Source organism: Scomber scombrus, chromosome 19 (genome assembly GCF_963691925.1).
Source record: "Scomber scombrus chromosome 19, fScoSco1.1, whole genome shotgun sequence".
In the NCBI taxonomy this organism is placed as follows: Eukaryota; Metazoa; Chordata; class Actinopteri; order Scombriformes; family Scombridae; genus Scomber; species Scomber scombrus.
Window position 1 is genome coordinate 14,309,391 of NC_084988.1, and position 72,089 is coordinate 14,381,479.

A 72,089-nucleotide genomic window follows, 5' to 3' on the forward strand; every position below is an offset into this window, starting at 1 on the left:
CTCTAAATTCTATAGGCCCGGCATGGGCTTACAATTATCAGAGACTGTAATGGCAGATCAAGTTCCTCTTGCGCCATGCAGAGTTCCTGTTGGCTCTGCCAACTATGCGTAAATGCTCCATTGACAGATGGCTCAGTTGGTGTTATCTTTCTCATTCTTAATGCCATTTTTCACAGCCAAATAAAGGTCACATCCAAAACAATTAAGCCATGGCCAATTGAGATTCCTGATTGCATTAACAATGCTGGCTCCACTCCGTGATTGTTGAACCGACTCTCGCAGCTCTTCAGCTAGCTCTGTGACTGTGTGGTCATCGGTAACATATGTAATTTCTACACATTTCTCTTGCAGTTCCCAACTGTCAGTGCCATAGTGTGCTCTGACACTCATATAGGGGACCATGTTGGGAGTTCACCACATGTCTGTAATCAGCACAACAACAAAGTCTGCTACCTCCAGCTCACTTCACTATCAGCCTTGGACTTATTGTAGAGTTCTGGAATGGCGGTTTTTGAAAAATATTTCCATCCAGGAAGTTCATACTGCTCATCAACATTTTTAAAAGACTCCTTTTCCACAGTGTGAAAAGACATTATATCCTTTCCAGGGTATCTAGACACAGTCAACATGCATTGTGCCCATCTTGGACTATCCTTCTTATATTTACTACTTTTGGCAAAAGCACCAAAGATTTAGAGCTGGTGAAGTGGGGCTTTTCCAGTGGCAGATTGCTGTCTCAGTCCTGCTCAACAGACAGACTGAGGAAGTCCTTTGTCTCCCAGGCTATGCAGCTATTCAACTCTTCCCAGCAATAGCAAAAGCTGAAATTGAGTAATTGACTATTAGGTGTGTTTCTGCCTCTCCATTGCTACCCACGCTCACCTGCATTCTGACATTAGGCAGCTGAACTGTTGGTTACAGACTACGTGAGCTTTATGCACAACCTGTATTTGTATTTGTTTATATATTTATCTTCATCTCCTTGGAATTACTTTACAGTTATTATTGTTCTTGCACTGTTTACCAACTGGCATTTGCACTACCTCCATTGGAACATTTTCTATCATAGTGACAGTGTGTATTAATGTTTGTATGTGTTTTATACACTACTGGGTGCCTAAACTTCCCTCAGGAAGTCTTCTAATACAACTATAACACACACAGATGAAAAATGCATTGCAAAAACACATCACTTTAATGTAATGAAAGCTCTTCACCATCACTCTAAGCTTTTAGTTAACTCATCAAAATCACATGTTCTGTTTCCATGTCAACTATCATGTGGCAAGTCACCTTGAGTTAAAATGCTTACTAGCTTATATTACACTGCCTTTTATCTTCATATCCTTATCTGCTTGTCAGAGACAGGGAGAAAACACGCAGGACATCTCTGAAAATCAGGGTGTTTTTGTTTAAAAAGGAACGTCTGAGAAGAACTGCATACCGGTACCGTACACCAGCTAACTGGAGCCAAGCTGTAACCAATTAAAACGTAAATTGAGTTATGAGACTTAATTCTTCTGGAAATACCAAAAGCCTGATTCACTGCACATGAATGGTTCTTGAGAAGTGTGTCTGGATGCAGACAGACGTTCAGGGTCCTCAGCAAAGATAAATATATTTTGAACATGTGCAGTTGCAGTGTAGTCCTTATCCAATGTCTGCTATTGTGTAGCCTATTCTAAAAGGGGAGACCGAGAGCTGAAGGCCTACATGGATATGAAGTAGTATTTCTTTTGTTCAAGCTCAAAATACCTCCCAGTCTGCTTATTGGCTCAATTTGATACCTGACTTAATGGACAGAGTGGGTCATTGTGAATGAATGGACTGGTGTAGTATTCATCTGTGAATCAGAGGACATTTCCATGCTGGTTATTCACTTCAAATAGTTAAATACATGCCCAATACGTATTAGACACACCTCATTTAGTTGCATGAAAGGGAAATTTGAGAAGTTTTATCCAAGTATTTTTTCTTTCTAGCTGGCGAATTTTCTTGATATATGTTGTTCAGTTGTCACATTGAGAAAATTATTTTCTTGTCTCCAAATGTTTTTTAAGTCTTCACTGTTTAAGAAAAGGGGGGGGTGGGCGGGGGGCTTAATATGTTTTGAAATGTCCAGTTAGAAGATGTATGCTATTCAAGCTTGAACTTGATTTTTCTAATGTGTTGTTTCAGGGAGCTGCTCCATTTATCACCAGTTTACTTTCATAACCTTCTTTGTATGTAGAAGCTGAAGTAGCTCTAGTGAAGAATGTGATAATTTCTTTGTCAAAAACTGTGAAGTGCTTGAGGTTATAAAATTGCCAGATAGCATCGCTTCAACACAGTGTAAGGTACAAAAAACTCACTATAGACATTATGTTTCAAATAAATGTATGCACTCTTCGCAACATACTTGTGTGGCCATGTGGGTTTTAAATGTAGGAGTTCTGTAAGAGCAGCCTTGTAGGTAATGATTAGAAAGAAGAATATAACTTAAAATGAGAAATCTTTGGTGCTTTCCAATGAAAAGTCTGTGTCATGGATTTTGTCATACACTACAATATTTATATTCTACTTACAAATTACTGACAGCACTTTTGTAATTTCTTTATTCTCTCAATTAGAAGACTTGTTTTTACTTATTTGTGAATTTACATTTTCTCTAATTGCCTGTTTGTATTTTTCATTTTCAGCAGAACATAATTCTAATTCTACTCTGTACTTCTGATATGGATACTTTTGGTACTAATGTGGGCTTTGTTAACTTCCTTCAATAAGATAGTGGGTATCATATGTGCTTTACACAGCACAGGTGTTAATAAAACGAACAATGGCTGAATTCCAATTAGCTGCTTCAGTTTCAGGGTCTTGCTATTGTGCCTACTGGCTCCCTGGCTTGACTTAGTTATTAGCAACACCTGTGAGTCAAAATGTCTGCTGTGAAAAAGGCCTATTAAGACACATGTCCTCTGTCCTGTTTCTGTGAATTTGGGAGTTTATATTACCAGAGGAGAAGTTACACCTCATAATTACTTACAAATTTACTGTAAGCTAAACCGCAGCCACCTGTTACTGTTGTCAAGCCAGTTAATGGTGAGTCTTAGATCTCACACAGTGGTAAACAAACACAGGCATCTCATTTCTGGCTGATGACAGTGGATTTTGAGGGCTGAAATGATGACTGCTGGTTACAGATTTCATTTAGCCCAAGCAATTGCTATAGCTAAAACTGAGAGCCCCTTGACTTTAGAAGTAATACTTGGTTACGATTGAAAGTTTTAACCTAGTTTGCCAGGCATGCTAACACTTGCAGATTAAGTTACAGTTGATAAGCACACTGGCTGACCACATTGCCTTCATATTTACTATTTAGAGCAATATCTTTAACTTCTGCCATTAATTTATAATCATAGACTGTATATAAAGATGGATGTAGCAAGGTGTGACGCCACCAGTTGGTTTGCATAGGAGCACGTTTGAAACACAGAGCGGAGCTTATGGTTGGCTCTTTTCGGAGCCAGGACCTTCTAAATAAGGAGTTTGGGGTGTTGACTCTCGTGCTCTGGAAACATACCCCGATGCCTTGAGTCAAAGGTGATACTAACTCACTGGCAACACACTTGGGCTCACATGGGTTACTTAAAGTTGGAGTGTGGGACATTTGTCTCCCCCTTCTGACAATGAGAGTAATAACAAAAACTAAAACACGTGTTTACATAATAGGCTGTAAAATGATGCATAAATTATTTTGAGTGTCACATAACCCCCACAAAATTACTTGTTTCACTATCAAAATGTGATGCATTAAGTCCGACAACATTTGGAAATTGTAGGAGAGCCACATGATTTAATTATTTTATCCCCATTCAAGTTAGAGGACAGCTAACTGGAAGTTAGGCAGCTCAGCTGGCAGAAGTCTTTAACGTGCATTCTCTGGCCATCGAACATGTGTAGTTTGCTCTAATCTGGCCAGCGCAGGAATGTCAAACCCAACACAAAACTCTGTATACTATGAAATTAGATTAGATTAGACAGCTTTATTAATGCCCAATGGGAAAACTAATTTGCCACCAAATCAACTCATACAGACAACAAACAATATAGACATTGCAATCCACAGTACACAAAAAATAAATAACACCATAAAAAGTCATTTAAGACAAGATTACCAAATGAAGCAATGTATACTTTGTATCACTGTACACAACAAATAAATAACCTCTTAAAGCCACTGAGACATTATTGAGCCACATCTAAACTTATCAAAATATTGTGACAGTAGTCACACCCAGTGCGAGTGTGAACAAACTTCTTAGAGGATCTGAATTTCATGACTTGTTGGAAAAAGGTTATGGACCTAATTTCAAATTGATACTTTTTGAATGGAAGTAAATTGGAGCCAGGCATTTTTTTGAACCAGCATTCAGGTACTTCCTTGGCTTCAGCCTCTAGGTAGTTGCTGCTTGATGTAAACATATCTTCTATATATAGTGCCCTCAACAATTCAACTCTGACTCTAAAAACAGTAGTATCTATGGCATGTACACTACTTTCTGCTAACACTCCCACAATGTAATGTACTGATCCATCCATTCCTTACATTTTTCTCTGGTACTTTTGGTTTTGGAAAGGTTCAGATGTGGAGAGCCTGCTGTACATATGGTTACTATGTTTGGGGTTAGAGCAAAAAGTATATTACGCTTGGTGTTTAGGTTTGTGACATTTTTTATTCAGTATTCTTAAATTTGGCTGTTCCAGGCCAAATTCATGCAGTAAATTAAAGCAATTTATTATTTCTCAACCAGTATTATACAATAAGGCTTTAAAACATGTAGGAAATTGAGAGAATAAAAATGAATGTGAAAAAGGGTAAATGGGTAAGAAATCTGACCCACCAATTATGGTAGCGCATAGTTTTGTTTACACAAACACAAATGCACAGTACTGAAGATGGTCTAAATGTTTAATGTTTGCTTCAGTCCAGTAGTAATGAAAGCTGTCAGAAATTGCTCCCAGGGTGCCTAAATGTTTGTTCTTTTATTTGCACTGTTTAAACCTCAGAACACTTTTGGCCCATTTGGGGGCCTTGAGAGAGTTTTAAGTTTGCCTGTACATGTCTAATGCCTCTATTTTCTAATAATCTTGCAGATGACTGACATGAAATTAGAGTAGAGAATAGACTTATGGTTCAGAATCGTGCTGGTATGTACAAATAGTTTCCAAATACATGTGTGTTCATCTGTAGCTGAGGTTTTTGAAAGATAGCAGTGTTTACTTCTTTTGGAAAGGCATCTGAGCCCAGACAATAGCACAGATGTGTTTTGCTATGTGTGACTGGCAGATGAGAGGTAACATTTAAAATGTAACAAGTAACATGTTTACACTTAATATTTATTTTTGCACTAAATTGCTGCACTTTGCAATTATAAAAATCAACATTCAACTATAGTCATCACTCTAATGGTTTTTATAGCTGAAGCTCTCTCATAAGAAGGGTTTTTTGAGTAATTATGTATCAAACACCAGTATAAACAAGCTGTTCCCTTTGTGGGAGAGAGACTTATATGCTCACTTTGAGCTGCACATTTGATGCGTAATGATACCAGAATCACCAAGACAATGTGCTGTTAGTTTCCCATGAAAAGGTTTTGGGGACTTTATTTTTTATCTGAATAAAGTTTTTAAGTTTCTTAACCTTTTCTGACCTGTAATCATATTTATATGTCATAAAATCATCATGACTCCAGCTATATCTATAATATATGCATGAGCATGAGTGGAAATAAATGTTGGTTGTATGGCAATAATGATATGTCTTTACTTTAGATATATTTAATTTTGCCATTTAAAAAAAATCAAGCATCAGTGTACCACCCATGGTTGAGGGTGTTGTATGTTATATGTGTTTTATATTTGTGATTATGCGCTATATAGAAGAAATTGACTTACTTGACTGAAGAGTTGTGGAATGCTTTTGAGTAATTCCTCCATATTCTACAAAAAGGTGAAGTATGCCTGTATGTCCAAGCTTATTTTTCTTAAAGTGTTTTCTTTGTGTTTTTGTAACATCTGGCATTGAATCCAGTACTGTAAGAACTAACTCACTTATGTCAAATAACTTGCAGTATGCATCTACAAGAATGTAATTAGGTCATTTTTAACTTTATTGATCTCAGAGAGGAAATTGGATTTAAGCTGTATTATTATTGCAACAATAAAGACTTATTGTATAGTTTTACTATATGAGTAGAAGATGACATAAATGCTTGTGGATCATTTGTTCCTGGAAACCAATTCATTCCCAGTAACTTTTTGATTGATGTAATTTGAAACAAAGCACACGTTGAATGAATATTGAATGACTGTTGCACACTTACATTTTCACCAGCCTTGGGCCCAGGCTCTAGATGCCACTAATTACTCTTCAGAGTCAGGCTAGCATTGTGACTAACAATCAGTCTCTCTGGTAGATTTGTGTCTTTCATTTTACATAAGGTGCACAAGTATAGTCTGTCTGATGAAACTGGGATGGAGAGGGAATGGTTTGGAGTGGCAGAGAAGGCACCCAAAGGAAAGATCAGGGCCAAGATGAGTCATCAAGTCAGTTTTATTTGTATAGCCCAATATCACAAATCACAAATTTGCCTCAGGGAGGCTTAACAATCTGTATAGTAATACAACATCCTCTATACTCAGACCCTCGATTTGGAAAAAGGAAAAACTCCCCCAAAAACCCCCTTTAATGGTAGAAAAATTGTTCTAAATCACTGACAAAATGTCATGTGCTTTCGAACAAAGAAGATCAAGATTAAAAGACCAAGTCTTGCCATGAGTATTTTGTTTAATGTATTTAAACCTGATTTTTTTGGGCACTTTCGGGCAACACAACATTGACATATCATCACCTTTGAAGGTTGATTTGTCAAACCTGGCACCACCTGGAAAATCTAAGTCCCATGTTCACTCTCTTGTTTTTTCTGTCTTCCAACTCCTGAGGAAAATATCTGACTGTTTGCTGTTAGGTGCTGAGCGGCTGTACATTTTTAGAGCTTTTCCCCTGAACACAACTACGTGCTGCAGCCGAAAACAAAACAATGAGAGGACTGAAATTAAATCTATAGAAATAGAAAAATTGTCAGCTTTGAAAAGCTGAGGGGAGCTACAGAGTCAGATGATAATTCATTGCTACATGTGATGCCTCTGGCATTACATATTGTCATTTGATACAATGTTTTTCTAAATATTATAGTTGCTGAAAATAAACTCAAGGTAGGAATGTTATGCTTCACCGTACTGTAAAAGGTATGACTACAGAATTGGGAGGCACTGTTGTTCTACCATTAAGCCGGTGGTGGATGTAGTCACATTCCCAGAACGACGTTTGTGCATAAGGTACAGCCGGCATGGTGGGACAGACAACGCTAGACACCGACACTGTTGTGTTACACGTCATGCTTTTTACCCTGGAAAGCTGGTATGCTATCTAAAATCATGCACAGGGGCGATATTATGTTGATTTTGTTTGGATCAGTGTAAAAAAGCAAAACGCTACTGTGTGATCTCTGTATAAAAGCTTTCCTTGATGGATATGGAAGAAAAAAATACTCGTAGAGAACAAGTCATGCTCCCTCTTGCCTCTGTTCCATTACTCAGTAGGTTTTAAAATTTTCAGTTAAATCATATCCAGAAAAAAATTGAACACAACATCAACATTTCATCCAATATAAAACAAATATTTTGTTCAAGCTCACTTGAAGTCTTGGTATACTGCACTACAACTCTTAAATATATGTCTAACTATGATGTGCTTACATCAAATGGTCATTCAAACAGCATATATTTTGGACTGAACCCAGCCTTAAACATTGTTTCAGAACCTAGAAACAACCTTACATTCCAGCCGAAGAACATGAAAACACATTTTAATTGCTTTACCAGTAAATAAGTGTGTCTCCAATTTGTGTCTCCCAGTGGGGGTTTCTCTTTGGCAGAGACCCCTAGAAAAGCATAACCTTAAATTTGAATCAAGATCCATCTGCACTGCTTTATTATCCTACAGAAAGTGCGGGCATGTCACAATACAAAGTTAAAAGAGTTGTCTTTAATCATGTCTGTATGGTAAACAGTATGACGTTTGAGCCAGCAGTTGGTTAGCATAGCTTAGCATAAACACTGGAAACGAAGCAGCAGCTACTGGCTCTGTCCTACGGTAAAACTGCCTACCAGCATCTCTAAAGGTTAATAATTAGGGAAATATCTGCTCTCAACCAATAATTAGTCCAACACATAACCCCCTGCAAAACTGCAGCTTGTCATTTTTACACTTCGGCTTCTGTATGGATTAAACAAACAAGATATAACATGCTAAGCTATATGGTGCAGGCTGCTGCACTCTAAGCTTATATTTTTTGCTGCCTGTTTAGCTACTTTAATGTGTGACCTCTGACAGGATCACTGAACCTCTGTGTTATTGTTTATGTGTCTGGCAGGCTGGTACTCTCTCTAGCTCTGTCTCTCTTTACAATGTGCGCCACTGAGAACAATTTATGAATGATTCACTGCATATAAAAGACTACATCTACCCATGTACGCACTCCTCTTACCTCAGTGACTCTGGTAAATTGCAGCGACAGATTGGAAGCCTATAATTTTGCTGTCAGTTTTACGTCACCTCTTTGTCACTGTTGCACCATTCATCTCCCTGAACGCTTTGGAAACTTGTTCTTAGGATTTGGTTTAGTGACAGACACAATGTTAATACCCTCTGAAGTGGTGCTATGATCACGCCGTAAAGTCAGTCAAACAACCAGTCAAAAGTTGTCTCCTCTCAGAGGAGATCATCAAGTAATTTTTGTGTGTGAGACTTTTGTTTTATTTCAGCTTGTTTTGCTTCTTCTGTTTTTCTTCCTCAGACTCACATAAATTAACTGGAGGGTTCTGAGACAGACTTAAATGCGCTCATAATTGCAAACTTGCAAGCAATTACAACGGCTCAAACACACATAGCTATGTTAACAAGGACACGGGTAAACTACTTACATTATAAGCCAGTGAGTACTTTTATTATGTGTTGAATACTTTGAAGTTTCTGTGAAGAGTGCATTGTGTGGTTGTGTGTGTGCATACATGTCTGTGTAGGTGCAAGTTGTGTAAAATTTGTCTCCTGTGTGTTTCATTGCCATATGTTTCTTTTCCTTGTCAATGAATCCACATCTAAGCTTCCATCTGTCTTCATACATGATGCAGTGAAGTTGTCAGTGAATGTTTTAGATCATTGATGCCTCTATAGTCAGTTCAGCTGTGATGTGTCTCCCCAGTGACAATCAGGGATATACCCGGGAGGGAATGATGGATTTGAGGGGATCAGGACTCTGTTAAGCAGGTGGAGCGAGAGATGGAGTTTCTCCCTCAGCAGATGAGGATTCAGTGATAAGTACACAGGGATGGATTCTGGACCTCTTAGGCCTCTTTTATGAATATGTTTAACATCACCATTTAACATTACCACTGTGAGCATGTTAGCATGTAGTTCAAATTACAGCTGTGTCTGCTGCCTGTTTTCATTCAAATACAATTTACAGGATGCCACTCTCATGGGTGCAGGAAGAGCAGATGTGATTATCATTAAGTCCTGGAACAGATGCAAAAATAGCATGCTTCTGTTTTTTTCCCCCTTTTTTGTTTGTTTTTTTGTTTTGTTTTGTTTTTTACACATGGCCTAACTTATAGTGTTATTTTAAAATGACAACCAGCCAGTACTCACACAAAAGTTTTGCCAAAAGCTACGCAAACAGACCCAGATGTTCTCTGTTCTCACACATTTCACTGTTGTGTGAACTAAATTCTATAAAGTGAAAATTAAAGATGAGTTGGAAAATAAATGAAAGATGGAGAGAGAAGAAAATACATATTGCTGATGGCCAGGTCAATCAGTGACAAAGTGGCCCTGGCAGTGCCTTGGCTGCACTGTTCCAACTTTTACTATAGAGCCTTGAACTAAACTGAACTACATCCAGGAGCCACTTTCAGTCCAAACACTGTTTTGAGCTTGTTACAGTGTTACTGACCTTAACACAAACTTTATCCTAAAAAACTACCCGTAAGTCAGGTTTTGCTTTCTATAGAACTGACAGCATATAAAAAGTCACCCTTTGTTCAAAGCCAGTGGTACAGTAGCACAGCCAGAGCCCTGGATCACCATCAAAGCTGCTCTGCTGGCTCATTTTGTCTGTCTCATGAAAGAGAATATCATCTTGTTTTCTTTTTCATTCTTTATCTAAACTGTACAAAGCAAAAAGGGAACAAGTGGGAGGCAGTGAAAGGAAGTTGATTTGAATTCAAGGGAGATTCCCAATGATCTGTTTGCTATTTTATGTTAATAACAGTCTATTAAAAATGTTTTTTTTCTTTTGTCTGAATTCCCCCCTCTTTTTGGACTACAATTTTTCCCGGTTTCCATATTCAGGAATCTATCCATAGCTCCTTTTATTCCATAATTACCAATGAATAGCTAAGCTGCCATTCAACTACACAACCCCCCTCCCCCCAACTGCTTTTAATAAACTGTCTTCATAATAATTTGATTTGTCCTGCTTGACCTGTGTGACCTTTCCTTACAGGCATTCAAGCACAGTAATGTCACTGTTTAGAGGCCATCACAGGGGTTAAGTTGCAATGACCCACTCAGATATGATCATGTCCGTCACTGGTCATGCTAGTTAGTGTGTTGAATGTCATGTCACGTGTAAAGTCTGCTCCCTCCTAGTCATCCCTCTTCAGCGTGTTAGTCCGCAGCCATGTCCAGTGACTTTTCTGTCTAAAACAAGACCATGTTTGTTGGCTGGAGAGTGTTTGGTCAGTTTGCATTAACCCTATTTCTGGAGCAACTCAGAAGTTCATACACCCATCGCATATCAATAACACTTTCTGTTCACTTTCTGTTCAGTCAGTATACCAATCTGTCACAGCTTTAATGGAGATAGGCCAAACAAGGCTTTAGGTTAAGATTTAGTCATGGAGACTTGATGGGCTCTTCAAAACATTGAGCAAAACATGCATTTATAACATTTATATCAATCTAGCAAATAACACATTTTGATTAAATTGTTGGTCATGATTCCCATAATAATGATAGTTAGAAATGCGATTTAAATTGCAGTATTAGTAATGCACATATGCACATGTTTTTATTGACTTAATACTTAAAGGTACACTATATAAGATATTCATTAAAACAAACCTAATTCCTCTCAGTTATCATTTATGATCCCACTAGATATGTGTTGCTGTGTATCTATCTGCAGAGACTGCATGTATTTTAAATAGATAGATAGATAGATAGATAGATAGATAGATAGATAGATAGATAGATAGATAGATAGATAGATAGATAGATAGATAGATAGATAGATAGATAGATAGATAGATAGATAGATAGATAGATAGATAGATAGATAGATAGATACTGTATTTATCCCCTTGGGGAAATTCAGGTATCCAGTAGCTCATTGTCTTATTATTTTGCTGTGTTCAGGACACCTCTGGGCGTCAGCCTTTGGGTAGTGGGTGTGTAGTTCCCAGTCAATATAATTTCACAGGGTGTGAGGTCAGGACTTGTAGCGTACATTGTTGTCTCTGTCTCTCTCTTCTGCTCTTTCTCTCTGTGACATGGTTGTATAAAGAGCTGCAGATCTGTGTGTCTGCTTGACTGGGGGCAGTTCTGAGCTACACACACACAGAGCAGAGAGGCTACAGTTGACAGGATGAAGCTCTGCATTCACACAAATCCGACAATGTGTCTTTCCGCAGGGTTTTTGGGGTTTTTTTGCCTTTATTTAGAGAGTAACTGCTAGAGAGGCCGACAAGAAACAGGGAGAGAGAGAGAAGGGAATGACCTGCAGCATAGGTCCCTGGCCGAATTCGAACCAGGGACGCTGCGATTATATGACATGCGCTCTAACCACTCGACTACCAGGTCGCTCCGTATTGTTGTGTTTTTTGACAGAACAATAAAAAAAAAGTTTTATTTCTCTGATTTGCGGTTTTCTTGTCATTCACGCCACTTGCTTTCTTCATTCACTCTCTCTCGCCCTCTCTCTCCCTCAAGCAATCTCTCTCACTCTGCCCATAGCTCAGGCCAGGGAGGAGGGTCAACCTTTAAATGTTGTGTTTATGAACACTAACTTACCTTTAATGACAGATAATTTACATTTTTAAAGTACACTCTCCTTTACTGCAGTTTACAGTTGTTTTGCCATGCTAGCAGCTGACTAAAGGGATGGCAATGGCAGTCTGTAGGTTGACTTACCACTTTAGTCCAGGACAAACTGTCATGAAGTTTTGTACTGATGTTCCCCAGAGGATGAATCCTTCTGATTTGGGTGATCTCCTTCCAGTCACACCATAATGAGGTTTTGTGTGAAATGTCTCAAAAACTATTAGAAGGATCACCATGAAATTCATGACATGACATTCAATGATCCACTGACTTTTTTATTCAACAGGATTACAGTACTTTGGTTTTTGACCAAATACTAACAAAATGTGTTACATTCCCATCATCCTCAGCTGTCCTGTACACCAAACTAAGATGGTGATCATTGTGAACATTATACCTGCTAAAAACAGCATGTATTTAGTTAGTAGTTAGTATTTAGGCAATACTGTTCATACATGCAACCTCACAGAGTCCAGAGTCACTATAGACTTCTTTTGCTTTTGTTTTGTTAAGGCTGAGAAGTCTACAGATCTTCATGTCAGGCTGCATTCGGCCCAGTCCAATTCAAGGGTTAGCCTGCACCCTTAGAAGCAAAATTGTATAAATGCATTAAAAAAATATCCACAAAGTACTGGTGTTGCTCATACAACTTTCCTTGAGTGCATGATAATAACTGAAAGAGGTTTAATCAGGGTTTTTTTTTTTTTATCGACTTAGTGCTTCTCTCATCTGCATTATGACGGCTGGACAGTATGACAACACTGTTTAGACAGATTTAAGTGAGTAAATCAAACTGAACCAGTAAAAGTGAATGTAAAAATATCTTATCACTGAGCCATCATACTGCCCAGCTATTAATCCATATGCTATTATTTTTGATTGTAAGGTTGATTATCATATATAACAGTGAATTTCTAAATGCAAATCTTCATCTGTGAGAGTTACAATAATCAGAAACTCCATCAAATATATTATGAGGACATTTGTGCATAATAAGCTGCAGAGTGAGCACTTAGTAGGAAGGGCATCAAATGATGCACAATACAGAGCTGGTAAATTGCCTCCATATTGCCTCATCTAATGCACTGGGAGGTTAGTCATAAAGTGCCACATTGAAGGAATTTCAATCATGTTGAGTATCTTGCTTGTTACTGATGGTTTAAAGGATTCTGTTTGTTGACAATTAAGCCTAATAAATCTATTTTCATGTATTCAAGACAAGGTATACGTGACCGTGTTGGTGTTTTAAAAAAAGCTTTTAAAACTAATTTCTTCCCTTTTCCATGTATAGATGATAGTAGGTTAAGTTGTGCCAGACCCTGCTTGGTCCTTTTACAGGTTTAGTCACAACAAAACTGAGTGAGATAGAGAGTAAGTAATTCAATTTGAATTTTTAGGGATGCACCGAGCCAACATTTTCAGTCCCGCTACCAATACTTTGGCTTTGGGTATCGGCCTGTTTAATTATTAAGCTGTATGCCTCACTGTGCTGAAGAGACTAAGATCATTCTTTTATGAGTAAGACAAAAATAGGCTTGACTTAAATATTGCTTTCCTAACTTTGCAAAATTATTTACTTTTTACTTAAATAATGGTATCTGATTTGCATTGTCACTGATACCTGATCTTGCTGTTTGAGTCAGTATTGGACTGATATCAGTATTGGTATTGGTGCATCTCTATTAATTGTATTGTTCATCTCACTTTAAAACTATTTCAAACTGTTAAACCGTATTACAAAGTACTCATGAAACTTTTATTTCAACATTTCTCTATTCCAGCCATTATCTGTACTCGCTTTATCCATTTGCAGGACATGCTTAATATGAGGTTATACCAGCTCACATTAGGTAGGAGGCAGAGTACACCCTGTACAGGCTGCCAGTCTATCACATGGCTGACACATTTAGACTGACAGTCACGCTCACAATCATGCCAGTTGGCAAGTTAGAGTTGGTCGTAACTTCTTTGGACATGTCTTTTCATTCTCTCAATTTGCATATTCTCCATGAACTGTAGTTTGCATCATTGTTACCTGCTGAGTCAGGCCAGTGTGGGCATGTGTACAATGATTGTGGTCAGTGCAATGTGGAGTTGCATTTACAACTTAAACACGATGACCATGAAATACATTGTGCAACTGCTTGAAACGCCATAGATTTGACCTGCCTTCAAGAGCAAAAAGAGAAACCTCTCTTCCTCTGTCTCTCTGTGTTTGTCTCTCCTCAGTCAGCAGTACCTGCAACGCTCTTTTGGACAGATTTCTGGAGGAGAACTTCTCAGACCAGCTGTTTCCTCATCACTTGGACTCAGATCATGACAGCCAAAGTAAGAGTTACTGATGCTCTGCACACACACAAACACATAATAAGCATTACCTTGATCATTGTCATCATTTCACTTGTAATGATTACCTGCATCAACATACACAGTCTGATCTGATTGGCTTGGTTGGAAAACACAACTAAAACAGAGAAACTGAGATAGTGTATAGTGCACATATACAGCATATAAAAGCTTGAAATCTGTTTAAAGGTCAATAATGACAATGTAGCTAATCATCATAAGAAAATTGACCTTTCAGAAATGAAAAATACTCCATGTGCATTTCAGGTACAAGTTTAAGTTGAGGTTTAACAACACAGGTTGTTAGATTGTGAAATTGAAATAACAAAGTAGCACACAAGCAGCATGCTGACACCAGTGAAACTCTTTGGCAGTGAAAAAGAAAGGCTGCCACATTTTTGGGTCATTTCTGATCAAAGGAAGCTTATTTTTAGTTGATTTATGAGAGAAAGAAATGAAAGTGGGTTTCAAAAGAAATAATGATTTAATAATGCGCCTCATATTTCTGTCCTTTTATCCCCAGAGGGATTCTTATGGCTGTTTGCCATATTAGCTGTAAAGGCAGTTTCCTCTCCAGCCATCACATGATGTCTTGCACGCCTCCTCCTTTCTCATCCTGTTAATCATTCCATCTAAAGCAGACAGACACACAATCACTCAAAATGAACAAAGGGTCTGCCTGTTTGGCTGTTACATTTCAATTAAATTTAGATGAAAATTAGGCCATGGACCAAGGACTTGGAAGTCCCTGGTGAGTCCAGGACTTTTAAAAGCATTATTTAGCCAACAGATTATTTAAGCATTATTAGTGTGGACTACTACACTCACATGAAAAAAATGCATCTGGCATCCATGATCGTCTATCCCTCTGTGTGTTTTGAAGCATGGACATTTCTGAACATTTTTACGGGTTATTAAATGCTACATGTAGCAAGTTTTGCTGGACTGGTGGACAGCCTCGTGTATTTACTGTTTGCTGGATGTTTTGTGATCTCAGAAAAACAGCTTGTGATTGTTGTTGAAATCATAAGATATATTTCTCGTGACCCAAAAAAAACAAGCCAAAAACATCATCTTCAAAATCAGTTTTGGCTTGTTTTTGGGGAATCACGGATGCTGTTTGTTCGCTCCAAAGTTTTGTTGACTAGTTGGCTTTGAAAATTCAATATTTATTCTGTTGTTTTTTTTAAATTAGTTAACAGCAGGCAAATACAATTTGACAATATATGAAAGTCAAGAGGATATAAACATTGTTTTGGCTGCTGTAAGTCGGGTAGGTTTCATAGTTACATTTTTTCTTTTTTTCCTGCCTCAAGAATTCATGCATTGTGTAAATAACACTTTCATAAATCTCTGTGATTTCTTTATGTGTTTTATTTTATTTATTTATTTTTTTTTTTAAATGTCCACATCTTTGAATATTTACTAGTCTTTTCTTTATGTCTTGCAGTTAACTCCTGTGATTTTGAGTCTGTGTGCCTCTGGACGTTATCAAATCACAGCCACCACAATGACTGGTCTGTGGTGTCTCCAAAGCAACCAGAAAACGCACAGGCTGGGATGATGCCTGTCACCGACCACTCAGTGGGAAGCTCTGACGGTAACAGTGCAGAGACTCACTGAACTTCAACTTAATGAGTGCTTCAGGATACTGCTCATGCTTTTTTCATTTGTAAAACACTTTTCAGACTTCTGTTTGGGCAGTTTACATGAAGCTCTTCTGAATTTGTGGTTGATATATTCTAATGGAAAGTCTGAGATTTATCCCAATGTTGGACCATTAACCAAATGAATAAGGGGGGTGACATTATAATGAGGCTGCTATAAACCTGTCCAGCATGAAATTTCTACTCTGTTTCATCCCCTAGGGCACATACTTCTCTTAAGTTCCTCCCCTGCTGCTGAGGCTTCTGGGAGATGCGAGTACCACTTAACCAGCCCAGTGCTGACAGGAAGTGACCAGCACTGCATTTTGCATTTGGCTCTGTATGAAACCAGTCCAGCTGTGGGGAACCTCATGGTCCTGATCAAACCAGTTCTTTCAGGTTCAGCTGTTAAGTCTGTGGGCCTCAACCACAGGGGACGAGATGAACGCAGGTCAGCAAACACACTCACTGCTGTTTGTGCACAATAATTATATATTTAATAGTGTACGTACTGTATTCTTTATGCAGCACAACATGCCAATTTAATTACTGTCAAAAAGCAAAACCCTGCATCTTCACTGATTGAAGTGCTTGTCAAGTTGAGGTACAGCCTGTAAAATGAATGAAAGGGAGCTTAGATTCTGCTGCATTGAAAGGCGACACAGGCTTTCAGGCAGAGCAAGGGCACAGAAACTAATACCTTTTACTTCTCTTGTACTGAAGTTATATGAAGAAAATTTGTCTTACCTGCCATGTGGGACAAAACTGGAGAATTGTGACCATGTGGGGACAGCAGCCCCCTGAATATTGTTTGGGAAATGTGCACTTGCATTTCCTATTGATCTAATGCTGAAGCACAGCCATCTTTAGAGCAGCTAAAAGCATTCTTGTCTCTAGATGCAGACTCTGGAAATGAATTTTTATATAATTGGTCAGGACAGAAGAGGGATGGATGGGCATAAGCAATACGTTTGTACATTGGCTTTGTTAATGTCTCTGCAGTAATGGACTGGGCAATTCCATTATGCGTCGCACACAGATAGTGGTTTCATTTATTCAGCCCACTGTTTATCCCTTACTAACCTGTAGATTTAACTTGTGGATGTACTCCATTTAAAGCACAGTTCCCATCTGATGTGAAGCAGCTCTTACTGGAGTGATGTGTGTGTTGCACTGTGACGTTTCACCTGGACTGACTGTTCTCAGAAGCCAGCATCTATCCTAATCTAATGATTTTCCAGCAAAACAAAGGCTTAATGGCCAAAGAAATGGCCCATAGATTATGTGCATTATCTTCCTTTTACAATATGCACCTTATAGCGAGACATTACTCACCCACTCTACTAAATGTACAGTATGTTTGAAGCGGCGAGTTACAAGAATAACATGTGTGTATTTTTTCGAAATGGGTTCTGAGAAGTTCAATTGTAATGTGAAGTTAAGCTTAATGAAAGCGCCATCAGCATGTCACCAGGGTGACAAAAAAGGCTCATCTTTACTCAGTGATGGTGGCTGTAATCACACTTTTGCAAGAGCAGATATACTGCATGTGCTCTGCTTTGCACAAGTTGTGGCATGAAAATGGTGTCATGTGTGAGCCAAAAATAATATGATGAGGTGACAGATGGAATATGTATTAAATGCACTCTGTGGAGTTTTTTTTTCTTCTTCTTTTTGTTTCAAGCAACACTCTAGAGAAATATAAAAGAGGTAAAAGATGAAGGTTATAAATTCATATCAACAATGTAGGTTTCAAAAAAAGCCAAGCATTTGTAAATGTTTCATGAGGTAATAAATTTACTCAACATGTTGTTAGGCCTACAGGAGGCATTTTGAAAAGTGTTGCATGTTTAAACAAAGTGTTTGTTAATAATAAAAAAATCCTCAAGGCAACCATTATACCTAGTTTCATTGAGCCTGACATTGACAATGCTGATTATAAACGGTCTTAGTTAACTCTGGGTTTTTCTGATGAGCTATGAGTGCATTCACATGAAGGAGACAGTGCTCTTAATTACATGTGACATCATCAGAATTAGGGGCTGAGTAATTAATATGATATGAGATGAAACATTGATGCCCGCTGGGACATTTGGTTATTGCACCAGCAGAAAATGATATTTAGTAAAGGGAAATGCATTCAGTGTAATCACACAACCAAGAATAATATTCAAACCTTAAAAGTTAAAGCTGTAAATAGATGTCAGATCCATCACATATGTCGGACATATTTATATGTTCAGTAGTAAGCTATAGAGTGAGGGTTTGGTTGTTTTTTTTTGGTTTTTTGTCTCATTTTATCTCACACTTAAAAAGTAATTTCTCTCTCTGCTGCAAAAGCAGAAAGGAGCAAAGAGAAGAAAAGTTAGTTAATGTCTTATGAGTCAGTCTTGGTGTGGATTTATTTTACGCTAATAAAACACAACAGTTGGTTTACTATTTTATTTCCAATTATCATCACAAAATTGTCTCATTGACACTGCTAGCCTGTCATGACCACATAAAACCCTAAAATGTAGCTTTTTATTATTTTTTTAGTTTAGATATTTTCTTTGCTATATCACTATTGTAAACTCAGTCATTTTGTCCATGTCAGGATCCTGTAGGAATTCCGACTGCAATATTTCCACTTCAAATGTCACAAACTTTGGCTTCGAGAGGCACTTTTGTGTAATTAGTTTAAACAGATTATAAGGAAACTTGCAAATAAAGTGAAATCTGCCCTAAATCACTTTGGGCTTATCCAGTCTGTCTAAACAGATAAGAGCTGGGGCACACTTTTTTCCTTTTAGATCTGTTATGAGCATGGAAAATGTAGAAAATATGGGTTTTTTCTGTTTCACCAATAATTTCATGATAAAACATAAGTATCATGATAACTCCCATCAAGTTTGGAGAGCTGCAACTGACATCCACAGTAACCTTTTTGTTTTTCAGTTTGCTAATGACATCAGCTAATATTATTAACCATGTTAGCTCAGTGATTGACAGCAGGTGACTGTGGTTGCCTAGTGACAGCAAAAAGGATGCTGCCGGTACATCTGCCTGTGCAGGTTTTTATGAAATTCTCTAACTAACTGCTGGAACATAGATGTTTACTCACCCTTTTTAATACAGTGCCTTTAAATGTGTCCATACGAGCCAAACGCACCATTAAAGATAAACGTTTAAAAATGAAGAAAGGTATGAATTCCTACACATACTTTTTTGTAATTGGTTGATGCAGGTCTGAATGGGAAATTCTGGAGACTGTGATTGGCCAGGTGGATGAGCCCTTTCAGGTTACTCTACTCTACACTTCCTGTTTGGGTGAAGACAAAGCCACTGTGGCTCTGGACTCTCTGGAGCTCATAGACTGTGAACCAGGTGAGTTCATTTTGTCCTCTGGAGCTATAATTTACAGATTGCTTTCAAAACTAAACACTGTAGTGTTTTTTTTTTTTTTTTCTTTCAGTTAAGCACCTTTTACCAAAAAGGAGGAACCAGCTATGCAGTTGAAACCTGCTGGTTCACAGTGGTACATTTGGGACCATCTGGTTTAGATACCAGATAAGTCAATCATTAAGATTTCCAAAAAAGGTGAACATGCTGGGAGTAGGGGCTTTGTGGCTATGTTCAATATTTGTACAGCCTTACAAGGCTGCCTTCATTAAAGCTCTGGTTGATTCTGAAGAAAGCCTTTAGCCAACAACTGTCTTAAAGTCTGGCATTGACAGACAGTAAGGGAATACAATATGTAAGCCTCTATTGTCCAGGGGTGGGCCATGAATACTGCACAGTGCCATTATTTTGTGCTTGCAGTTCAGAAACTTGCAAGCATGAAGGATTTTATCTTGTCTACCTCTCCAGTGTAAACTTACGCTAAATGGAAAACTGCTCACAGCCTCATACACATAAGCAAGCTGACATGCAAGTTGCCCTGGACTTTCATTTAGAATCATGTGTTGAAATGATTTGATGTTCATTTGGAAAGCTGTAGGAGTGTGACGAAGCTTGCATTAATTGATGTTGTTGTGTGTATGTTAGCATGACCCATACACCGGATTAAAGAATTATCCTTTCATACTACAAGTATTGCTAGAATTGTGACATGAGAGTGCTACTGATCTGCTCATGTAACTTTCTGCCAAGATGCAAATAAGCATATTTCCCAAAATGTCTAACTATTCCTTTTAAAGAGACATCTCTTCAGGGTTGAATTACTTCTAAATATGGAAGAATGTATTTTGATGGGTTAGAGTTGGTTCTCTATAATATAAAGGATGTTTGTTGTACGATGACTGAATGCAGAACACCAGGACATCGAGCTGGATGTGGATTGTGGGAAATCTTTCCACTGTGAAAACTCAGGAGGCTGCATCGACCAGAGCCAAGTGTGTAATTTCCACACTGACTGTCCTTTAGGAGAGGACGAAGGCTTCATCTGTGGTGAGGTTTTTCTTATCCTTCTAAAGCATTTACTAAAATGCAGCAAAAGATACTGCTTTGAGTAAAATCAAGGTTGTGAATTTTCCAAAATAATCACTTAAAGATGCACTTTCACAGTTGGCTTTAGGTTCTGAGATTGGGGGTGGAAGAATTATGTGAAAAAACGATAAACTGTGAATGAGTTAGTGCTTTAGTTTGTGTGTTTGTGGGTGGAGAGTTAAGTGACACCAGCATACAGTGCAGCAGCCCTACAGCAGAATGAATGGGTACTGATAGGGCTGTTATCCATTTGCATTAGCATTAATTTGACGTTTAAATCCATGATAAATTGCTAATCCTTTGACCCTAGGTACCAGATTATTCAACTAACCAAGGGCCTCTGTTGCCTATCTATTTATTTAAAGCAGAAAGTAACAATTCTATTAGTGTCTCGTTAGCTGGAAATGGATATCCTCCATTTTCTGACCAACCATGCTTAAATGTCCAAGTATTAGATATTTAACAGTGTATTATGCTCATGGATTTATTAATGTTTTGAAATCCCAGATTTGAAAAATATGCTGCGTTTTTAAACAATCAATCAGTATCCTTCCATTTAGTCCCACTTCACTGTCTCAAACATGAAAGGCTTTCTGCCATTTCTTTGAAAACATTGATGTGCAGAAAAACACTTCAGCACATAGAGAATCAAAAGCCTCGCTTCATTTAGTAATGAAATCAATGCATGGGGGAAGCTGTGTCACAATGGTGGTGTAATTTCTTCAATGACCTACCTACTATGAGTGCTATTTTATAAATGCCTTTTAGTCATCTTATCTGAGATCCGATGAAAAAAATTCACCTGTTTTGGATGTTATCACTTGATTGAATGGGCATTATTAGTAGTTATTAGCAAAAGAAAATCATGATTTGGGTTAAAATGATCACCTGAAATATGGTTAAACATGGCAAATGTAAAATGTGGTAACATTGTCAGGTTAAACTGCAGTAAAATGAAGTGAAAATGGTGCAACAGTGGTCTTGAACTATCATCTCTTGCTTGCAACTCCATCCATAATTCATTCATAATTGCTGCGGCTGCTAGATGACATCTGTGACTCGAAGGGGCCATCTACCTTACCAACAGATGATAATGCCCTTCTGAACCTACTACTAGGTGTAGCAGGCCCCTTCTAACTCTTATTTATGAGGGTGATAACCATTGATAATGTCCATTCAATCAATTGCTAACATTCAAAGTAGGTGAACATTTTTTATTTGTTTATTAAAATGAAAAAATTGATACCATTCTCATGTCATCAGGTGAACTAGTTTAGTATAAAGACTGGAAGTAGAGGGAAGCCTCACTAAAGTTAAAAATATGCCTACACCTCAAGTTAGCCTGCTAAGCTAGACTATCTAGTTCCCAGCTCCGGATCCATGCTTAACCAGTGGTGGAAGAAGTGAAGTACTCAAATCTTTTACTTAAGTATCGGTACCATTGCAACAATGTAAAAACACACCATCACAAGTAAAAGCCCTGCATGAAAAATCCTACTTCAGTAAAAGTGCATAAATATTAGCAGTAGTACATGAGCTATCTTTCATAGACAAAATAGATATTGATTGTCATTTTACACAATCAAAAATATGGTACCTGTTTTGTTTCCTTGTGTTTTATGAGGCGATTAGGATTTTAGGGGAAGTGATGGACTTCTTAACAGCTTAGATCACTGTTTCAATAAAATGCAATAATTTGCATCTTCCGTAGGTGCTCTTCCATTTGGCTCACACTGCTCATTTGAATGGGATGTTTGTGGTTGGTCTGTGTCCAACCAGCGCTCGGCATGGAGGAGGGTCGCTGGAGACAAACTCTTGGAGAACGAAGACATGCAAGGTGTCACTCTGCAGAGTACACCAGGTTAGAAGTGTGTGTGTGTGTGTGTGTGTGTGTGTGTGTGTGTGTGTGTGTGTGTGTGTGTGTGTGTGTGTATGTGTATGTGTATGTGTATGTGTATGTGTATGTGTATGTGTATGTGTATGTGTATGTGTATGCGCAGTACTGCATGTGTGAAATAAGCATATTAACATTTCACACCCTTATTATATTTATAGTTTGTGCTTGTGTATCTCTTCTCTTGCCTTCTCATGATGTTACATTAATGTAGTGTGGAGAGATGAAAGTTAAAAACTCAATATTTAACCAATTTCTGTCCACAAATCTCACATTTCTAAGTGTCAAAACACATCAAACAGGCATTACATTCATTGTTCTTTCTAGACCCAGCTAATAATAGATATGCCTATGTGAGATTACTACCATATGAAGTTGCACCACAGGACCTTGAAGAGATCATATGGATTGTTTAAATCCAGCTGCAGAACATATTTGTGCTAGCAGAGCTAAAATGGGTTTATATTTAACCCTTTCCTACTAACTGCTTTCATCCGTTTGAGCACAGTCCCAATGTATGAGTTCAACCACAACTACATCATAAACTATTCAAACTATTCATCTATGTCTGATATTGTTTTCTTGGCAATCCATTGTACGGTATGACCCATTAAACATTTTGCTGTCATATTTATTGTGCACTCCACAGGGCACTTCCTGTTTCTGCAGGTGAGGGAGAGTAATTCCCTTCGAGAAGCGTCCATTCGGAGCTCTTCTTTCCCTCCTCCAGTCTCCACTAATGCCTGCCAGGTCAGTTATATAGCAGCTGAATAATTGTTTTATGTATTTGTAATGCCCCTGTGAGGCTTTTCTTCAACTAAATATTTTGCCAGTATCTAACTTTTTGCTGAAATTGTGCTTATTTGTGCAGATGCGTTTTTCTCTGTACCTGTTTGGAGACTTTAATGGTTCATTGTTGGTGGCTATAGAAGAGAATAAGAGTGCCACCACGCCATTGGTCTGGGAGCGAAATGGTCAATGGACGGATGACTGGGAAGATGTTGCCCTGCAGCTGACCGGCCTTCATAATGAGTACGTAATAGGAAAACGAAAAGAGTAGAGGAGCAGACAATTACTGTATGTAACACTTATGCAAGTCAGAAACGGTCTCTTGTGCCTTTAAAAAAAAGTTATTGTTCAACATTACTTACATGTTATCACACTGTGTTGCTCAGAAACATCAGATACATCTTTTATTTTCCTGTTCTCAAGCAACAATTTTACAATCATGGTTATGAGGTCGAGGATGAATACATGTTTTAGATTTGATGGGAAACAAGAAAATTGCTGCTTCCATCTAAAATATGTGTAATCATTTTGAGACACTTTGGAGATTTGGCCCACTGTCCTCCACGCGTTATTTTTACAGATCTTTGTAGGATTTATCTGTTTGCATGAGACAGAAGTAGACATGAAGACAAAACTATGATTCACTGAATACACAAATGGCATGTGCTTTGTTCCAGGTTCCATGTTAAGGTGACAGCAGTGTGGGGACAAGGCTCCAATGCCGATATCGCTCTTGATGATATCGCAATTGGAGCAGCCTGCTTTGACACAGGTAAGCCCTGCTTACGTGTCACCATGATATGTTTGACAGTTAATGGCTTTTTGGTCAGTTACTGTAAGAAAAGAAGTCTCTTTGGCCACCTCAGTTTTATGAGGTAAGTAAGAGGTCACACTAGTTGTAAAGTGAATGACATAGCAAAGTGAGAAGGGCACACAATAGCAAAACATTGATCGAGTTTATGCTTTCCGTCACTTCATTCTGATGTGCAATGTTGTGGTGGGGTAGTTGAATCTAGTTCCACCTCCAGCAGCTACAACAGTAACATGCTGCTCTTACACTGATGCTTCAGTATTTATAATCTAATGATATATAATAATATATCAGTCAGATGGACCAAACCACTACTTTTACTACTTTACTGTAATACTTTAACTACATCAAGCTGCTAATACTTAAGTACTTTTCCTTAAGTAGGACTTTTCATGCAGGACTTTTACTTGTAATGGAGCATTTTTACATTGCTGTATTGGTATTTAATTAAAGGAATACTTCCTCCACCGCTGGCTTGATAAATTATGAAATTCTATATCATTATCTCTGAATTTGTAGTGCTGTGTTTTTTCACCCCTCATTGCGTAAAATGATCTGCATGTATGCAGAGCTCTTGCTGAATGAAACAGAGAGCTGAGGAGCACAGGGATTCATTGAATGTAGAGACTGACTTAACTGATGACTGCTGTGTAACACTTAGAGCTGCAGCGGTTTGATGCCTCGTTTCTGTGACTGGTTGTGGCATGAGGATAACCGACATTAAATGCTTCGCTACAAACAAATGCATCACCACAACACTGCAGGAAGAATATGTGCCAACATTCCTGTGTCAGTGTCATTATGCAACTCTCACAGTTATGTGAAAGGACTTTTTAAGAACCCTTTTCTGCTCCACTGAAATGATGGATTTTAGTACAACGCTGATACACATGTGTGAATTGTAATTAAAGGGAAAAGTGTTTTTTGTTTGTGTGTGATTGAAAGGAAGGCTGGTTTTCAGTGAAAACCATGGTATATGGCCGTAGCTTAGTTCCAGTGGGGAAACAACATTTTCGTACTGACATCAGGGTCAATTCAATTCAACTGGAGTAACTTCAGCCAGCTTTAACTTATTTTGAACATTTATGTCCTCTCTCTGTTCTGGCTTACTCAAATTCAACAATGCTGAATTGGTTTATGGAAAGGGTCTGCTAAAGGGCCGTAGATCGAACCTCAGGTCTAGGGTTCGATAAAATTAGAACAAAACTAACCTCTAACAATCAACCTTTACATAACCTACATTTACTGAAACCAGTGATAAATGTAAAATAATTAAATACTCTTTTGTCTTTAGAAAGGCCACTCATTTTACTTTTGATCCATTGATCTATGTCGCTTACTGTCTGAATGTAATTTCTGCTCCAGTGACATTTCACTGGTGGATGAATGTGACTCCTTTTCTCTCATTCCTCCCACTTTTCTCTGCCTCTCCTCAGATCTCAACTCTTTCCTGCCCATGGCCGACTTGGAGGATTTCTTAAGCCCCCTTCCAGAGCCTTCAGCCTCAGGTAGTGTGCCTTGGATACCTTGTAAATGTCCAAAGCATCCCTTGTCTATCGTGTCATTTTTAATCAATTCTGCATGCAGAATTTACATACCATGTTATGAATTGCACACTCACAATTTCACTTGAAGCTTGACGCTTTATCTACCAAATCAACCGACCAGAAGCTTTTAATCCATTCTGCATTTAGCACTCACATACCAGGTTGTTCATGCAGTTTTCAGTGACTATCAAAAATACCTCATGTGTGTTTCTATGCTTCGATGTTCAGTTGTTGATCTTTATTGTGTGACATTCACAGAGCAGGGCTTATTTCTATGTATACTTTCTTCTGTGCACTCCCACAGTGTTTTTTCTTTTATCTCCTTTTTTCTAGAGGTTTCTTTGATGACGTGGTGGTTTAATTCATGTGGTGCCAGTGGACCCTATGGTCCGACCCAGGCCCAGTGTGATAGTACCTACAGGAACAAAAATGTCAGCGTCACTGTGGGGAAGGACGGCCCCTTGAAAGGAGTCCAAATATGGAGGGTCCCTGCTACTAACAGATACATGTAAGCAACAGGGGGCAGGTTAAAGTTACTCCTGTGGTCTGTTTACAGGTCTTGGGGTGTATAACTGCTTATATGAAAAAAGTTATATAGCATTTTGGGGCTTCATTGAGTCTGAGGAGTTTGAAAATGGGGAAAATCCAAAGATATGGAGTTAGAAAGTTAACAGATGTCAGGAGTCTATACCTCTTGCCTGAAGCTGCTTGAAGCTAGAAGTTCAAGGCTACATTAGCTACAACTAGCATATCACACCCAAATTATCATTAGTCATATTTCTATTATTATTATAATTTTTGTTGTTATTGTTACTGTGCCTCTCTAGACCTGCTCAATGTGGAAAGTGACTTATGACAACATTTGTTGTGATTTGGCGCTATGTAAATAAAAATTGAATTGAATTTCTGAACTGAACTCGCTGTATTGTGAGTACCATAGACTCCAGATTTTAACAAGGAAGAAAAGTATATCTGTGCCTGCTGCAACAAAAAAATGTCAGGAGTCCATTGGGAGTGCAATACTAAATCAGTGGAGTGCGTTTTTAACAGTAAGAGTTAATCTTTATGAGTGTCAACCATGACAATACTAACACGCAGATGTTTATACTGTTGTGTAACTCAGAGAGCTGGGCTTAGTGACAATTTAGAGGTGTGACTTCAAGCTTGGGGAATAAACTGTTCTGACCATGCTCTGTGTGTAACTGATTGTTGTCCTGCCAATTAAAGACTTAAAGCAATTTGATTGTCTTTGCAGAGCCAGTCGTGGGAGCTCATTATCACACTCACGACACAGGATGAGAGAACAGAAAAGTGGCAGGATTAATCATGGGATTTACAGGGTGTTAAATTACTCTGGTTATATTACACACAGCTGCAGTCTCTGGGAGTATCAACACAGAGCATCTTTTAGTCAAAGAAAATCTTTATAAAACCACAGGTGATTGTGTCTCCTGATTTGTGAGTCCTGATAGATGTCTCTAACTGTTTGCACTGTTTGCACTGCAGCCTATCTAGTATGATATATACTGTGGAGCCTGAGCCAGAGAGTAATTTCTTTCAATCACAGCATTAATCCCCTTGCGGTGCAATGACCTCCCTCAGGATCTCTGCCTATGGGGCTGCAGGAGGGAAAGGAGCCAAAAACCACAACAAACGCAACCACGGGGTCTTCATATCAGCCATATTTCCTCTGGAGAAAGGAGACATACTTTACATCTTGGTCGGCCACCAGGGAGAGGACGCGTGCCCAGGGGTGAGTAGTGTGAGCGTGAAGACAGTCTGGATGGATTCAGTGATGTGTTTGATGTCCTGGTGGGCTATCTTTTGCCAGAGAAAGCTGGAGAAAAGAGGTTGACCTACATAAAAAAATTTCTTGCCTGCTGAATTCATTTCTTTTTTGTGAAGAAGGCTTTTCTCTGAAGCTTGACTCTCTTTCTTCCCTTGGTGTAGAGAAATCCCCACACCCAGAAGATCTGCCTGGGAGAGTCGTCAGTGATTGAAGACGACCTCAGGGGAGAGGCGGGTGCAGAGTGGGCTGGGGGAGGAGGTGGAGGAGGGGGAGCTACTTACATCTATAAGGTGACACCAAACTTAAGTGTGTGTTGTTCCGACACCGTGTTACCTTACTGTGTGGCTGCACTTAGGCATCTGTAGGCATACTGAAACAATTCATCACTGTCTCATACTCTTTCAATCTCCAGTATATGTCCAATCTACATTTCTGAATCATGTTCAATTTGCTCTACTGCTGAGACTTCTGCTTTGTCAAAACTCTAATCCTCTTCCATTTGCAGTAAAGAACATATGCATGTGTAACACTGAGCACGTTCATAGTTGAAAAGGCCTCAAATGAATGAGATTAAATGTGATGCTTTCCTGCCAGATGGAGGGCAGTGAGCTGGTTCCCTTGCTGATTGCAGCTGGTGGTGGAGGAAATGCCTACCTGGAAGACCCAGAATCCAGTCTGGACCAGATACCACTGGAACAATACGAAAACAGTACCATGGCTCCCAGTACCAACGGTCAAACCGGCGCTGCAGGTAACATAATAGAAGTTACAGTGCTACCAATGCAAAGTACAAAAACATATTTTGTCAGTTACCTGTAGTGGTGTCTTGCTGTGCATATAGTTTCACTTTTATGTACCCAAATTCTATCTTTGAGATTACTCCTTCTTCACTAATACAACAGAGGTAAATGGAATCTTTTTTGTAGTGCTAACAGCACTGAAAAATTACTTCACAACATCTCTTTTCAGAGATATTTTTTATTTTGGAAGCACATAGCATGTGGTCAAAAGTTGTCAAAGGGACTACTTGTTCAATAAAAGTAGTTCTAATAAAAACTAACAGTGCAAAATGACATTAAATTAACCTCTTAAGCAGTAAACTGGACCTTGTTTTGTAGAGTATCTCTTGAGAACAGCAAATAATGATTATTGAAGACATGTATTTCAAGATGAAAACTGTGTTTATTCAGTACACTGTACATATAGTTTTAGTTTAGTTTTCACAGTACTTGAATCTTTTAAAACATCCCACTTCATTCTGACTTGAGGTTGAAGGCAACAGTTTTATATAAATGCTGCAAAAATGAGAAGAAATTTCATTTTTCATCTAAGAAGCATGAGTTATTGATGGTTACATAATAGTTACAAAACAATCTGAAAACATCTCCACTAGATCAACTGTTTTACTCACACTTGATGAAGTATGGACAACACAAAAGAAAGAACAAAACAAATAACACATTATGTACAAGATAAATCAGATATAAAATGACACTGAAGTTTTGCAGTTGCAGTTTTTCTGGTTCTTTTTTCCTCTTACAAAACTGAGTAAACTTGAACTGCTGTTTTATAACCGAAAACATGTTCTTCATTTCTCTCAAAAGTAGCGTAAATCCAGCACATCAAGACGTGTTGGTTGAGGGCCACGCAAGGATTTGTTTGCTCTTTAAATATACACACACACACACATAGTCGACAGCACACGTTGGCATGCATGCGTGCTCTCACACAGCAGGATGTGTTTGGCCTGTGGATAATGGGATCTATGTGGATCGTATTTTTAGTTGCCTGATGGGTCGTGACCTTTGAAGCAGTACATATACGGCATAGAGGTCTCTGTTTGCTCCTGGAAATGCTTGCTGGAACGTTTTCAGTAATTCTTCGGAGTCTCAACACAGACTATCTATCAGCTCATCTTATTGAAACCTCCACTGGACTGTTTAGATAAAGATCTTAGTGTCAGGGAAAATATGTACCTCTTAGGAACATTTGTGTTCATTGCGTGTGTGCAACCTGCGTATTTGCTGGTGTGTATTTCTGAACTGTGTTTGGCTGGCAGTGTTGAAACCGCTCATCAGCCTAGAGCTGCAGCAGACGTGCATGTCATTATCGAATCACAAGAGGGGATTTTAAGAATTTGCAAAATTTGCAAAGGCTTAATGGCTCCTGCTGTACATGTGTGATTCATTTCAAATCTGCTTTTATCTGCTCATCAGCGTAGACTGGAGGCCTTGATCCCTTATGGATCTAACTTGTTGATTCACTTATTATTCAGACACAAATTGAAAGGTTTAAAGTCTGCTGCTAAAGAAGCCACTGCTCAACAATAGTATGTGTCTGTGAGTGTGATGAGTGGAAAGTGTTGACATGCTGGATGCTGTTAAGCAAAAAGCAAAAACAACAAAGGTCTTGTGTGGCAGAGACAGAGTGAATGGACCAGGCTTTGCTGATTACCCTTTAATGTCTGTCTACCACCGGCCTGTAAATTATAAAAAATTACATTAGACAACACAAAAAAAAACAGCTGGACACAACAAACCTAAAACTTAAACTCTGCTTTTATTGCTGCTATGCTATACATCATACGTCACCAACAACTCCAGCTGGATGTATTCAAGAAGCCTGAATTCTACTTTTAATTGAAAAAGTTCACCTTCATTAAGACTTCCCAATGCATCAAGCAGAGCCTGAATAGCTCTCTCTCTCTCTCTCTCACTGAATGATTCCAGCGCGCATTGAACCTGCTAAGTATATTCAATGATAGTTAATAAGGGTTGATCCAACTGTTAAAGGCTGGCATGGAGTGGTGTTTTGATCTAGTGCCATTAGAATATCTTACATGCATATTACATTTAAAAACAGACGAATTCTATAAAGTCTGGGAACCCTATTTGAAATATGTAGAGCCTGGTGTCTCTAGTATAATGTTGCAGGGATTTTCTTGACTGCTCATATTGTACATTTCTTTTTTTTCTTTTTACTGTAACCCCAATTATTATTTACATAGATCTGAGCTGACGGTTGTTGTTGTTTTTTTAAAATTTATTTTATTTTATTTATTTATTTATTTTGTTGTTGTCCTGTTTTATTTGTTTGTCTGCTTGTTTTGCTTTCATTCGAGTGAACCACATTATGTATTCACCCTTTGCTTGTAAAAGTTAAAAAATTAATAAAAATATTGTTGAAAAAAAAAAATAAGGGTTGAGCAATGGAGCCAGACATACAGCAAAGACTACTGGCGACTTTCGTTTTTTTTTGGCCCTTTCACTGTTGATAAAATAGTAATTATTGCTGCCCAGATTGTGAACAATCTCAATGAAAGGGGAAGTCCTTTTCAGGTGAATTAATCAGACTGTGAAAATAACTGCATCACTTTTTTTGTGTCTCTGGAGGCAGTTTTGTCAACTCTGAGAAAATGATTCAAGTGACTTCCAATTTAGGAGCAGAAACCATCATTTCAAACTGGGAACATGAAGAGTTAAAGACATGGGCTTTTAACAAGAGGACTCAAGCTGACTCATGGGAAATGTAGGATCATACATCTTTGGAGATGGACCTAAAAGTCAGGATATCTCAGCCTCTGTGCATCATTAAAAAAAATCTACTTGTGAACCATTCATCTTTATGGAAGTGCAATTATAATTTACTGGAGTGTCCCTTCAACATCTCTGTCTGCACTCACTCCCAAAAGTTAGAATGAAGTTCACTCCAGTGAATAAAAAACATCATTTGATAACCTGAAAATCATAATTGTTTTCATTTGAGCCAATCAGCATCCCTGCTGCAATCAAACTTTGCAGGAACTGGTGGACTTTTTTAAAAATGTTTCTAATCAAAATGTTAACTCTCACATGGTTACAAGAATGCAGTGGATGACTCAAAATGCTTATACTGTTGGATGTGAAAGTGTTTAATTTTGGGCTCATGTTTGTTTCCTGGAAGGTGGAGGTGGAGGCTGGAAAGACAGTCCCAGTCCACTACTGAGGGCTGGCAAGTCTCTGGTGGAGGGTCCTGAGGGGGGGTCCTCATGTCCTTTGGCCCTGTCCAAACTCAGCTGGTCCACCTTCGGGGGGTTTGGAGGTGGAGGTGGGGCCTGCACAGCTGGAGGAGGGGGAGGAGGGTACAGAGGTAATACTATTCTGTCAGCTAGTTTGACATGACTTTAATTTACTCTTTTCCCCTCCAGCTCAGAAAAACAGAAACTACTTTTATGCCTACCCAAGTACGTTTCCTTCTTGATCTTCTATTTCAGACACTCTACAACTCCTTAAAGAAGAATATTTATCACTTTTGTGACATCTTTTTCTTTCTTAAAAATATGTACCTGTTTGTGTATGAAGCTGGTTTCTCACTCTTGAAAACTTTTGAGAGAAATTACACAATTTTCAACTGAAAGAAAAAAAATTGCAGGGCATAATTGTCACCTTGCCATACATGTCAAATCTTGCAATGTTATGTCATGGATTGTCTTTTAAGTGTGTTTGGATAGTTTGTTAGTTTGTTGCCATAGTAATTATGCATTATATTTCTGTTCATTTGTATTCGGTTTTCCCTGAGTGACATAACAGCCTGCCAGAAGCAGCAGCATGGAAGAGGTTAATTGTAAGGCAAGGTTTTGTGCAATATGGTGTTTTTCATCATGTGGTGACAAACTGACAAACATAAACTGCTTTAATTTGGAAGGTTTTGACATTACTTGTAATACTGAGTGATAGGAAAGTTCACAACATAAATTCTGTGACAGGAGGTGACGCTGCACTGACGGATGAGATAACAGCCGACGGTCAGGCTGGAATCTCATTCATTCATCCAATGGGAGAAATTTTCCTGCAGCCTTTAGCAGGTGAGACCCAGTCTGACACACCATCATGATAATATGAAGACCATGGAAAGGATAAAAAGCTAGGCCAGATGAGAGTAAAGAAGAATAGAACAGAATAGAGTGCAAAGAGAGCACACTGATGAAAACATGCGGTTGAAAGCTCTGTATAAAAGCTAGTAAATGGACAATGGGTAAACATAATTTTGTCAAACTTTAGTACAGTGCAGTAGTGTCAAGTAGTAGTAATGAAGTCCATGAGATGCAGCTGATAGCCCCATAAAAAGCAAGTAAGTGGACTTTTAGCTGAAGATCTCCCCCGACATATTTTAAGATGTAAATACTGTAAAACACTCTAATTAGAAGAATATTCATAAAATAATTTGAAAAAGTTCATTTAAAAAAAGAGAAAAAGAGTTGCTCATTAGGTATACACCTTGAACTCACACTTTCAGTGAGCACAGAGAAACTTTCCCTCCTCAGCAGATAAATGTGAAAACAGCCTTCTAGTGTCAAACTCAGCACATACATTATTCTGCACAGTGAAGCTGAAGTAACAAGAAGAAAACAGTAGACAGTCGAATAATACAGTACAGTAACAGAATAGAGAGAAAACTCCATCCGTGAATGTTGCCGCTTACCAGAGTTATGTAACACTGTTGATGTATTGCTGAAGGTTTCATTTCAATAACACAAAAAATTAAACAAAGAGAAATTAAGAAAAAATTAAATTGACAATCGCCATACAGAGTATGCCATACACTGGGTCTGGAGGTCACCCACTTGCCGCCAGTCTAAAAACACAATAGGATTAACATGACATGAGTATGAGCATCAATCTAATCTACCTAAACAAATACCACAACACATACACATACAATACATACATGCACTCACATTTATCCACACAAATAAGGTAATACGTAACAATGCACATACAAACAAATGTAGTTGAACTAAATCAGAATATGTACAGAGGTAGGTGAACAGGCTAAAACAAATAAGCAATAGGCATTTTATGTGCACTTTGTTCTCCAAGAAATTGATCCAGTGAGTGCCTCAGGGTGTATCAGTGTGTGTGTGTTTACATGTGCTTAAATTTGTCTGGGTACTTAGCCTACACACTCACACATGCGCAGTGCAGATAGACAGATATAGGCTGTGTTGTTTTTTTACTATGAGGCTACAAACCATCTGATTCTCATTATTTGGCGGGAGGAACAGGAAGGCAGTTGACTAATTCACAGCCTCATGGAGCCTGTTGCCTTCGGCGCCGAACAGACATTCTCCTTTCTATAGAGAAAGGCTCTGTTGTAGTCTCTGCGTGTGTCGCCATTCATTGCTTTTCAAAACACACTGGCCGCTTCTGCAACATAAAACACATTCAAAGTGAGATCTGAGGGAAAAACATTGATTAACAAATTATCATAATTGAGTTTTCAAGCAAATATGCTTTTCTATAATGTAGTTAAACCATCTTATCGTCTTTGACTGGTGGTTAAAGTTTAACGTATGTCACATATGGAGCACATTCTTCTTCATAATTTCTGTCTAGAACAAATGAGCATTGTTTATGTCAGAAGTTAGACTTAGTAACTTAATAACAAACTGCAAACTGATGTATAATGTCAAAATGCTATTAAAGTATGTTACAGAGCTTGCTTTATACATACTATTTTACACAGATGCACACAAAATGTATAACACTCTCAGTATTTATATCAGCTCCATAACTACTGCTGTACAGTAGTTGTAAGTATTGTGTATTGGGTCTTTGCTTTATTGAGCTTTTTGCTCTTACGAACACCAGTTTCTTAAGTTATAGATTTTACTTTATTAATCCCCATGGGGAAATTTAAAATGTCCCCTCGGGGAGTTATTGTACTTTTATAAGCACCCTGTAGGTGAGTTGTGTACTGTGTGTTGCTGCATTTGTGTTTTCCTTATGCCTGTGTGTCATGTGACACCCTATATGCTTTGCGCCCCCACAAACCAGTGGGATAATAATGAAGCACACCTGAGCACAGACAAGAGTCAGAGGTATTTAATCAACTTCAGGAATTTATTAAAGGGTTTTCTTTTTACAAGGCAAAATTGTGAAGAAAAAAAAACCCAATCTGTTTTATCCTGGTTTCCCATAGACTTACCGTCTAACAAACTCTTGTCTGTGCATCTTTGCTTTCATGTGTTTATGTGTTTGCATGTGTTGTTACTCCTAGCCATGGAGAGTCACGGTGAGTGTGAGATCAAGGTGCAGCTGAACTGTAGCCACTGCCAGACGCAGAGCTGCAAACGAGAGAAAGACACTCACCTTATCCTCTGTCTCTGCCATGATGATGAAGTCCTGGCCAGCGATAACCTTACATGTATCGGTGCTGTAGGTATGGAAATGCATTTCTGTTTTTTTTTTTCTTTTGAATAATTGCTGTTATTTGATATTGAATCACTTAAAATTACTTCCACCCAAAAAATAACTCTCTCCACTCTATTAAGTATATGAATCATCTTCTCTCACAGCAGCTCCCCAAGGCCCGGCTCCACAGGGCCAGATGTCCGCAACTTTGATCCTGGCAGTCGTGACCTCCACCATTGCGAGTGGCATTGCACTGATCTGCGCCAGCGTCATCCTCAGTAAGAGACTCTTCCAGTTCTGTGTGCAATCTGTGCCCTCCACCTTCCACCGGCTGTGAGCTCAGCTGGCCATACAGTTGCTTCCATGTGTAACTGACAGCAGAGACAGGAACACTTTGATGAGTGTTGGTTTAAGTGCCCTCCACTGGCTGTGCAACAGATGATTAAAGGATCTGTGGGGGAGACACGGTTCTGAATTGTACCTTGCTTACAGATGTAGTGAGCACAATATGACATTTTTTTTATTGCAGTGGATGTTCCCTTTTCGCCAACTGTATGCAAATACAGTAGAAATAAGTTGTGACTTTTTTGTGCCAAAGAGTGCGAAACAAGATTATACTGTAGAAGAGGAGCGAGATAATGGAGGTGATTGCAGTTAAATACTGTACTGTTTATGTGTTGTATTTAGTGCCTACAGTAGAACAGTTGCTCTCATAGAAGCATGAAATGGCACTGTATGAATTTAATGTAAAAAATGCATCTTTGGTTATAAAAAAGGATAAGCAGAAAGTTTGAATAACTAGGAAGCTTTGAAGCATTCTCTCAGCTGGAGATTTGCTCTTATAATTGCGATTAGATGTAAAGGCGTGGTGATTAAGTGGCTGAGAAAGGAAGAAAAAACAGAAACAGTATTATAAAAGAAATGAAAATCAGTACAAACAATACGGGAAAATAGAAGACTGTGATGAAAGATAGTCATTTTGGACATTTTGGGACGTGCACAGTGATGATTTGTTTATTTGGACCTGCGGGCATTGAATATCTATGATAAGAGTTTTAGGATTAACAGGAAGACTTCAGCTGTGATACAGCAAAATGCTATTTACACAAAGCACTGCGACATAGAGCATTTGGAGGAGGGTAGGAATCTGTTTCTGAATGAAGAAATGAAAAGATTTGCCCTACTGTCTGCAGTGTTTCTGTAATCTGACACTATCTGACAGTAAAATGCTTTACTGATCATTCTTGCACAAATAAACGGCTTAAAATAGGAACAATTAGGGAATTAATAGTTTAGTTTTACACTCTAGCAAAAGAGAAAAGAAAGATAACCGAGGGATAAGAAATAACCACAATCTAATTAAGACATGATTTATGATTATAACATGAGCTAATAATGTTGCATTACTATTAAACTTGGTCTCAAAAGCTGCTATTAACCACAGACACTTTACATAAATAGTTTGTATGCAGTATTAACAACAACATACACAGTTGTTTTACAGCAATATAGGACCGTGAGGGATCATACAGATAATACTTTTTTTTGCACCTTTTTCACGTTTTTTTACACCTGTCTGCTGCAGAGAAATGGGAAGTGAAACCTGACATTTTGCTCGGTCCATTTTCTCCACCAAGTGTTGTTTCATGTGTTTGAACAGCAGCAGATTCTCTCTCTTTCTCTCATCCTCTCCATAACCTTTAAGTTCACGGAAAGCTCTGAATATTAAGTGAAGCTCGACTGTGGAAGCAGCTCGATCTCTCTTTCCCACAGTCAGTTTTTGGTGAATCTATACATTGTGTAAGGGCCTCTGGAGGGACTCTGCATAGCTCTGACTTCCTGTAAAATATCACTTACATTTTCAGCTCTCTGGGGTTTGCACACTGTCTGACAAGAAAAGCAGGCATGACAAAAGCAGTTTGAGTTCTGACTGAAACAAAACACAAACAACTATATCACATTCCTAAAAGTAAAGCAAATGTAACGGTGTTAAAAAACTGTACTTTTCCCCCAATGTTGACGCCTGTGGAAGGTTTCATCCAAACAGGAAATATTAAAAAATAATTGGCAGATTCAGACCAAAATTCATACTCCAGAGAGGTAGATCCTTTTTCATTTTGGACACTCAATGAGCTTTATTCGTTATTAACATCTATGAGTACGAGTGGCACAAATCATATGATGATATGTGTAATGGATGTGGTTGCTAATATAAATGTGTAAATGTTTATTGGAAAAACACTGTTGCTTTTCTTCACAACAGTAGAGCAGTGTGGAGTACAGCATGAGGACAATTTGAGAAACAGTTATAAATCCTGCAGGTGCAAACTATTAAAACTACAGAGCTGTGCAAGAGAGCACTGTCCTTTTAGGAAACATGTCATATTTTTAGGAAAACAGAAAACCTATTAAATGAAAAGGCCGTGAAGTATTAGTCATCTGATATATACTCTTTTTAGCTGAACATACTGCACAGTAGATTCACTGTGTAGAACGGATATTGCCAGTGATATTAATTGGACAAGAGATGTTTGTTTTGTTAATTATGAGTGCAACTGCATGACATCATACTCCCATAATTACCAGACAAAGTGCAAACTGAGATGACACCTATGCACAACATGCTCGGTCAAACCTATTTTTTAATGAAAAATGGATAAAGTATTTAGAGTGACTTTTTCACTAACTGCATTGAGTGTAATTGTGTCAATTTGCAAGTGAATAAATCAAGTACTAAAATAAAGACTGATGCCATTATATTTGTGTAATTTCATACATTTGCTATCCTTTAAAAAAAGAGAGAGAGAAAGATTTGTATTCACAAGAGCTGGTTTATCAGGTAGCAAAGCACACACACGCATGCAAACCCTTCAGGTTAATGGTGTCTCTTCACCTGAGTTCTCCCCCATGCAGGGAGGTAGTCTGTTCCCTGGGCGCCCCATCTCCTCTTCAACCCAATCCTCCTCCACCTCATCCTCCTCGTCCTCGTCCTTCCTCCTACCTCCTACCTCCTTCCTCCTTCCTCCTTCCTCCTTCCTCCTTCCTCCTTCCTCCTTCCTCCATCTCAACCTTACCCTCATCCCAACCCCCCTGAGTCCCTAGCATCTGCACCGGGCGATGGCTCGACGGCACCTCTTACCTGCACGCAACGCCCCTCTCCCTGGCAGACTACCAACCTGCATCGGGGACGTGGGCTGCCTCCACGGCGGGTGAGTCCAAACTCACTGGCACTCACTGGTCTAGGAGCAGTAACCAAGGAGAGGACATTCCCACATGCATCGCGCAAAATGTTATATTTGTGTGCAGGAGCATTTATCCTCTTGAGAGCAAAATGACTGTCTGTGAACCTTTTTTTGACAAATACTCAATATTTTACAATCAATATAGCATCTAGCAGTTTGATGCAGCCTGAACCCTCCTTGTGTTACCGCTCCTACAGTTAGCAGAGAGTCAGGGAGTTGCTTCCATAAATTACATGCAAGTATGGGGTCCTGATATGAGTTAGGGTTATGATTATTTCAAATTTAATAGACTTTGAAGTGAAACATTCTTGTTTGTGTCTCTGTCCTGACTTTGTCTCCAGTGTGGTACCGCAGGAAGAACGATCTGCATGCAGTGAGGGGGCGTCTGCAGAGTCCAGAGTACAAGCTGAGTAAAATCCGCTCCTCCACCATCATGACGGACTACAACCCTAACTACTGCTTCGCAGGGAAGGCTGCTTCACTCAGTGAGCTGAAGGAAGTACCGCGCAAGAACATCACACTTCTCAGGTGCAGTGCTGCATGGACACAGTATCAAAATGTCCACACTAACATTACATAAAACATCTGTGTGCTCATCTTTTCATCTAAAATTATTGCTTTTGTCACTTAATGTTTTGCAGGGCTCTTGGCCATGGAGCATTTGGCGAAGTCTATGAAGGGCAGCTTCTAGGGATGAGCGGTGATAATAGCCCCATGCAGGTGGCCATAAAGGTCAGCTCGGATTCTGTTAGGCACACAAGGAAAACTTGCACCTAAATGTTAGATGAGAGCACTTCACCATAAGTTATGTTCATTACATGTAATCCACTCAGCAACACTCCATGGGGGAGATACTGATCGAAAGGTCACACACACATGTAAGATTGTAGTCGGGTGGTTATGTAATGAAATAAAATCACATACTGCATGACTGCACAAAATGACATTGTGAAAAAGATGAATGGAAATGTGTTCAGTCAGTCCCCTCAGATAGCTCAATTTAAAAACTACAAAAGTTTGAAAAGGAAAAAGCTGAGTGTGCTCCACATGGGTTTGGCTGCTTTTCAATAGTCTGCTGATTGCATTTCATGATATCTTGCCTCATGACAATGGCAGTTAGTTGTACTTGCACACAGGCACACATTCACCTGAAACTGCTTTCTGATTGTTCCTGCTCCACAGACTCTTCCTGAAATCTGCTCAGAACAGGATGAAATGGATTTCCTGATGGAGGCGCTGATTATGAGGTGCACCTTACTGCAGTTATACACTTCCTGTGTGCATTACACACATCATACCAGCCACCAGATCACATAGTTTAATCATCGATTCACTCAGTGAATCCTTCTGACATGTGTGAAAACACAAAAAGTGTGCTCACATGGTCACATAGCAACTGGCTTTGTTTTATAGCTAAATATATTATCCTAGGTTACAATAGATGACATCTGGAGCCAGATGTGACACGTAACTCACTAGATATTAAACCAGTACCAAAATGTAGCATACATGGCATTTTGTAGCATATCAGCCTGTCATATAATTAGCTGTAAGTTGTTACAGCTAATTATCATCAAATTATTCAAAACACAACAGGACAAGGCTGCAGGGAATATATTTTGATCCCTGGAAAATAACTATAATTCAGTCAATTTAAGTTTATGACCTGAGCAATGTTAGCCGTAAGCACCAGTAATCAGTCTTTTTTCCAAACATCTATTGGCCGTTTTTGATTTATTGAAGATATGTTTTTAGAAAGGCAAAGGCTTAATCAAGATCAAAAAAGCTTTGCTAATTCAGATCAGAGAGCTGCATCTTCTAACCTGTGCTCTATTATTCTAACTGTGTGTTTCCAGCACATGAAAACTTGACTTAAGAGCAAAGTTAAATCCATTTGGTCTGAACTGGAAGTGAAATAAAATCCTTTTAGACTTCCCATCAGCTTTTAATTTATCCAACTGTGGAAAAGTGCTGATATGTCTTTTTTAACCTTTCAGCAAAAACTGCAACTGCAGCTGGAAAGAGTATTTTAAATTGAGAGAAATCAGAGAATTTCTAACTGAGCATGCAACAGATCCAGATTTGTTAGCTTGTATCATGCTGACAGTTCTCTGTCTGTGTGTCCCAAAACTTCCCTTGCAGACTGATTAAAGCTTGAAATTGTTATGTGGTTGCTTACTAGCAATATCAATTAGACTTCCATTCATTGCAAGATTTGGGATGCATTTTTCCACATTTGAATCATCAATTATGTAGTATTATAGAGCACATTATACACAAAGTACATGCTTGCTAACCCAAATGTTTTTCCCTGTTTGTCTTCGCAGCAAGTTCAGCCATGAGAACATTGTGCGCTGCATCGGTGTCAGTCTCAACATCCTGCCACGTTTCATCCTGCTGGAGCTGATGACTGGAGGAGACATGAAAAGCTTCCTGAGAAAGAACAGGCCACGAGCTGTAAGTTTCTCCTACACCTTTCTTTGTGTATGTGTGTGTCTGAGGCATGCTTGTATGGCCAAACTAATTTGAGATGTGCTGTATCCAGGGCCAAACCTCTTCTCTCACCATGAGGGAACTGTTGAGGATGGCCAGAGACATCGCTTGTGGCTGTCGCTACCTGGAGGAGAACCACTTCATACACAGGTCCGGATTCACACCCACTTATTGAGCTAAGAGCTCAATTTGAATGCAGACTGAACAATTTTCCACCCAGGAACAAAAACACAATATGTTTTCTACTGTTATGGCTCTGCAATTATGCAATTATGAAAAGATTCAGGTGTAGTGCTGGCTGAGAGACTATTTTAGGCTAAAATAGTGCCACAGCTATGGCGGCAAAAACACTTCATTAGGACTGCTATTTTTTTGTTTTTAAACCCAAATCCATATATTTGTTCTTATCTTAAAAGCTTAAATTTCAGAAAGAAAAAAAAATTGGCAGCAATTCTGCTATTTCATGTTTACTTACCTGTTTAGACTTAGTTGAATTTTGTTTGTGAGTAAACCTTGTTTGCTGGAAAATACAGTTGTGACCAACTTCATGCAGCAGGAAAAACAACTTTTAAGTCAGTGTCTCAAAAAATTCAGAAATGGTTCTTTTTTATATATATTTAAAAATGTATGAAAAAATGTTTTAAAAAGTATATATTACAAAAATGTGGTTGAAGTTACATCAGTTGCATAATCAGCAGCACATTTGATACATTTTCAGAGCATTCATCATTGTGAGAGGACCTTGTTTACTGAAAAATAGTTACCATCTTCTTGCAGCAAAACGTTTGAGTGAATCTAAAACTTAAAAAATAAATAAATAAAAATAAAATCAGTATTGATAAATCAAAATTCTATGAACTTAATTTGTTATTTTTGTGTGTTTGAGAGTTTAGTGCAATCATGTGGCAGCAAAATGTAACAAATCTTGTGTATTTCAGAGACATTGCTGCTAGAAATTGCCTGCTTACCTGCCCTGGACCAGACAGAGTTGCCAAGATTGGAGACTTTGGCATGGCACGAGACATATACAGGTTTGTGAGGCTCACCCTCAGTTCATAAAACTCACACAATGATTTATGGTGATATGTCTCATGTGGAAGCAGGAGTCTAGGCAGCACTGGGCTGATGTGGTAAATGGGGGGACCAGTTGAAAAGCAATCTAATTTCCCTCCACAATCTAAATTTACTTACGGAGTTCATGGCCTGGTGGTATTTACCTTTTCTTCTAAACTTGATGATAAATATACATTCTTAAATCTCATAGCGCTGCTTTTCTGTTCCCAGAGCCAGCTATTACAGGAAAGGCGGTCGTGCCATGCTGCCAGTCAAATGGATGCCACCTGAGGCCTTCATGGAGGGAATCTTCACCTGCAAGACTGATACATGGTATAAATACAAACCCCATAATACATACAGTAAGGCCAAGTGCACAAAGAAGAACTGTTTCAGTTTAAAAAGCTAATACAGCCCATACAAATATCCTGATAGACACTGTGTATTCATTAACATGTCCTGGGTAGTAAAGAACATAGGATGAAAATTTAGTAAAGATGCTGTACTTATTTTTATTTTATGATTTATATTTAAAAACAGATTTGTATTGAAAAATATTTTCAATTTTCCAGCATTGTCAAAGAGCCTGATTGCTCACCGAGTGTTTATTCCAGCACCAAATTGCACCTAATTGGAAAGCCCTTGTGTGATGACGATAACACAAGTTGAAGACATTTTCTTAAACCAAGTCATTCTTACCCCTAAACAAAACCAGACAGACCTACAGAGAACCCAACATCCTAAGAGCAGTATATCAAGCTAACATCTTAATGAGACACAACAGCATCTGTATTCAAGACACAGAGCCAACTGGAGAAAAATGGCTTACTCCTGTTAGCAAAAGTTCTGTCAAAATACAATTGGCAGACTGTAATGGGAGAGTAACAAGTTTCCAAACCACTTCTTCAATGACAAAATAGGTTAAATATTTAGCAAGGGCCAGAAAAAAAGCTAAATTTGACTTTGGAAGGCTGGAGGAAAGATTGGTTTACAGAATACAATCAACTTTTTTAACTTAATAGGCACAATCAGATTTTTTATGAGACAACAGCAAGGGTTTTTTCAGCAGTCAATAAAACTCATAATCAGACCTGCATGAGCTACTCTTCGAACAAACAGAGGTCACCACAGAGCTCTGTAGAGAGACATTGTCTCTTTTTAGGCTTAAAGCTGTGAGGATGTGGAATGATTCTCAAGCTTCGTGACCCAGAACAGATGAAAAAAAACAAAGAGTGCTGGCTTGTGTGGCCTTCCCTCCACAGTTACTAGAAATCAGATCCACTGAACAACTGTGGGAAAATTTGCAAAGTGGGTTATTGCAAACACCATCGGGGAGACTCTAACAGAGAGCTGGAATAATATGGATTCTCAAATTCTGCAAAAACTTGTAAAATGAACATCATACAAACATTGACAATAAACTCTGATCGAGGGGAATAGTTTGCAAGGTATTGGAGATTGTTTTAATGATTTAAAATGATATCTAGTTATTCAGCAACAAATATAATTGTCTTCTATACACATTTTCTATTTGGATAAATCAGAAAGTTCCTGGTAATGCACTAAGACCTCTGGACTTACTTACTTCTGATGGGAAAGAAATGAGACTGCAGGATACACACAATCATTTAACCAAAAGGAAAACCACATGACCAACGGCTAGGGAGGTTTGTTGATAGAGGCAAAGAATAATTTTTTCACCATTCAAAATTCACCATCTGCTTTTAGTCTCAAAATGGCATATCCAGCTTTTTCAGAGTATTCTTTGGTGCCATTTAATGTATTAATTCTGCTATTCCCATTGAGGAACACAGAGCAGAACTTCAGTATGTGACAAACATGATGGCGTCTGCTCAGTGGTGGATCCGTGTCGCCCCCTGCAGGTCATTTGGAGTGCTACTGTGGGAGATACTCTCTCTTGGTTACATGCCGTATCCATGCAAGACTAATCAGGAGGTGCTGGAGTTTGTCACCAGTGGAGGCAGGATGGACCCTCCAAAGGGCTGCCCAGGGCCTGTGTGAGTAGTGACTGAATGTGCCTGAATGTAAAAAACTAACTGGGCAGAACTGGGACAGTTTTAATCAGACTTGCATCAGTTTTCGTCAGTGTAAGGCAAGTTTTCTGAGTGGAAATGTCTTAACGTCTAACATTCTTATCTCAGCTCCCGATTGAAATGAAATGCAGTCCTGGAGTTTGTGGAGTCAAAAGTCTTTTTAGACTAAACTGAAATTAGAAATACATTTATGAAATGTTGCTGTGAAAAACTTTAAGTGGAGATAGTAGCCCCAACTTTTGCATCATAAGTCTTATTTTTCACCATAAATCTTTGAGTAAATAATAGCTCAGAATCAGTTTGATCTACAACTTTTGAAGTGGACTTGCTCAAACTTCCTGAAAGTCCCTTCAGCTTCTTTTCTTTGTAACAAGTGTTACATACAACCTAAACAATATGTCTGGACTCTGTATCTGTGTAGTTATCGAATCATGACCCAGTGTTGGCAACACTGTCCCGAACACCGGCCCAACTTCTCAACTATTCTGGAGAGAATAAACTACTGCACTCAGGTATTCTTTATATTACACCTGTCTGTAGATACATACAATTTCCATTATCATTACATAAAAATATCTGTTAAAATATATGTTTTTCTTCTTCTTTCTGTTTTTTAATTACATTTTTTAAGGATCCAGATGTGATCAACACACCTCTACCAGTGGAATATGGTCCCACCACAGAGGACGATGGCAGCACAGTAATCCGTCCCTCTGACCACACCCCCAGCAGCCTCTCTCCTCTCCTGGTATCTCACCCTGTTTCCCAGGATGCATCCTCCCAGCTGGGTCTCCCCCCTCTTCCTCCACAGCCCACCAAACCCCGCCTGCTCCTCCAGAGAACCCAACCTGTCCACCATGAAGTGACATCATGCCACGAGGCGCTGGAGCCATCCTGGGCCGAGCCTGTTCCTGCCCCTGGTTTACCGATGTCAGCAGCAGCACCGGGTGTATGCACAGGAGGCCACTGGCTCCACCCTGAGCCTCCCCACCACCAGCCATGCTCCAGAAACAGCTCCTCCTCAGGGAGCCAGAGGCTGAAGAACAAAACCAAGAACCTGTGGAACCCCACATACGGCTCCTGGGTCTTGGAAAACTTCAGAGGGAAGAAAAGCCTTGCTCACACACAGTCCATGCCACTCTCAAGCTCCACATCCTCCAACTCCAACACACAGGCTCCACAGACCTACAACACAACCTCAGAGTGCAGCGAGGCAGGATGTGACAGTGCCAACTGCACCCATCTTAGTCCTTCTAGCCTCTGCACTTCCTCATCTCCCTCTCCTTCCTGTCAAGCTGCCCCGAGCATGTCCTCCCATAAGAGCCCAACAGGCGGCACAACTGCAAAAGCTGGCATGGACCTGGCTAAGCTCCAGAGTTTCCCCTGTGGCAACGTCAACTATGCCTATGATGAGCAAAGCTACGAGGCAGAGAGCCTGCCTTTGGTTATTCCTAAAGCCCCAGAAGCCATCACAAACACCAGCTCTGCCCCCAGTGTCTCCTCAGGGACCACCCTGGGACTGGCGCTTGGCCTTCATAGTTCTTCATCTTGTATGCCCAAGCTGCTGCTGAAGCGTCACGCCAGCTACGGACACGAGGATGTGAGGAGACACACCAAAGCTGAGAAACCAACACGCGACCGAGACTCAGGGTTTTCTCTGTCAGAAGACCTCAGCGTTACCCCAATGTAAGAAACATTTTGACTTATCTTAGAACTACAATGTTAACTGGAGCCCCTTTTAACTGTAGTACATGCAAACTTTGAGTTTGCTGGAATGAAGAGCATGACCATCAGGGCTCTGCCACGGTGTGAAAGCCGCCACATCAAATTATTGGAGCTCTTGGAATGCTGGAACACACACACACACACACACACACACACACACACACACACACACACACACACACTCCTCTGCACTGTGATACAGAGAACCTGGTATCAGAGCCTTTTGGGTAGCTGAACACTGACTCTGAAACACTGGATGAAATGTAGCTCTGCGCTTTCTCACTGTCTACAACACTGGTGACAGTCATAAAAAAAACTGCTGTAGTTGGACTCCTTTTTCTACCTTTTTTCCATTTTTCTTTCATGAACGCTTTGGCATTAGTACAGTATATGTTGTATTATTATAGACAATCATTTGGAATTTGTTGTATTAAGTGTACAGTATGACCATACCAAGCCACAAATATTGAGCCATTGGGTTGAGAATCTCCAAGCTTCTTTCAACCTTTTAAATTCTGAAGTTACAAAATCAGTTTTCAAATGTAGAGTGACTGAAACCCCTTTACTGTGTTTCATTTTCACATTTGAAACATGTGGCACTAGCTGGTGCATTTATGATTCTGATTTGCTTTCTCCCCAAATAATGTGAAAACATACATCATCCCAATTTACTGCAATAACATGTATTTTCTGAAAATATTTTCCTAGTTTTTCTACATAAATTTCCTGCTTCAAACAGCAGTTGAAAAAAGAAAGAAATTATCCAAATAAGGTCCACTTACTTTGTGTTTCTGAAGTTTTCAGACATGTCTCGTGGCCTTCCTCAGCAGATGGAGTTACTCCTCAGTTGTGATGGAGATAGTTTAGTGTGTTATCATGTGGCATAAGTATGGACATTTAAGTGGTAACAGGTGGTTATATAGTATCTGGGGGGAGATTGTAATCCCTTTCAATGTTCAAGGATGGTCTCTGGCATCAGATGCAAATGGACTTGTCTGTTTCCGCTGTTCATTCAGTCTCTTGTCAGGATCTTGGCCATTTTACTGATGTAGCAGTGTTCCCCACAGTTTTTGCAAGCAATGATTTACACCACTCCAGGTTTCCTCTCCAGGGTGGTCATGTTTTTAGTTTTTGTACCAGCAGAAGATCTTAAAGGTATACTTTGAAATTTGTATTCTTGCCAAGAGTCAGATGACAAGATTGATGTCACGCTTGTCTGTAAAATGTATAGCTTAGCTTAGTTAAAAGACTAGAATCAGCAGGAGAACAACTAGGTTGGACTAAAACAAACACAATTGCAAATCTAAATTAGTGCTGGTAGGCAGGTTGTCAAACTGTGGAAAGAACCTGGCTAGCTGTTTTACCCTGTTTCCAGTCTTTTTGCTAAACTAAGCTAATTGGCTGCTAGCCATAGTTTCATAATGAGAGTGGTATCAATCTTCTTGTTTCACTTTTGGCAAGAAAGCAGATAAGCATATTTTTGAAAATTTGCAACTGTTTTCTTAAGTTGTTGAATTTTATGCGCTGACTACTTGTGACTTTAAATCTATGGCTGGATATTTGTACATACTGTAAGTGTAGTTTGTGCTGACAATTATTTTCTTAAAACTAGCTTACATTGATCTTAATTTGAGTTTGCATAATTCCTGACATTCTTTCCCCATGTCCCAATATTTACTTGGACTGCAGGAGGTCTACGCGTTTACAAGACTAATATGATAATGACCATGCAGCTGTGAAAATATTAGCTATTTTTGTACTCACTTCCTTACACTGGACTAACCCCATTGCATTGTTTATTCATTTATGTTTATGATGGATCTGTATTTGTAGTTGATCACTGCCATTAGATACCACTGCACTGCATTAAGGGGATGTAGTGCTGGTAGTACCTATGTTTAGTCAGCAGGGGGAGGTATTCAGCTCTGAAATACCACACAAGCTGCTGCATGTATCTCAGTCTTATACAATTAATCAAAGATTCAATTCAGTATTTATGTTTTAGGTTATTCTTATTTAATCGACTTGGTAGTCCAATATGTGTCTTTATTTTGAGCCTGAACATGTTTATAGTTTATTTTTTAATATGTTAAGTGAATTTGTACAAGGGGTTCTGTATGTTTTTGTGCTCAGACCTGCTGATGTTAGTGTTTGTCTTGGTTGCTCAACTTGAAAATAACTCAAGCACTCATATAATATTCTAAAGACTCATTTGTGATATTAAGAAATATTGATTGCTGTGGAATGTCTTTTTGAATAGTTTTAATGGACAGAAGAAGAAATCACCCTCACCTTGCTCAGAGTGCATTTTTTTTCACATTGAAACGTTTTGTTTCTGTATTCTTTATGTAGCTTAGGGTGTTACGCCTCAACCAAAAGTGCAAAGACATTCTATGCAATATGCTGTCTTTTACACTTTCATCTAACCTAACTGTGCCCCAAATAAATCAACATATATATTGACCTCTTTTGTGTGAGTTCGTTGTAGAAAATAAAATCAAGTGTCCTGGCTAACATGTTAAGATCCCACAATAGTGTTTTACTACTGAAAATTAAAGAAACCATTTTTTCCATTTTTAATTCCACACATATTTTCATTCATGTCATTTGCACAACACCTCTGACATGTTGCTTCTGAGCTACAATTATGAACCAGTCCAAATAAATGTACTCTAACAAACAGAGCAGCATCTATATCCAATAAGTTTTACCACAGCACACGAAATCACTACATATGTTTGATTAAAGGAATAAAATCAGTGAACAAAATACAAATTGATATACAGTGAAAGACAGTTTGTCAAAACAGCGACATGGATGATCGACTCGAATAGTTATGCAGTATAGAGAACTATAATAACAGTGTGTTTCATGTTGTAGTACTGTGACAGGGGTGTGAGCCAGTCAGTTTCATACTGAACAGAAACTTTACTATACTCACAGATGTAACAAGCTTGAGTGTTGCAAGCTGTGATTTGTAATTGCTCATTTTTTCCTTGTTTTAATTCAGATTTCATGGGCGTTTCCTTCACGTTACATCTCATCCCTGAAACTGAAATGCAGAATCCCTACACTTTCACTTCTTCTCATTTTACAGGAAGTTGAATTAGTGTCAGTTAATTTGCTCAGTCATTCAGTAACTAGCGGGCTCCTCTCTGTTCAGTGTCCATTATTTCAGTTCAGTATCAGATATTTTCACTTGTGGCTTGAAACGGTAAAACCAAAACTCTGGGTTCTGTTCACTTTGTTAGCTTCATGGAGCTCTTTTTGAACTACACAAAACCTCTTTTTAACATTGCTCACAGAGCACCCAAAGCATATGTGAAACCTTTCTGTGGTGTCCATTAAAATAGTCTGAGTTCCTTTCACGTATCTACAAGTCAAAGGTCACTGACCATCTGTTTCCGTACTTTGGCTAATACTAACTGAGCAAAAAGTTTCTTCGCTGCTCCCTTCACTGCTTACAGATTTCAGTGTGTGGATGAGGTTCTCCAGCCCCCACAGGTAACCGTCTTCCCGATTGCCCTCCTGCCAGGGAATATCATGGTTTAACGTCTGGCCCTCTGGTAATGCCGTGGTCTTGCCAAAGTCAATAATCCAGACCTGTGCATTGCCAGTGTGGTCATGGATGAAAAGGAGAGAGCTGCCAATGACCTAAAGAAAATGAGACGAGTTAAATATGGATCTTTCTTCTTCTTCTCTCCAGCTATCAACCCATATATACAAACGAGTGATAAGATGGGTGCTTTCGGACCAGAGGAACTTTTTTATACATCTAATAACTGTTGGACAAACTATTCCCTTTTTATGGTGTCTGCACTGCAAGCTAACCCTAACCCTTACATTTTATAAAGGACATGCCTTACTGGAAATGATGATCTCCCCCCAATTCTCCTCCATAGAGAACTGCATGTCACTGCGCCAATATAAAGGGCTGCCCCAAAGACTTTGGATTGGTTCTGCAATGCAGGTTTTTTTTTAACTGTCTAATTGTTTCCACCTAGATTTAACAACAACCTGGGGACATTGTTCTCACTTTCTATGACCAAAGCATTTAGAGACTGACCTGTGAGTCTACCGCACTGCAGGAACTGGGAACTATCATTGTTATTAGAACGCCATTTCGAGGGACTTTTAAGCTCCTACTTAAGGGTAGGTTCTCTCCCAGCAAAAGAGGAACCTTAATTGACGTATGTTTGTTTATTAATCAAAGACATGAGCCAATGCAGCAGCACCAGCAACTGCCATTTTTATATACTTACATAGACATATACATACTTTTGTCTCCTTTCAAAACACTTTATTATCATGAAACCTTCGACACACAACAAACATACAGCTCCAATCAAGGCTTTCTCTATCTTGTTGATTTATCTTGCACAGAAGTAATGTTGCTATACCAACTGCCGGCCTGCTTACGTCACTTTAGCATTCCTATTGGGGGTGCAAATGCAAACGGAAGCCCTTGAGGGTATGTAGTTCTCGAGGGGGCTCCCCAGTGGGTAGTCCCTCTCAGGGAGTCCCCAGAACTGTTTGGTCCAAAAGCACATAATGTACAGAAAAAAAACCTGACCTGAAACCCGGCTCAATACCTTACTGTTCTAAATAATTTTACTGTTTATTTTTTCTTTAACCTGTCACCCATCTGAATTGTATATCAGTTATCTTACCTCATGTTGCTTGAAGAACTCTGACATTTTCAAGGCCTGCTGGATCTCTGTCAGTCTCCTCAGGTAGGACTTCTGTGTTATAAGGGGGGAAAAAACATGTATAATAAAATACTAACATCACCTGAACTTTAAAGCCTTTATTTACTTTCAAATAGCATTTAAACTGAAGCTACAATACACTAATAAAGATGTAACATCACAAGGTTTAGACAGTGTATATTTGCGAACGTCTCATCATAATAGAAAACTCAAACAGTATTACACTGTATATATTTGCTTTGTGACGTGCAGTTTGCTTATGCAGTCAAAACACCTTGAAGCTGTTTTCATTTATAATTAGACTGGCTTCAATTATTTGCAAATGTGAACACAGAATAAACTAAATAATAATATAAGTGTGCACAGATGTGAGACCAAACTGATCTGGCATGTTTGTGTAGCCTTTAGGATAATAACTGCAAGTTTGCTCTGTATGTATGCACAGCACAATGTGTTTTTTGTTTGTCCATACATGCACGAGTGTGTACTGTGTGGGTACAGAAGATGACTGACTGCCACGTACTATGATGTTGAAGTTCCCTCCAACAAAGTCTCTGAACACCAGGATGACATCCTGCTTTGATCTGGTTTTCTTGAAGTCAGTTCGACATGTGCCGTCACATTTCTAAAGAGAAGAAAGGGACTGGATGACAAGATCGCACAATAAAATGACTTTAAACCAGGTCACTTACTTAAGTTTTGTGTATATACTGTATTTCTTATCACATACAATATATTTTAGCATGTATTTTGTGATTCTGCAGCACAGTCTAAGACATAGGCAGACTCTGTACCTCTGATTCAACTGCATTTGTATATATTATTTAAACATGCAATGATACATTTGGCCACTTGGGAGCAGTACAACAATCTGTAAACAAAATATTGATATATAATCACCTAATAAAATTATTTACACATCCAGTACACACATAGAAACATCAGCATTAATTTGGAGCTGTCTTTCAGGCCATAGACACAATTTTATTTCAATACTCATTCTCCATTTAACTCAGTTTTAGCCTCTACCAACTCCTCAGGGAAAAATATCTGTTTTTGGCCAATTGCTACACTGTCTTCACCAGTTAGACCCTTAATCTGTGGCTTTCACAGATCTTTTGCACTAAAAACCACTGGCTGCTGCAGCCAGAAATGACAGATGAGAGCTGTGAGACTGAGTCAAAAGAGTAAAGCTGCTGGCAAAAAAACAAAACAATAAGCTGGAGGACATTAACACTTTAAGGGAACTGGAGCACAGGGTCATACATATCAGTAGGTTGTAACCTGTATCAACTTTACACAGTAATTTAACCCACTGTTAAACAAAAGTTATTGAGTAGAGCAGCTTTAATTCACAACAATGGTTTGCTAAATGCACATGCTGTTTTTTGGCAATATATTTTTCCACTTTGCTTGCATGTGCAATTCTACTTTTTTATTGCTTTGTTAACTGTGCAAGTGTGTTTTCATTCATATTTAATGTCAACCCAAAAATCTTCCACTCATAAACCAGCTTTCCTTGGTTTATACTATACTATACTATGTTATACTATAATCATGCTGTTAATGACACGTTTATTGTGGGTAAGTGGCCTATATTCTGTCTCCCTCTACCTTGATCCCTTCTATCCTGAATCCCAGGGTATTGGTGGAGCTCATTGACTCCCTCCACTGCATGTAGCGAGGTTTGGTGACGCCACATTGGGAATGTTCCTGGGGAGTCGGCCCTTCGCTGTCTACCTCCACCATCTTTTTGTACAGGTCCTCTCTCGGCTTGGGCCGTTCCCGCGCTCGCACCAGCTCCTCCTCCAAGTAGGTCCTGAAACAGAAGAAGGATGGCTAAACCCTTCAGATGCAGGAGCAGTATTTTTACAGCATGCATTTAAATAAATAAGAATGGCTGTTTACTTTCAGGGTTTTTCTTGTATTCACACCACCCAGTTAAGATGCAAAATACATAGTCAACAGACTCATGTTGTTCTTTTTATGAGGCCAAAGTAAACTTCAGTTTATTTTATAAATGGTGCTTTGTTAACAATATAAAAAGCACTTTTTGGTACAAAATCAACATTTTCTTTGGCTGAACTAAGAACCATAGTTGAAGGAAGAGAAGACATAACTAGTGCCTCGAGATGCCATTAATGAACTGCACAGCTTACAGCAAACACTCTGTATAAGAATTCAGTTCTGTTGGTGAACAGTAGTTCAGAACATGCACATTCACACTTGGCTTATTCATACTAGGCAGTTATGGACTAACATGAAAATTTCAGTTTCAGTTTGTGAGCTGCACTTCCTCTGTGCTGAAGAGGGAAGCTAAGAGGAGACTCCAGTGTGCAGCGTTTAACTGTGCGAAAGTCTGATTGTGTGTTTGTGCAAGTTAGCGGTTTTGCAGCTTTGTGGTTAAGAGTGTTTTTGACAAAGGGGAGTCTCCAGGGACACCCTGAGTGTGTGAATGTGTGTGAGTGTGTGTGTGTGTAGCCTCGGAAATACGGGCATAGGTTAGACAAATAAAGTCATTTGTTTATGTGTGTTTTATCATGTGTGTGTGAGTTTTGTGCATATGTGCATATGCATTTGTGTCTGCTCACATGACACAGTGAGGCACCCCGCCCGCTGTGGCAGGAAGCCAAGCATATAGCCTGCAGTTACAACAGGTGTTCCCTTGTAGAGCAAAAATGCTTTAGACAGCACGCACTGTCACCAGACTGCACATGTCTCAATAATCCATTTCAACAGAATAACAGCATTTAACATTAACATAAACAGCAAACACATAAACAAGGAAATTGTTGTTTCCTGACATGATCATTTTAAATTTCCACTTAGTGTAGAAGAAATAAAAAACAAAGAAATGTCCCTTAAGAAACATGCATGGACACATTATGGAACTAATCAAAATACATACATAAAAATATAAATGATTATTTAGTAGAAGTAAATAAATGTCATGTCCTTCCTTACCTTATTCCCATCTTGCAGTCCATGACACTGGGAAGGTCAAAATTCGCTAACAGGTCAGTCATATGAAGGAAAGACTCTCCGTCTTTCTCCACAACACCATGGTAACCAGGTACAAATGAGAGCAGTGCGTCACCCTTCAGCTTCTCAAAACACTGCATCTCATTTTCTGAGAACTTCTTCAGAATAGTGCCCTCATCTGCCGCTTTGAAGTTACCTGAGATGAGATGAAGGTCATACTGTACACTAGGTTTCAAGCAATCATGAGCACGAGGCATGAGGAAATGAGGATTTGAGGGAAAGTTTGGCCCAAACTTCCAGGAACTTTCTTCTTTCGAATCAAGCAGTGTTGGAAAAAAAGAAAATACAGGCCAAGGTTCAAGCATAGATGACAGCAAACATCCATCCTGCTTAACTGTTTTTTAATGCCTGGGGCCCGATCTGTGACCCTCTCTGAGATACGACAAAAATCCCACAACACAACCAAAACAAATATTTTACCTTATGTTAAAGTCTGCATACTAAATACTCACAGTAGAGGCAGCAGGCAAAACAGGACATTAGATTTAATCACAAGAAGCATGTGATGATCTGAATATGTCATACCTTTATGCCCGGCAAGCTGCACCCAGTTTAGTTTTCTCCTCTGCGTAGCACTGAAGGGCCAGTGGACGAGTGTCTTTAACTTCCACCATGGCTTGCTCTGTTGAAGACAAGAATACAAACAGATTTAAATACAATACAACAGATGAAATTCAATTATGTAATTCTTTTCAATTGTAAGGTACTAAAATGAAGCATTGTTTCAAGTTTTTGGTCTATCTGTATGTCCCTGTTCGCATGAATTTTCGGATAACAGGAAGAGGTAGTGTGGGTCGCTGACCTAGGTCCATCTGATACTGTCTGAATAGAAATCTGATTACATCAGCAATTCTACCCAGTAAATCTGATGCCAGGGTTTGATTTTCCACTGTGTGAAACCTCTGATCTGGGTCAGCTAAATGCCATTTCTGTTGAAACTCCTATCTGCACTCAACATCTCTATTCAGCATCTCCAGTCTGATGCGATGGTGGGCTCATCTTTGATTCAAAATTAGAAATCTAACCCTATTTAACACTAGGACCATCATTTTGATGTTTTCTGGTAACAAAGGAAAGATCCTGCTTTTATATTCAAGTAGGATTGACAATTCCGCACTCTCAAATTGACATAATTTACAGACAAATCAGATTTTGATTTGATGCCAAATAATCCAAAGCGACAATGCCAATGTTTTTGGCTTCTCAGCTCTCTCTTGGAGTCATATGTTTGTTTGAAGCAAACCGAAGTCTGCACTGAATCCTGAACAAAGAGCAAATATGACTAAGGGAGTGAATTATCTTTTCTTGCCAGAAATGTTTATTTTTCATGGTTGTTTGTGCAAGGACTCCTCTCTCCCACACTTTTTCCCTTAATTCTCTCTCTCTTTCTCTTACCACACACACAGAAAAACACAGTAACAGCTTGCATATTTTCACAGAGACACAGTAATGCTTCACACTTATGGGGAACTGCCAGTTTTATTCCCTCCCATAAAAAAATGATTTAATCTAAAATAATGCATATTTAAACTCTGTGATTTTTATACAATCAGCTCAAATGCAAAATAAACCAAATAAACTAATTCCCAGGCATTGGAAATCCAAACCAGTGCATGTTCTTAGATCCTATCTCTAGGTGCTGGGGAGGTCATTTTATTCTGAACGCTGTGATTGAAACAGGAAATGAAACAGGGACTCTTGTGTTAGTGAACAGTCAGCTCATGTGTGAGAGTGTCGCAGTTCATCATTCACACTAATAGCAGAACTCTGAAACAGCCAGGCAAGTCTCTCTTAAATGTCAGGCGATATGCTTCACTTACTGCTTCTTGTTTACTGATAATATCACACTGTGTCAGACGTCCACACAGTGAAAATGATTGGCTTATTATTTAATGCAAGCAAATATGGAGAAGCACATATCAACTACAACTTGAGTGCATTTTGACTGAAATACAGCAGACTAAGAGGGAATGGAAACTAACATGTCAACAACACGTCAACATAACAACCCCGCAGCTCTCTGGACAATATTTAAAACATTGACCACGCTGTCGTGGACAGCCTTGATGATAGAAACCAAAAGGCTTTGTATTGATGACACTTAAATAATACTGGTTTCATTCAAGATAGAACTGGAAATAACAGGACACACATTCAAAAAGAACTAGAGCTGCAAAGATTAGTTGAATAATCTGCAATTATTTTGATAATAGATTGTTTTGAGTCATTTTTTTATGAAAAAATTGCCAAATTGTTCCAGCTTCTTAAATGTGAATATTTTCTGGTTTCTTTAGTTCTCTATGATAGTGATTATCTTTGGGTTGTGGACTGTTGGTCAGGACAAAACAAGACATTTTAGGTTACATCTTACACTTCGGAAAAGAGCGATTGACATTTTTTGCCATTTTCTGACATTTTAAAGATCAAACAACTAATCAATTAATTGAGGAAATAATTAACATATTAATTTATAATGAAATGAATTGTTAGTTGCATTCCTAAAAAGAGCTGAATTATTTGAGGAGCCAATATGTTTGCCTTTTTTGTTTGTTTCTTCAGCAGTGTACACCCCCTCTCTCTAGTTCTGCCACAAACACTTTCTATCTGACACCTGCCCTGACAAGTTGACACAAAACTATGCAGGTCTGAGCATTCAGAGCAGCCAACAGCAACAAAATTAGCAATACATTTCCTGGGAATGATTACAACAACGCTGACATGCTGACATGACTCAAGCGGGTTTCGTTGGCCAGCTAGCCCACACCTTCCACATGCAGCTGTATTGTTATCTTGAAGCGCTAATGGATAAACCAGAGCAACATTTAGCTAATTAACCCTGCTGCAAAGATGAGCCTGTTTGTCTGTTTTGAATCTTCATTTGAAAAAAACCCACTGTCTACAAGGAATTTTATCTGTATCAGTTGTGCTTTAAAGCGTGTACTACTACAGGCTGAGTACTGATGCACAAGTTTTTCTAACTTCCTGAAGTGGTTCTTTATTAAATGTCAAAGGCCAAGGCACAAATTGGCAACTGACCACAAAAAAACGTTATTACACAATGATATGTGTATCGTGTGTGTGGGCTGATGTGTAGGCTGAGCACCAAAGTGGCTATTTTCGGAGGTGACCTTATCAACGTATTTCCATTTTAAGTTACAATGTCCTAAAATAAAGTAGCTAAAAGAGCTTCCACTTATGAAAGCATTCACACTGAGCCTCCGTTGATTAGACAATGTTACATTCAGCTACACTAAACTCTCCTTCACATGAACACACAGGCTTAAAAAGCAGTGTGATCAGTCTGTTTGAAAGAGCGACAGCTACAGATCTTGTATGTTGACAGCAAAGATTCAAAGCCGAGTCAAAGTCAACTTTATTGTGAATTCTGCCACATGTACAAGACATATAGAGGATCGAAATGATGTACTAAAACACCACAACAAGGGTTTAAAAACAAAAAATACTACAGGAAGTAAAACATTTTACAAGTTAAACTTTAGTTAAGCTTGAGTTCAGGGGGGACAATAACGAGACACAGACCAAGAACAAAAAAAACTAATAATAACAAGCATAGTGCAAATAAGATAAATCGTGCAAGATAGAGCCGAAGATGTAAAATGAATATGCCATCCACTGGATCTATAATTAGCAGCAGTTTGTGGTGTTCTGGTAGAGAAAGTGAAGTGAAAAGACCATAAACACGAAGAGAAGTGATAAGGCCATAAACACACACACACACAAACACAAAATGACATCCAGAGACAGCCTAATGTGGTGACAGTGTAGACAAAAGGCAGATTAGCAGCAGATGTTGTTGACTAGAGGGCAAAAACACTGAGGTGACTCACTACAATCACACTTCCTCACAATTCATGTGAAAAGATCTTTTTAAAGCTCAAAAACTGCAGAAATGTGTTTTTTTTTCTATTTTAATAGAAACAAATATCATCAATTGAACAGTGCTACTTGAATGCACATGTGAGCATGTTCTGTCAGACCCAGACTTGTCCGCCACGAGAAAAGATTTATCAGCCAAGAATGTCGAAGGCAAACACATTTCCACCTTCAGCATCTATTGAACTAAAGGAAAGTCATTCAACACAAGTGTGTGTGCTGAAGGAGGGACGCATAGTGTTTAAGGGCAGACTTACAGTTCCAAAATCTCAAATTCAATGACTTGTTGAGATGCAACAGATGCCTTTCTATTACTGTTAAGTCATGCACAAAATATGCACATTATCAACTGTGCAAAAAATGACACAAAAATGATTATTGATATAACAGATGGCCCAAGGAATACTAAAAAGGCACTATTTGTATTATTGTAGTCATTCAATCATTATTGACAGTGTTTAATTTGTCATATATACACAATGTGGCCAGTAATTTGAAGGAAGATGAAGGTTTTCCAGCTTTTTCATGTTGGTTTCCAGTTATTGCAACAGCCGGGATCATTAAGGTGATGTGAAAGACTTTGATAACCCATTAAACATATGGAGAGATAATGTGATTTCAATGAGCACAATCAAATTACCTGAAGATTATCCTGCACTCTCTGGCCTGGAGCTTGTCAAATGTTTCTTTTTCTTTCTTTCTTTCTTTTTTTTTTTTTTTTTTTTTTTTTTACATAATCTCATAAGTCTGATCACAAGATCTGACAACTGAAATTTCCCAGATCTCAAAGCAACATGAGCACAGAAGAGATACACAGTGGGGGGAAAAAACCCTCTGAAATGTAGAAGTGACTTATCCCCCAGGAGAAGTATTTACTGGAGCACTCACTTCTTACTTTGAAATCATCAAACTTTGCACAACTACTAACACTGTTATCCCCTTGTAATTGGCCCTTCTCTGAAAGCGATCCCTGTGGTCTCTTGCAAGGAAGTTGTTTGCTGACTGTTGTTTATGTGCTACTTTCCTTCTGTTTATTGATTCCAAAGCATCAGCTATTAATGTAAATGGCTTATTATAGATAATGCAGATTTGCAAAGATGCGCAGGAGGTTGAGAACCACTGCCAATTTGAGCTGTTGTTGTTTTAGTCCTGTATAACACAGCAGAAGGTATAGGCAAAGGAGAGTGTATTGAATTATTCTACACATTTTGAAAGATACAATAAACGAAACCAGCCTAAAGGTGTTCCCATTGAAACCCTGTCTATGACACCTGAAAATCAACTTTGAGAAGCACTAATTGCCTTCTTGCATTATATGTTGGTGTCTTTGTAGTTCACTGACCTCTCCAGTGTCCACCAGATGCTCCAAAGTGACGATGCCTTTACTTTTGCTCTCGTTGTCACTCAGTAAGTCATCCTCGGACTCCACTACAGAGGAGCCTGTAGAGGAGATGGAAGAGTTGGACAGTTTCCTGCGCAGGCTGCCGTCCACTGCATCATCCCAGTCCTCCTGCTGCATTTCTCGGGAGGAGCCGCCTCCCTCCGGGGTGATGGTGACCTGTGGTACCCGGCGCTCGTCCATCACCGTCGGCGCACCACTTGCAGACGAAGGGGCAAGTTGAGCGGCTTTCTCAATGAGCTCATCGCAGATCTTGGTTGACTTCCCGGCTGGTCTTCGCTCTAAACGAGACCCTTCGATGTTTACAACAGTCCCAGGGAGCCCGAGGTCCTTGGAAGTCTTCCTCCTGCACTCTTTGGGCATTGGAGCCCTGAATCCGCCGTGAGAGCGCACGATGAGACGCACAACGCAGCTTCACTTTGAGCTGGGGAGCTTTCAGATCAGATCATTTCACTTCCAGAGAGTTCAGACCCAGCCCGTCGGAAGTTTAAGTATTCAGTCGGCACTTCCTGGTTGTTTCTTTTCCGAGATTTCTCACCTAAAAAGCCTCCGTCTGTCTCTCTGCACCGTGCGTGCTGTCTGTTAGGGGAACCCCTCTCTGATGGTGGTGGCGTGGCTCGAGCGTCTGCAGCGCGGTTTTGCTGTGTACACACGTACGAGCACGCGTCGACGCACGCGTTCACAACTGTGCAAGGTTTATTATCTTCCGCATTGACTTTCTCGCTTCCCGCATGAACTAGATGGCAGTTTTTGAAATGTAGTTGAAGAAGAGATCTGGCACCAAAATGACTTTAAGTAGAACTTAAAAGTGGTGAAGATGTTCAACCCACTAAAATGTATGTTATTCAAATTTGCTGTGAGTTTATTCAAGAAGCAAGGTTTCGGTCAGTGCCTGTGCATGCTGTGTCTATAAACTCATTGCTGATACTGTTCGGGAAATACATCAAAAATAAAATATTTGAACATTAAACTATGAGATGGTTGACGTTCCTGTGTTGTTATACTGCTGAAGGACATCTCCAGATGAAGTCAGCCTTCAGAGCAAAGATAGTGTGAAACTAGATGTGGAAAAAAAAAACTAAAGAAAAAAACTTTCACTTTGACGGAAACTGAAATCTACGTGTGTCACAGTGCTACATGTGTCTGCTTTTTGATTCAGTGAGGATTAGGTTGTTTGTCTTTGATTATCATATTGTAGGTGTGAGGAAGATGTAATCTAACAGGTCAGGTCATCTTAAAGCTGTGAGGGTTCACTGAAACTGGGTTGAGGTGTAATACACAGTCATAGAGTAATGATAGAAGAGAAGAGAAGAGAAGAGAAGAGAGGATGAAGTGGCAGTGACTATGGCAGGCTGCTGCCAGGGTTTGACCCAGCAGCCTTATTTTAACAGACAGGGTAGTGGTGCCATGGAAACTGGGATACCACCACAGAGCTTTCACTAAAGGTGAGATAATGGTTTAAACATCGTAACAAAATGCTTAAAAGATGCAAAAATAGAAAGCAAATATAGATTAAACTTTTGCATTTCTCACAAACCAAGCCCTTGAAATTCATATTGTGGGTTAATGTTAAAAGGGCCACTTTAGGACTAAAAGGACAGTTTGACAATTACTATTTAGCTTTGATACAATTTGTTGTACATTATACTTGAATATGAGTTTTTGTTTATTCTTTTGGTTGGATTGATTTGTTTTGACTTAACCACAAGATGGTGCCATAAAGTGTAAAGCAAACACAGGTAACAATACCGGTGACACAGATGATGGCGTGGTTACTGAATGATGTAATTATCCTATAGGATGCCTTGTGTGATGTTTGAAAATGTACATGTGAAATGTACATGTTGAAAAGTGGTTTTCAACCCAATATTTCAGTTTGGCCTCTAATGGCGGTGTAAGCTGAAGCGTTGGGCTTTGTCTCAGCACAATGCTGTTTGAATAAAGAAGTTGATGAAACGAGCAAGTCTGTGTGTAATCCTACCCCTTACAGTATAATTCAGAAAAAGAAAAATTCCTATCATGCAGCTCAATTTGGACATTTCTGAGACCTGTGTTGATTATTCATGGGAAGAAATCATCCTGACCTTTTGAACATTTAAGGATTTTTCTTGTAAACACAGTTATGTTTTCATTCCATGTTTATCTAGCGTTAGATAATATAATATTAACCAAATATTTCTCCATGGAGCCACTAGTAGTGAAAAACTCCATATGATACCTGGGTGGAGTTTGCCGGAGCCTGTCCTCCTCCTCTCTCCTGTCTTCTCTTCCATCTTTCCTAGGTGATGTGGGTGTTGAGCTACCGGTGGACATCAGTTTGGGTCCCAGCCTGAGCTAGGTGCTGAGTGGCTGTGAGATTTTCAATAAGGTGATCCTCACAAACTTCCTGGAGGTCAACTAGCAAGAACAGAGGTGCCTGGCTCCAGGATGAAGGAGGCTGCAGCCTTGACTGGACACCATACAAGCTGGAGATTATTCACATTTACAAGGCCTTTTCTTTAGTGGTACACGCTACCAATAGTTTTAAACCATATCAAAAGGACCCACAACTCTGCTCAATTTTTACCTCCTGTGCTAAATATGAATAAAAGAAAAAATAAGATCAGATGTTATATGGCTTATTACACATTCCTTTGGTACTTTTGTTTTAATTAGGCCCTCAGCATGGAAAGAGAGAGCTGCAAGGTTTTCTTTGCCAGTCTGGCGGCCTTTAAGAGGGCCCTGGGCCACATTTCTGGGATCCTGCTACCTGACATCCTCTTTCTTCTCATCAGGGCTCTAGCATAAAGTTAGTATTTCAGGGGGCCTGCGGTAAAGATCTCCATGGTCCTGCTGAATGAGGCGCAGGTCTGTGCAAGTCCAAAGGAGATCAGCTTCAATCTGATCAGGCTGGAGGTTTTACACACTACATTAAGACATGAGGGTGTGAGTGGATGATGTGACTGGCATGTTTATTGAAAAGGTAAGAAAGGAGTAAAGGGCTAGTGGGGGGCAAAGAAGTTGGATAAAAGTAACAAAAGTAATAATAGTGATTCAGATAAGAACACAATACTCTACTTAGGTATATTAGTATCAATGCTTATGCTGCTGTTTAATCAGACTGACTTTAAGTCAGACTGAGGCCTAGTATCTGGTAATGTCCTCATTTCAGGATGATCCACATACATGTACAATCCTGAAAGGTCAAAAACTTACTTCTTTAACAAATCTCACTGTCTGCTCTCTTGTGTCTTTAGTTTCATCATTTCTGTAACATCCATGTGTATAAAGTGGAAATGACCTTTTCAGTTTCTGTTCTTTTCTGTTCTCACAGAAGAAGCACAAATGGGAACAACCTGTACTCATACATAAGAACTCTAAAGTTTTCCTAGCAGCTAATACAGAGTGTATATTTTTAGTTAAGGAACAATTAAATTCCAATTTTGGCATCCCGAAAGCAAACGGATGCTTTCTGACATCAACATGATACAAAGAGGAACTCAGTCTTGGCTTCTGACCAAAATGCTATCTCCTCTTCTCCTCCCCTTTCCATACTCATCTGACTTGTCACATGCATGCACACACACTGACCCTCATACCATACATTAACACATAAGACATGCTGTAGCACTGTTTGTCCTCTATTTTCATTAGAGCCCTGTCTTTGCAGCTGTTCCCTTCCCCTTTCTTTTTGGACTCTCCTTCCTCTTTGTGGTAGTGACTGAGATTGGCATTTACTGTCAAAATCACTCTCCACAGATCCCACGCTTACTGGAAAAGGGTTTGGACCTGGACAATCCCCTCACAGATGACAATACAAATATACATATTAATTATAGATGGATTAGTAGACAGCTCAACAGCTGGAGGAGTCTGATGTGAAGGATTATAAGGCTTATACATGAAGTAACTGGGCAAAAACATGAGAAATCAGTGGTGTGGACCGTTAAATGAGCTGTTGTGTAATGGAGGGGGTGTTTCTTAAGATCGGGTTTTTTTCTTAAATATCATCAAATCTATTAAACAGATTTCTGCATGAGCTTGATGAAGGACAGAACAGAGTGAACATACATTGTAATGACTAAGATTAAGTAACCACACAAAAAAACCTGTTTTCTTTCATAACATTGAGGCCAGCATTGGGAGTAGGTACTCAAATCCTTTACTTAGTTGAAAGTATCAATACCACAATGTAAAAATACTACATCATAAGTAAAAGTCCTGCATTTAAAGTCCTGATTAAGTAAAAAATATAGAAGCATTACCAGTTAAAATGTACTTGAAGTACTAAAAGTACTCATTTTGCAGAAAATTGGGTTGTGCCTGATATGTTAAACGCATTTAACAAAGTACTAATGAGTCAATGCATAAGCAGCATTTTATTGTTTCAACTGCTCGAGCTGGAGCTAGTTTGAACTGCTTTGCAAGGGTCACAAGATAAATCTATGGGGCCTTGAGATGATACATTTGGTAGGAAAGATGATAAAATACAGTTCTGCTGTTAAGTTTGGATAATTTTTCAGAACATTGCTTTAATCTTTGCATTTTTGTAAAATATTGAAGAGTTTAACCTCTTTAGGCCTCAAATTGTTATTTATTTGAATCCATGTGAGGGAAAATGTCTCATTGCTGGAACTGCTAACAGCACATAGACATCAAATATACACATATTTTTTGTTAGCTGCCAAAAGGCAAAATGTTTAGGAACCACCGGTTTATCATTTAACAATGCATTGTGATTTAAAATCAATATGTTGTGTTGTGTTGTGTTATGTTAAAAAAACAACAACAAAACTGAAACATAACAAGTAACTAATGCAAAGGTGCAGTAAAAAGTACAATATTTTCCTTTGAAATATGGTGGGGTAGAAGTATCATGTAGCATAAAATGAAAATCCTCAAAAAAAAGAAAAAGTATTTTAAACAGTATTTCAGTGCTTGAGTAAATGTATTCAGTGACATTCCACCACTGACTGAGTTGAGGCCAATTACCAACCAGGCAAAGCTGCAGCAGGGGCCCTTGACCTCCAGGGGCCACAAATGCTCAGGTTTAGTCAAGTGGTTTGTGGTTATTTAACTAACTGAACATTTGTTTGGGAATATGCAGCTCTTGTTGTTTAAAACCAGATAAAGAAAAATGTTGTTTTACGGAATTCACTGTTTAAGCTTTGTAGCTACTTCTGTGTTGGATAGTACTAAATTAAAGTATTTAATAAAAATGTCCACACATAAAATCTGGAGTCAATTGAGTTTTCAGTATCGAGAATCTGCACACAGGGAATAAGAGGGACAATGGATTTATAGCAGATTTAAAAGGCCAATGCACTGTCCAAAGACAGTATCAAACAGTAGTCCAAAAACTATAGAAAATGAGTTGAATTTTCTACTGTCCTTTTTATTGGTAACTGCACAATGCTTTGTTTAGTAAGATTTTTTTTTCTTTAAACATATTGATTTTGTAAATATGGGTGATGTTCAAAGACTGAATTAGTTGATCAGTATTGTTTCATGTTTTGGTTTGTGTTCTTTTCTTCTCTTTTTTTCACTTGGTTCTGTAAATTCTTTGTATATGTTTCACTGGAAGATGCATGTTTGTAAAACAGTGGTGTCTTGAAATCCCATGTGGGATGGGCCAAACGTTCGGCATGACACAGAAATAACAAATAAAAACCAGAAACTATAGGCACTGAGGGAAAATATATCCTAATTTAATTTACTGTCTAAGCTGGTTTGTTTCCTAACAGTTTTCTGGTCTAATGAAACACACTCCAGTCCAGCTGGTGGCATTAATGCGCCAAGGTGGGACGCCTGTGTGGATGACGTCTGTAGTACCGGGAAATATTGTCAGAGTGAGACATCTTGTGTACCTTCCTAGATTTTGGAAGAATTTAGGGAGTTTACTTTTTTTTTTTTTTTAATCAAAACTTCACATGTATTGAGAAAAAAAGTATTATTCCCTGTTTTGTGTATAACATATCAATATTTGTAGCACTGTAAACCTTTTTATTTTGTTGGTAAGTTTCATATCCACAAAGCCAAAATATCAAAAACAACCCCATCATTTAAGTTATTTTTGATTGAAATAAAATATTATTTTGAGTCTCTACAATGTATAAAAAATATAAGAAAAGTTTGTTTATTATGGAAATCTATTCACAATGATTTAATTGAAGGGTCACTTATACCTTTACATTTTGAATGTATTTAGTTTTCTTTTTCTTCTTTCTTTCTATTGAAATGATTCTATATTATATATTATTTATACCTTTTTATTATTTTCTTTTACTTACGTACTGGAACGACTGGTTGTTTGTATATTATTAGTTTATTCCACTGTATGTTCTGTTCAACAAAGAATAAAGAATTTGTTAAAAGAGTGAGACCTCTTGCTTTGCTCTGCAGAGGGCAGCTTGCTCATGTCTGGAAAGTAACTCCAAACCCGCGAAAGATCTCGCGAGAGTGCTCACCTGCACACAACCCATGATCTTTCCCTATCCTTAATTAATTGATTTTGTGCCTTAACCTAAGCAGACCCTTATCAAAGCGCTGTTACATACAAAACACAATCATTTAGAAGAAGAAGAAAAAACAAGAAAAAACGAATACAAATCTCGCGACAGTTGCGTGCGTGACTTTAGGTTGAGTAACAATCTACATACGACCGGGGCAGCTTCCTCGGGGTCTCTGTTGCGTGACTTCAGGCACTGTATTCCTCCCTCCATCTCTCAGACCCACAAGCAGCATCATGTTTGCCGTCAGAAACGTTCTCCGCCTCAGCTCCAGACTATCCATCCCCGCCGTGGCACGAAGGGGATGCGCCGGGGCTACCATCCCGGTGGACGATGTAGTGAATGGACTCACCGAAGATCAGATACAGGTTAGCCTGACGAGGCTCGATAACACAGCAACTCAAAGTTCACCTTTTCTCTGCAGCGTAGCAGCTGATGGTGCAGACTGACTTAAAAAGAAAGCTAAATGACAGAATGGTGTTTGTTTTAGAAGAAGGTTGTTATCTAAGGACGCAGTGACATGACGTGATGACGTAACTAACTAAGCGTAGACCTTGATATTAGCAAACGTAGCTAACCTTAACCACACACTAAACACATTTTAGCACTCGACAGCTATTACAACGTTGATTAACAGTCAGTTTGTTTCCACTTAACTTACCTACTAAAAGCATGTGCACCATCAACGTACAGGGTTAGGGTTATAAGCAGCTATTAGCATTAGCCCTGTTAGCTAAAACAGCTGGCCAGTGTGTTTTGAAAAAGTAGTGAGGGTTTAAACGTTCACACAAAGCCACTTTTCATCAAAATTCATAACTTCATTGTCAGGTGACAAGAGGTCGGTGGTGTTTAATTGGCACCAAGTGGCAGACTGGACCCTGGCAGGGAGGAGAGCAGGGGGTGGGGTTGATATAAAGGATCTGATTGGGTGAAGGGGTCTGTCCTCCAATCCTGGCCATTTTCAAAGTTTAATATAATGTCAAATGACATTTCTGCATGATTGCCTTGTGTGTGGTTAAATGAGGAGGAAAAAAACAATGCCATGTGTAAATTAGTTGAATAACTATTTGTCCTTTGTGTCTTTTGCACAGCTTAGGCAGACGGTTCGTAAATTCTGTGCAGAAAAACTTGCACCTTATGCTGATGAGATCGACAAGAGCAATGAATTTCCAGGAATGCGGGTGAGTTGAACCTGTTGTTCACTGACTGCGTTGTTAATTCAAGAAAGTGTAACATTGATCCATTGCTCTCCACTGTTGTATCTCTTATGGGAGATCTGTATAGTCTGTTTACAATGAAACCTATTTCTCTATACTTTCGTTTAGGATTATTGGAAAGATATGGGAGAGATGGGACTCCTTGGGATCACTGCTCCAGGTAAGATAAGGAAATTTGCTGATCTTTCCCTTTTTTGTTGTTGGTGTTTCCAAGTGAATTTACACTGTGTGTTTCTTTCAGAGGAATATGGGGGCACAGGATTGGGCTACCTAGATCACGTCATTGTTATGGAGGAAATGTCACGAGTGTCAGCGGCCGTTGCTCTTAGTTACGGTGCCCATTCTAACCTCTGTGTCAATCAGATGGTGCGCCACGGAAATGAGAAACAGAAGGAGAAGTACATGCCAAAGGTCAGGAACAAAGCAGCTCGTACAGTTTGATAAATGCATGAAACAAAAGAAAAGTTGACATAATCCTTTGTTGTTATCTTGGTTTTTCTATTTGCCAGTTAATGACAGGGGAGCATGTAGGAGCCCTGGCCATGAGTGAGCCCAACGCTGGGTCGGATGTCGTGTCTATGAAACTGAAAGCCCAGAAGAAAGGTAAGACACCACATAGTGTGATTTCTCTGCATCAGTGCTACATGCTAAAATTATACAACAATGTCCTTACTTGTTCATCTATTTACTCTATATGAACTGATCTATATTAATGTATGTATATGGGCGCCATCCTTGCCATTTAAATAGTGCTGGGTTCAGTAGTTTTTCTTGTTCTGGCCTCTGATCAACATCATCAGTTTTTCATTTTACTGACTCAGGGTTTGGGGAAAAAAAAACATTGTTGGCAATTATTCCCTTTTACAATGAATATTACATTTGTCCAGTGACTCTGAAACAGCAGGGAGGAATGTTTGTGCTGTCAGTGTGAGCAGTGTTTAGAGACCTGTCTTGTAAGGCCACAGACTAGTCCCCTGATAGATGGTCTATTTTTCATTGTATGTTTTCAAGTTAATGCCATCTCATATCACATCAAGTCACTGACGAGCTGTGCACCCTGATAAGAGAACTATTTTGGCTGCTCATTGTGCAGACCAGAAGAGAGTTCAGGGACAGATATGAAGTGATGTTTTAATCTCTCTCACAGCATGCACATAGCTAAGTTTAAAATCTCCTGAGTTGTCTGTTCCCAACATTAACTCTAACTATTTCACAAACCTGCTTGTAGTTTATTCTTTTAATGATCTGCCATCAAAGAAAACCATCAAAAGGGGGAAAAAATTGCATAAAATGAAGATACACAAACATGAATTTCAGATGTCCAAAGCGACAGCAACTCTAGGATGTGATCCTTTGGTGACTTAGCTCACCTTACCTCATGTCTTGTAAATACTATTTAGAAGCTATTGATGGTTTGCGAGGTTAATGACAGAGTAGTGATTAGTGTTTTGATCTGTGTAGGTTTAACCAGAGAGACTGAAGTGTTGTCAGGATGAGAGGTGTTATTGTTGACAAGTCTGAAAATGTGATGGCCTAAATTATTTTTTTTTTTTTTTATGAGAAGGTGCTTAAATGCACTCATGCTTTCTATTCTTTAACCTGTGAGTAACATCTGTAAATATGTGCTCATTTAAGAGTATGGTGTAAAAGATTTTCCCATGGATCCAGACAGGTGTTTTCAAAACCTTAATTCTGCAGTGTAACTCTGTTTTAGTTCCACCAACCTTTATTTTAACTGTTTTTTCACAGGCGACTACTATGTTCTGAATGGAAACAAGTTCTGGATCACAAACGGGCCAGATGCCGACGTCCTTATTGTTTATGCCAAGACAAATCCTGAGGCCCATCAAAAAGGCATCACAGCTTTCATTGTTGAAAAGGTTAGTCCAGCCAAGTGCAGATGTATTCTATCCCCTTCTCAGGATTCACTCGTGGCCAAGGGGATGTGATGGTTTACATGTTTTCATGGTCTGTTTCCTTGTATGCGACTGCTTCGGCCACTGAATGCATGTGCGTCTATCCCTCAGGGAATGCCAGGATTCTCCACAGCACAGAAGCTCGACAAACTCGGCATGAGGGGATCCAACACGTGCGAGCTGATCTTTGAAGACTGCAAAGTCCCAGGTGTGTTAAAGAGCATGTTCTGCTATAATAGGCATGTGCGATATGATGATATATCATGTAACAATAGCAAAATGTAAATCATTTCATATTATGCTCTATTATTTATTTTGTTGTGTTGCGAATTACACTCTTTATGGCAATGTTTTTTTCATTTGGACAACACGTTGCGTTCTTCAGCACAACACGAATGTAAGCAGGAAATTTGTATGAAGGCAACACAAATAAACACAGAGGAGAGTGAATGTGAAATAGATAGGGGTAACTCCGACTAGCCAAGACAAGTCTAGGAGCTTGTCCCTAAAAGAGGGGCTTCTTCTGCTGCATGGATGTGGTTTGGGTATAAAAAAGACCTGTCGCCACAACAGACTCAAACACCAATAACCTGTTTTACCAAGAACACAAGAATCATGTCAAACACTATATATCTACTTACCTTTTTATAATTTATATTTTTTTACATGCTGAATTGAACATTTTCACAAAGGTTCTAAATAAAAAGCAGAAATATAATCAGACATGAAAAAATACCTTAATTTGTCGAATATATAATTCAAAATGTAATAAGAAACAAGCCTTTCTATGTGGTCATTTTTAGCCCAATGCCATAATGTGCCTGTGTTTTTTGGCTTAATGTATGTGTGTTTTGTTTGATCCCTTGTTTTTTTTATCAAGTAGATCTTAAAATCTATTTTGTTTTCATTTGTTTTAGAGAAGAATATCCTGGGTCCGTTGAACAAAGGTGTTTATGTGATGATGAGTGGCCTAGATCTGGAGAGGCTCGTCCTCTCATCAGGACCTATTGGGTAAATTTATACCAGAACTATACTTAAATTACAACAGGACCAGAAATATGAAAATGATACATAAAATGTCTGCTGTAAAATTGTGTGCCCTCAAGCATAGTTTTGCGTAGTGCTGTCCATTAGTTGCATGAATCCAGTCCCCATCCTCACTAAGTAACTGCTTATTAATCTGACCTTTTTAGTTTTGTATATTCCACCTGCCTCGGGTGGAAGTAATTTGAATGTAAACTCTGTCAGTTGGTCAGATTTGTATGGGTTTGACTGGAGCCAGAAACAGTAAGTATCACAGTTAGTTTGCATGTATGTGCAGTTTACATATGCCTGCTGAATGAATGAGGATATCAGTGTTTACATTTTATTGAACCCTGTTACTGTTTAAATGGTTGTAAAATGAGCGGTTGAACATTATAATTTTGTTCCACATGCTTATGAAGGCTAATAGAATGGGGAAAAATGAGCAATGAATCAAAGAGAACTCCATAACAGACATAAAAGTACTATATGTTATCACTTTTGTTGTTTTTGTTGGTGCCCCAGACTGAAATTGTTCTGCAACCTTTCACACTATGATTACTTTTCAGCATCATGCAGGCAGTTTTGGACTTTTCGGTTCCTTACCTACATGTCAGAGAAGCTTTCGGACAGAAGATTGGACACTTTCAGGTTTGACCTTCAGTCTTCACTTAATACAATAAAATAAAGTCAAAGAGAAATACGTTTTTAATACATTATACCTCAGGTGTGAAGCTGGTAGTTACATAATTTAAAACTTAAATTTGACTTGAGTGAAACTGACCCCATGTATAATGTTCATCTGTCCAACAGCTAATGCAAGGCAAGATGGCTGACATGTACACCAGGTTGAGCTCCTGTCGACAGTATGTGTACAACGTTGCCCGGGCTTGTGACAAGGGACACTTCAGTGCAATGGTGAAAGGATTTCTCACTCATCTCCATTTTTAAGCATTACATTATTGGTTTATAGAAAAAAAACAATATATTTTTTTAAATTAACTAAATTTAAAGTGTTGAAAAATGTTCAATACAGTTTAATTCAAGTATTGGATATTAAAAGGTATGTTACAGGCTTTGAAACGGTGTGTTTACTGGGTTCATGCTGAAACACGACCCATTTTGGGATGCTTTTTCCCAAGAAAAACAAGCTTTCAGAATCCCAATCTGTCACTATTCTTTCCCTCCACTGCACACAGTGACTGTGTTGTTTTGTGTTGCCATTGCAGGACTGTGCTGGAGTGATTCTGTATTGCGCTGAAAACGCCACTCAGGTTGCTTTGGATGGCATTCAGTGTTTGGGTAAGTGCCCAAAAAATGATCGCAACTGAACCTTAAACTGAAGGCAACTGTCATGTTTCTATCATAGTAGGAAATTGAAGTGGAACAGGTTGGATAACTGGAGGTGGTTAGATGAACCTTTTGTGACAGTTTCAGCAGACCCTTTCTAAAGCTGCTTCCTGTTTTGGTTTGGCTGTCTTTCACTTTCCGTTGGTGTGACATTTTGAATAAAAATGGACAGTTCGAGTAAAAGCTCAGACGGACAGGGGAAGCCGCCCATGAGTTCCTTCTTAAATGTCTCCAGCGATCTCTTCACCGGGGATAGGTCCCTCCCTCCTCAGACGTGCAGTCGGCTGTGCTGATGTCTTTTACGGACAGCATGTCAGGGTTGTCTTGCTGGTCTACTTATTAACTGTCAGAACAAGCTCAAAGGGAGAGAAGATGCACTTCATGGTGATGAGGCTGCTTCCTGTGATACAGGACAGGGTGTGAGAGAAGTGTAGCTACCAAGTTAAAGCAACATCTGGAGGTTTGGCTGACCAAAATGTAGTCCTGGTCACTAGGGTGGAAATGTACAGTGAAATGGAAAATGAGGAATCGGTAGTATCAGCAGTACCCTGTCAGAGAGGCTAGGCAGGAGCAAGGAGAACAATAATACAGTGGACTTTAGTGATGGAGATGAGCTGAAAGATGGCACTGAGGCAGCATTACAAGTGTCTGTGTTTAGAACAGACTGGAAAAGAAAACTCCAGACGCAGAGAGCACCACATTATTTCAGGTAATTTATTTCAGTCAGTGGAGTTCATGAACAGAAAGGTTTGCAGATCAAACATAGATTATATTCTGATGTAGACTCTGTCTGGGGTTTACAACCTGTGTCTTGAAGCTGGTGTAGAGAGTTGTGGTTTGATGTTGGGATGAGTGTCGGGAGATGGAAGCGGTGCTCTACAGGTGCAGCACATTTGGTTAATAAATAGCAGATTGACTAGTGAACAGCTGCAGTGTGGATAAGTGAGAGAAAGGTCTTAGATTTTAAACTTCTATGATAATAGAGACAATAAGAAATACACTATAGTTTGACAGCCAAGAGATGAGGCTTTGTAATTAAGTAATGAATGAGAGTGTAGAGAAGAAATAACAGTTTCACAGCAGACATTGACGGTGTGACAGTGAGCCAGCGTGCACAATACCAGGACGCTGAAACTGAAGCGGCTAAATGGAATTAATCTCATCCATTAATTTTATCACATGCAATTAATTTTTTACACCCAGTGTGTTAAAATGTCTTCTGTGGAGTGGTCTTCCTGATTACAATTTTTAATAGATGTCATTTAATGAGTGTTTGACAGACATGATTTACTTTCTTAAACCAGTGACACGCAAAGTTTTTAAAAAGACAAAGATACTTTATGTTCATGCACTGCCTGTAGTCATTTTTTAACCTCGTGCAGAGCAGTGATCAGTGCCTTCATTTTCTCTGTTATACAGAATTTAATAATTTATGCCAACAAATTTGAATGTCAACTTAATTAAGTATGGTTTTATTTAATATTTTTCCTTTTTAATTTAGACATTTTCAGCTAATTTTAAACAGATCCGTGGGCTGCAGTTGGCTGACTTGATTAATAATTGCATTAATGATTGTAAGGCTGCAACTAACAATTATTTTTAAGGATTAATCAGTGGATTATTTTCTCAATGAATTGATTAGTTGTTTGATGCCAGAAAATTGGGAAAAATGTCAATTGCTGTCTCCCCAAGCCCAAGCTGCAAACTCAGACAACATGTTTTGTCCTGACCGACAGTCCACAACACAAAGATAATTAGTTTAATCAACTCGATGGAACTTTGTATGTACTGTGCATAAAAATTCACACCAGTCTCATAACT

The 72,089-nt window shown here is 38.9% G+C and overlaps 3 protein-coding genes across 3 annotated transcripts in view; 2 read left to right on the plus strand and 1 right to left on the minus strand.

Annotated features, from left to right (window-relative positions):
* The first annotated feature begins 14,134 nt into the window (after positions 1-14,134).
* On the plus strand, positions 14,135-45,195 carry ltk (leukocyte receptor tyrosine kinase). The gene is made up of 28 exons (XM_062440875.1): positions 14,135-14,144; positions 14,432-14,530; positions 15,999-16,148; positions 16,417-16,645; positions 19,421-19,560; positions 22,373-22,522; positions 23,205-23,305; positions 23,427-23,587; positions 24,022-24,116; positions 25,592-25,663; positions 26,036-26,210; positions 27,305-27,455; positions 27,653-27,781; positions 28,086-28,242; positions 31,434-31,619; positions 32,236-32,334; positions 34,530-34,691; positions 34,828-34,941; positions 38,247-38,433; positions 38,547-38,637; positions 39,088-39,152; positions 40,233-40,362; positions 40,451-40,548; positions 41,337-41,429; positions 41,683-41,784; positions 43,335-43,469; positions 43,927-44,017; positions 44,137-45,195. Exons 1-28 carry the CDS (start codon positions 14,135-14,137, stop codon positions 45,193-45,195), a joined length of 4,431 nt encoding a protein of 1,476 aa, XP_062296859.1.
* A 2,597-nt stretch (positions 45,196-47,792) lies between these two features.
* Positions 47,793-58,860, minus strand: itpka (inositol-trisphosphate 3-kinase A). The gene is made up of 7 exons (XM_062440158.1): positions 58,218-58,860; positions 53,507-53,603; positions 52,904-53,117; positions 51,554-51,758; positions 50,463-50,564; positions 49,901-49,972; positions 47,793-48,884 (listed from the first exon to the last, which is right to left on the minus strand). Exons 1-7 carry the CDS (start codon positions 58,635-58,637, stop codon positions 48,618-48,620), a joined length of 1,377 nt encoding a protein of 458 aa, XP_062296142.1. The 5' UTR covers positions 58,638-58,860; the 3' UTR covers positions 47,793-48,617.
* A 5,700-nt stretch (positions 58,861-64,560) lies between these two features.
* Positions 64,561-72,089, plus strand: part of ivd (isovaleryl-CoA dehydrogenase) — an 8,087-nt gene continuing 558 nt past the window's right edge. The window contains exons 1-11 of the mRNA XM_062440159.1: positions 64,561-65,130; positions 65,854-65,943; positions 66,088-66,139; positions 66,221-66,390; positions 66,489-66,582; positions 67,729-67,859; positions 68,007-68,103; positions 68,813-68,906; positions 69,488-69,569; positions 69,732-69,836; positions 70,148-70,220. Of these exons, the coding sequence (XP_062296143.1) occupies positions 64,999-65,130; positions 65,854-65,943; positions 66,088-66,139; positions 66,221-66,390; positions 66,489-66,582; positions 67,729-67,859; positions 68,007-68,103; positions 68,813-68,906; positions 69,488-69,569; positions 69,732-69,836; positions 70,148-70,220 (1,120 nt within the window). The 5' untranslated portion in view covers positions 64,561-64,998. The remainder of the gene's footprint in view (positions 65,131-65,853; positions 65,944-66,087; positions 66,140-66,220; positions 66,391-66,488; positions 66,583-67,728; positions 67,860-68,006; positions 68,104-68,812; positions 68,907-69,487; positions 69,570-69,731; positions 69,837-70,147; positions 70,221-72,089) is intronic.

What these genes read in the sequence shown, in the direction of transcription:
- ltk (XM_062440875.1), top strand. An exon ending in TCCAGAGCCTTCAGCCTCAG is followed by an intron (nt 25,664 to 26,035) that starts GTAGTGTGCCTT and finishes CCTTTTTTCTAG; the next exon opens with AGGTTTCTTTGATGACGTGG. An exon ending in CCATGCAGGTGGCCATAAAG is followed by an intron (nt 38,638 to 39,087) that starts GTCAGCTCGGAT and finishes CCTGCTCCACAG; the next exon opens with ACTCTTCCTGAAATCTGCTC.
- itpka (XM_062440158.1), bottom strand. Translation starts at nt 58,637, where the DNA reads ATGCCCAAAGAGTGCAGGAGGAAGACTTCCAAGGACCTCGGGCTCCCT. An exon ending in GACTGCAAGATGGGAATAAG is followed by an intron (nt 51,759 to 52,903) that starts GTAAGGAAGGAC and finishes CTTCTGTTTCAG; the next exon opens with GACCTACTTGGAGGAGGAGC. An exon ending in TCAGGATAGAAGGGATCAAG is followed by an intron (nt 50,565 to 51,553) that starts GTAGAGGGAGAC and finishes TCTTCTCTTTAG; the next exon opens with AAATGTGACGGCACATGTCG.